This window comes from Salvelinus sp. IW2-2015, linkage group LG8 (assembly GCF_002910315.2).
Source record: "Salvelinus sp. IW2-2015 linkage group LG8, ASM291031v2, whole genome shotgun sequence".
NCBI classification, from domain to species: domain Eukaryota; kingdom Metazoa; phylum Chordata; class Actinopteri; order Salmoniformes; family Salmonidae; genus Salvelinus; species Salvelinus sp. IW2-2015.
The window spans coordinates 39912763-39984851 of record NC_036848.1 but is presented as its reverse complement, the minus strand read 5'-3'; the positions used below and the strand labels follow the sequence as shown (position 1 = coordinate 39984851).

The window sequence follows — 72089 nt, the reverse complement described above, 5'->3', positions numbered from 1 at the left end:
CAGAACCTGGCACCTGGAACACGTACCACCGTGTTACCATGGGAACGTGGAATATAAAGCATCTTCTGTCTAGCACATTCCATTTCAAAACAGCATATCAGTGAGTGCACTAACTCATCGATTTGGTGAGGGTTTTTTTATCCATTGAGTGTGGTCACCTAAATACTCCCATTAGCCTATGAACAAGAGCAGGCTGGTGAAATAAATCACATCTCTGGAAACAACGTTTCACAGAAAGAACTTACTAAGAAGCCAACGGACCAAAAATCTATTGTTCTGAGCAGAGGTTTGGGCATATAGGAGACTGATTTACATAAAGGAGTTCCTTGATAAAAGCCTTGTAAAGGTGAACGTTAAAACAACTGATTACCTCTAGAGTCTGATAAAATGTAAAAAAATATATAAATAATAAACAAAAGGGTACCTGAGGTGACAGGAACTGATGAGGCACTTGTGCTCGTATCCCTGCGGACGGGTTTATGGGTGGCACACCGGGCTGGTGTCTGGACGGGGGCATCCCACCACCGCTGCTGCCAAACATGTTATGACCACCCTGACAAGGAAACAGAGGGAGGGAGTGGGTTAGAAACATGGCTGACTCTTTGACAGACATAACGATGGGGGAGATAGGGTGGGAAATGAGAGACACAGAAGAGGACGATACAACACTGACACAGAGGAACTGATTTTGGGGGACTTTTAACTTGATGTTTAAAGGGAAAATCTGCAATTGCTGCATACATTTTTTATTTTCTATTAAATGATATGTATGTATTGATTTTTGAAGAACACAATTTGAGGGATGGACAGTAAGAGAAGTTTCTATGTACAGGGAGATGTGGTGAAGTAGCCTGGTCCCAGATCTTATGGAATAACAACAATAGTCAGAGTTGGCTAAAGCAGAAACAGATCTGGGACCAGGTTAGTGGTGAAGCAATGAGCTGATGGTCTAATGGAGACAGAGGGACACAGCCTTACTTGTCTAGGGGGGATAGTGTGGTTGTAGAGGGGGGAGGGCTTGTAGACAGAGGGTGGAGAGTACTCCTCCCCAAGGCACCCATCCTGATTGGTGAAAGGCAAGGTCTGCTGATCGCAGTGACAGCCAATCAAAGTAGTTTCCCAATATGGGGGAAGAAGTAGGCGAGACAGGGAAGGGACCGGAAGAGGGACACAAAAAGAAGGAGGGCACAGGAAGAGGGACACCAAAATAAGGAGGGGACAAGAAGAAGGATACCAAAAGGAGGGGGGGGGGGGAAGTAAGAAAGAAAGAGACATAGAATAAAGTGTTAACGAGACAAGTGGTACTTGGAGAACAGTCAAAGTCACAGAGGTTGCGTCCGAAATGGAACCATGCACCCTTTAGTGCACTACTTTTGACCAATACGTATAGGGCTCTGATCAAAAGTAGTGTACTATAAAGGGAATAGGGTACCATTTGAGACACATCCACAGAGCATTGCGATGGTCTGAGGTACCAACCTTGTCATAGTAAGGCCCAGGGTCGCCAGGCCCCATCTCTTTGGAACCAGGTGAACGGTAGACCATCCCTCCTCCTCCCATGGCTCTCTGCCCTCCTTTACGCATCTCTCCATTATAGTCATTCAGACCCATCCCTCGCTTCTCTCCTTCCATCTTCTTATCCTGAGGAGGACCAGGGGCCAAGTCCAGAGGCCGCCCACTAGGATCATCACCCTGCAAACACAGCACTCATCACTCATATCCTCATCACTACCACCATCATAAAATCAACCCCACCATACCTATTGGCATGTCATCCTAGATACAACAACACATTTCTCACTACATACAGTATCTCAAACACAGTGGATGCCTGTGGGCTCTAAACTTAGCCTTATCTCTGAAACTTACCAGGAGCCCCATGTTGGAGAACTGTTTGTTCATGGGGTTCATCCAGGAGTCTCCTCCTCCACTCTTCAGGGGAGCCTGAGAAACAAACATACAGATATAACATTTCTGGCAGTAAGTTTTTTTCTGGCACAAACAAAGGCCATTCTCCCACCAAAAGGCCTCATCAAAAATCCAACTCCTCTCAAGTATCTGAATGAGGCAACTACCATAGAAAACCTAACCTAACCCATTGTGGATGCTGTCCTACCTTGTTGTTGGGCTTCTTGCCCCCGTGACCTTGGCCCCAGCCCCCACTGTTGTAGGAGGAGCTGCTGCCCTGGGACCCAACACTGTTCCACACCCCTGCTCCTCCCTCCTCCTCTTCCTCCCAGCTGGAGTGACGCGAGGCCGCCACCGAGCCCTGGTCTCCCTCACCCCAGCCTCCTTCTTGCATAGACTTTGAACCTGCTATGGAAATAACAATGAGTAGCATTATTACACCAATAATATGCTGTGTGTTATGATGACACTGCAAATCTGTGATTGTGTCTGGATTTTTTGGGAGACATTTTGTAAACAAACCCTATGTCTCTACCATTAATGGTTAAAAAGTTACTGACGATTTACTCTGAGAATTTAGCATGATTAGAGTGAATAGAATATTATGACGGCCATGGACAAAAATGGTCGCTGCTCTTTAGAACTCGGTCACTGCTCTTTGGGCAGAATGGCACTAACTTCATGACAGTCCGCTTGTAGTTTGCCAAAGGGCACCTAAAGGACGCAGACCATGAGAAACAAGATTATCTGGTCTGATGAAACCAATATTGAACTCTTTGGCCTGAAAGCCAAGCGTCACGTCTGGAGTAAACCTGGCACCATCCCTACGGTGAAGCATGGTGGTAGCAGCATCATGCGGTGGGGATGTTTTTCAGCAGCAGGGACTGGGAGACTAGTCAGGTTCGAGGGAAATATTAACAGAGCAGAGAGAAATCAGAGAGATCCTTGATGAAAACCTGCTAAATAGCTGTGCAGCAATGGGAGAAACTTCCCAAATACAGGTGTGCCAAGCTTGTAGTGTCATACCCAAGAAGTTGAGGTTGCAGTCGCTGCCAAAGGTGCTTCAACAAAGTAGAGTAAAGGGTCTGAATACTATGAAAATGTGTAAATCAGTTTATTTGTAATTTGCAAAAAATTATAAAAACCAGTTTTTTGACATTATGGGGTATTGTGTGTAGATTGATGAAGGGAAAAAACAACATACTCCATTTTAGAATAAGGCTGTAATGTAACAAAATGTGGAAAAAGTAAAGTGGTCTGAATACTTTCCGAATGTACTGAACCTAATCAGACATCGTCATGTCTTTTTGAGGCTTTACAGTAGTTAGTTTCCTTACCAGATTTGATGGGGTTGGGTGAGGGGTTTCCCCAGCCAGAGGTGTTCTTCCCAGGTTCCTCCCCAGGGTCTCCCCAGCCGGTGGGGGTCTCAGTGGGCTTCCCCCAGGCTGCGGTGCCGTTGTCCACCGGGGGGTCTGAGGGAGAGCCACCATCCCAGCCAGACGATGGAGCTACACACACGGGCAGGGATGTATCCATCAGTGATACAGTTGTGTGATTTATGTACGGTGCTCTACACGTTTATGGGAAAGACTGATTTCTAAAAGGCTTATTTATGCATTATGTCTTTACCAACAATCCCTTCCTTCCACTCCGCATGTCTATTAGGTAATAGGCTTAATCTTATATTTTAAAAATCTATGCGAACAGTCCAGCATCAAAGTATAACAGTTAGTCTCTTACCCATCCCTGGAGCTTTCCCAGGTCCAGGTCCATGGCCAGGGTTGATGTCTCTGCCTCCCATCCCAGTGGGCTGCCTCCCAGGCCCAGGTTGCTGCTGTAGAGCTGGAGGCCCAGGCTGCTGCTGTTGGGGCGGTGGTCCTGGTCCCTGGCCGTGCATTGGCAGCTGCTGACCAGCGGGAACACCGTTCTTCTCCCACAGGTTGACAGCCTTGTTATTAAACTGGCTGGGGTCTCCCCAAGCCGACGTCCCATCGTCAATGTCCATCTTCCTGCTAATGAATTGTGGTGAAGGTTCCTCCCACCCGCTGGACTGCGGCCCCTCCCCTCCATTAGGACCGCTGGGGATGGGTCCGGCCGTCCAGCCTGAGCTGCTTTGGTTTTGGGCCTGGGGGCCCGATGGTCTCCCCCAGCCCCCTCCTCCTTGCATGTCCCCTGGGTCCAGCGCTTGCTGCGGTAGCGGCTGCTGCTGGGGCTGTGATTGGTGCTGCTGCTTTTGTGCCATGGGGCCTTTCAGAGAGGCTGTCTGGCTGTTTGGCATCTGTGACGGGTGCATTTTCCCACCCCCCCCTCCACCCCAACGCCCCTGGTGGGGTTTGTTGCCTCCCATGTCCACACCTGCCCCTCCTCCACATGTACCTCCTGCCCCCCAGGCTCTCCTCGGGGCTCCCTCGTCCCAGCTACCCCACGTACCGACTTCTGAGTCTCCCCCACCTTTCCTTTCCTCTCCCCATCCTCCTCCTCCTCCACTGCTTGATTTGGCCTCTCGCTCTCCCCAGTCCCCCCCACCCCTCTCCCTCTGTCCACCACACCCTCCTCCATCCCTCCCCATCTCCTTCCATCCTCCTCCTGTCCCCTTCTCCTCCTGGCTGCCTCCCCAGCCACCACCACCTCCACCTTGGTTACCCTGTTGTCCATTATCTCCCCACCCTCCTCCTCCACCACCACCACCACCACCTCCTCCTCTACTACTACGTTCCCTCCCTCCACCCCACTCTGATCCTTCGTTCCCCCATCCTTTTCCTTGGCTCTCCCCTGGTCCTACCCCACCCCAGCCTCCTGTAGGCTTCCCCTGGCCTGGTCCAAGGCCTCCTCCTCCTCCCATACCTGCTCCAGTGGTCATTGACGCAGATTGTGTGATACCAGAAGGATTCCTCATGTTGGATCCCGGGTGAGGTGGTCCTCGGTTGGGTAGGGAGTTGCTGCAACCGCTGCTGCTGTTACCACCACTCTCCCAGCCCTCCCCAGAGCCACCAGAGGTCCCCAGGGAAGGGTTGGAGTTCAGGTTGGGAGCTGAGCCAGGGAGAAGGGAAGGAGAATCAGTAGTTGTAGCAGAGCCAGTGGAGTACTGAGAAGACGGACCAATGGGAGGTGGAGAGTTTTTGGATGAAGCAGACAACCCAGAACCTCCTTTTCCTGGTTCCAGGTCCCAGGCCACGTTCTGTCTGATCTGGGTCTGGCCCCAGCCCGTGTTGGAGAGGACGCGCGGGTCCAGGTCATTGCGGCTGAGCATTGCCTGTAAGGCCACTTCAGGGTTGGGTGGTGGGGGGTGGGAATACCGGTGGTGGCCATACCCATGGTGTTGATTGTGATTGCCGCCACCTCTGGAGTTTCCTCCACCGCTGGATGAAGAATGACCTCTTCCACCCCGGCCCCCCCCCCACTCCCCTGTGTCCCCCTCTGCCCCTCCGTCCCCCACTCCAACTCCCTTCTGATTGTCCAAAGCTCTTGTCGTAGTGGTGGATGATTTGGGAGAAGAGGCGGCGGCAGGGGGGTTGCCGATACTGCCCCCGCTGCTGCTGCTGCTACTGCTGCGGCCGCCGACACCACCACCAGCCTCCCCTCCTGAATTGCCAACTCCACCACTTCCACCCACCCCACCTGAATTACCTCCCCAGTCTCCAACTGAAGACCCTCGCTCTCCTCCTCCCCACCCTCCCTGAGATACCCCGGCGGTCTGAGTGTTACCCCCACTTCCAGCGCCCCAGGCTTTCCCTCCATTACCCCCCTGAGCGCTGTACCCCCACCGCGAGCCTCCACCACCCTCAGCAGCTCCCCCTTCCCAACCATCAGTCCTTGAGGCACCCGTTTTGGAGTTAGCAGCGGGGAAAGGCTGGCCTCCCCAGGAGGAAGAGGTTTGGGAAGCAGAGAGATTGTCTCCCCCGTTGCCTCCTCCCCCACAGTCTATATTGGCTCCCTCCCCTGTCCCCACGTTTTTTGGTCCTGCTCCGGTCTCCAGTGCCGCTCCACCCCAGCCCCCGTCCGACTGGTGCTCTCTGTCTCTGGGTTGCATTTGGTGAAGTTGGTGCTGATGAGCGGATTGATTCACAGCTAGAGGTGGGTTCCCCAGACCCGGGGCAGAGAGACACCCAGCCAGGCTCTGGAGAAGGGAAGGGGGGGGGGCACCCTCAGAGGAAGCTGCCCCAGCCCCATCCTGCTGCACCAGGGCAGGCCAGGCGGAAGGGTTGGCATTTGGGTTGAAGTTGGCACCAGGGATCACCCCACTGCCACCAAGGGAGCCATCAGGGCCCACTGGCAGAGGGGAGGCTTTGGGAATGGAGGGCAATGATGCCCCTGGAGGACCCTGTGAGGCAGCAGATCCCCACACCACACTGACGGACAGCATACATTCATTGGGCATTGAGAACGAGGAAGTGGGTGATGGGGGACTGCCAGGATCGCCACCTTTCCACGAGGCACTGCTGTTCGGCACTCCACCACCGCCCTCACCCGACGAAGCACTACCACTTCCTGTCCCCGAAGCTTCACCTCCTCCTGCTCCGTTCCCGTCGCCAACGGCAATGCTAGGCCATTCCTCCAGGTCCGAGCCGTCCACGATGACCTTCTCCCTGCCCTGAGAGGGGGGAAGGCTGCCAGAGCCAACCCCCCACGTGGAATTTGCATAATTGGAAGAAGTAGTAGAAGAAGCAGCGATTGATGAGGAGGATGAGGTGAGGGGCAGTGAGGGTGCAGCTGGACCCACATAGCCTGGACTAGAATCTGAACGGGAAACATAAAAGGCACATTATTAAAATGGAAGGTTAAATAAACATCTACTGTTGCCCAATTGTATAAGTCTTGGACACAGAAATAACTTCTTTTTTTTTACCAAAACATTATACAAAGAATGAAATAGGAAGGTATAGGATTCACTTTTAAAGTATTTGAACAGAGTCTAAACTTGCATGATGCTCCATGTTGGGACTCGTTCCAGACACCTACCTGAGGCAGCAGCCATGGTTGCGTTGGGGCCGTCTCCCCCTCCGCCCCCTCCACCCAGTAGCATTGAGGACAGCGGCGGCTGGCCCCTCTTCAGTAGCACTTTGTGGTCTTGCTGGCAGCGGAATCGCGGGGGCACTTCGCGGGGCATGTAGCGCTGGGGGGCCTGGGTGCCTGCTGTGGGGGGCTGTCCGCTGGCCACCGCCGGCCGCTTCGCATTGTTCCCGCCCTGAGGGGGGGCGCCGCCTGCAGCCGCGGTGGCAGGGGAGGAGGATGCCGAGGGTGTGGGTCCAGGGCTGGGGGAAGCAGAGCTGGGGGCAGCAGGAGACTGGGTGGACAAGGGCTTGGTCAATTCTGGCACTGCATGGTGAAGTAGAAGAGAGAGAGAAGTCAGTAAGGAGTATAGAGGACATTCAGCATAAAAATGGTGATATGAAATTAAAAGAACATTTCCTAGTGGATAATAAAACATTTTATCTAGCCATCATCGTTTGAAATAAGAGTCAAATTGCCACATGCCACATTCTAAACAATAGACCAGACCTGGTTCAAATACATGTGTATTTCAAATAATGTAGCCAAATATACTACTTTCATTTGAAGTATTTTTATGTATTTTCAAATAATTGGCTTGGGTTATTTGAAATTGGCTTGGGCCATGAACAGGGGTATTTGGAAATAGCCACAGGATGACCGTTGAAACTATTTAAGATTCTTTATCAATCGGAATATCTGTAGCTACTTTTTAAGTAAATAACTGCAGTCAACTTCTGCCCTAAATTAGGAGATAAAGCAGATTGAGTTCATTTCACCCTTCACATTTTTCATTTCGAAGCTTACCGGTAGTCCCCAGTCATATGGTGTATTTTTTCAAGCACATAATGACGAGAGACCGTTGACTGTTGTGCAGCACTCGTCAGGAAATCTAATTACAACTTTGCCGCTAGATATCTTATAACTAAGTTAACTGTCTTAAATGTGCTAAATGCTCTGCAGTTGTACATTTGGTTTGCTAATTTAGTGGCTAGTTAGCTAGCTTCTTGCAAAATTAAGAGTCTTGGTAACAGCCGAGAATCCCCTCCTGGATCTAGAGACTTACTGTCTAATATTTGCTTTGTGTGTACAGCAAACTGAGTAGCAATTTTGCATTACTTGTATAACTTTAAGAGCTGGGATGTCTGTCCTTAAAAATTGTTTGTCAGAGACTGTATAAAATGTTTGCAATATGTTCATGAGCATTTAGCTAGCATTCCCTATGGGATTTTACATATACTTTTTAGCATTGCTAACCTTTTGGGTTCTAAAATAGCACCCCTTGTGTTCAGTGCCAGTATTACCGAATATCCTGGGATCGCACAAGGATTTCAAATAACCCTAGAGCAAATCAGACCGGAGATAAAATGCATGGAGTACTGCAGTATGAGTATTTTCAAATGCATGTCAATATTTTCCAAATGCACTCCCTAATATATACAGGGGGTACTGGTACAGAGCCAATGTGTTGTACCGGTACCCCCTGTATATAGCCACACTATTGTTATTTTACTGCTGCTCTTTAATTATTTGTTACTTTTATTTCTTCTTTTTTCATATATTTTTTAAAAACTGCATTGTTGGTTAAGGTTGTAAGCATTTCACTGTAAGGTCTACATCCGTTGTGTATGGAGCATGTGACAAATACAATTTGATTTAATATATTCCAATATTCAGTTACTTATGAGAAGGATGGAAGAGGGAAAGAAACTGTGCTCTTTATCTGCTGGATAGTGTGTCACTGGAGTAACAAAACCAACCGCATAAACAAACAAAGCTCAGGCACCCAGAACAAAAATCTTGCGTAATTGCATCAGATGCTTGATTAAGTTCTGGTGGGAGAAATATTAGAAAATTTACTAATGAGACTAGCGAAGTCTCTAGCAAAGTCTCCACCCCTCCGAACAGAAACTCAGACAGTTTTGGGCAAGTCTATGGGCCAAAGATGCAAGCACTTGCGAAATTGTGATTGGTACAAATGATCAGTGACGGAAAATCTGCATACTGGAACAGTACTAAGGTCCTCGTTAGTTGTCGCAAAAAGAAATGATAGCGATGAGAACGACAAGACCGCCATAAGCAGACAGAGAAACACGTGCGACAGGTGAATCTAGCAGAGGACACAAAGACACCACTCACCTTTGTTTTTTTGCTCTGCAACCTGAAAGCCAAATATGGAGATATTAATTAATTTGTTAAAGACATTCAAGTGAAAGACAAACAGAACTGTATGAACGGCAAAGTAGGCCAATGAAAGAGTCAAATGTGTGGCAGTGGCACTGGCTGGTTGGAGTACTGTGGTCTGGACAGAGTGCCAGGCATAACAACACTAATGAACAATCTATTATTCATTACATTTAATTTATTGAGACGTGTTGTGTGTATTGTATACAACTTTGCAATACTGAATATGCCCCAGCTGGCCAGGTCATCACAACTTGGTGATATCATGTAGCCTATAATCTGGTTCATCAGAATACTAGTGTCAAAACAAAAGTTCTAAGAAAAACAATAAGACTGCAACAAGTTAAACTGAGCATCATTCTGGGCAAAGTTGTATGTTGGCGTGGAAATACATCTTTACCTTCTGAGATGCTTCCCTTTTCCTTTTGTCGTCTTTCTTCCTTTTCTTGTCTTCCATGAACTACTGTTCCCTTTCCTGATACTCCTTTCTGGGGGAGAGAGGAAATAGAAGAAACACATTATTAACCGCAAACCAGTGCAACTGTCCTTAGAACAATCTGTATACTGGCTTGAGCCACAATGATTTACAGGTTCAGAAGATTGCTTGGCAGGTGCTGTACTGTTCATAGGGTAATTATCCACATAATACACCTGCAGGAAATGTCAGGCTTATCCTCCCCTCCAAGCCTTGTGAGTTAGCCAGTAAAAGGATGGAGTGTTCAGGTCTTGTTCTAAGCTTCGAATGCTAAAGGCCTAGTCCTGTTGACAAAGCAGGGACACACTTTCTAATGCCTTGTTTTCAAACTATGACTTAACGCTAGCCTAAAGCTAGCCTATACCATGACAGCACTGTAAGGGATCTGAAGTATGGCTGCCTTGACACACCTATTAAAATGCAGTTACTGTTTCTGAAAGGCCAGATATACTAAACGGGTTGGTATTTATCTTAAGGAACCCATAAGTAAGCATTCAAATAAAAAACGGGGCATGTAACGTTACATCACAAAAATACATGAACTGCCAGCCCACTCATTGTTGATAAGAGTCAAGGTGACACATTGCCATGGACACAATGATCTGAAAATGACCTGTAAAGACAACGAAACTGATCATGATGCGAATGTGCAGCTATCTGGCCCTTATTTATCAGTGACATAGTTAACGTTAGAGGCTATGGGGGCTCAGTATGAGCCACAGTTGTCATGATTTCGGGAGCTCGGGGTAACTACTGTCAGACTTATGTAGCTAGTTACGTTAGCTGCAACAGCTATCCTTCATGCACGCACGTAACCTTTCGTGCATGGGAATAAGCAACTAGCTAGCTAGCTACCTTTGCAAGTATGAAGGTGCAACAATTATTACAATATAACTAGCTAATGCTAAACCCTGCTGATGGTGGCCATTCAGCAACCGTGGCTCACAACCAAAACGCTGCATGTCGATGGATGTTAGCCATCGTTATGAAACTATGGCGGGCTAAAAATGGACACATGACACGGACAACAGGCTCAGATCACGAAACCGAGGAGCTAACGTTATCTATCCACGCAACACAGGTAGTTCACTGACTAACGGTAAATGGACCAACATCTTCATATTTTAGTGTACGCGAGGTCTTGCACCGACCTAGCAAGGTAAAAGAGAAGTAGCTAAATTAGCTATCTGCTGTGTCGACCAACTACACACCCTGTAACTAGTTGCTAAACTAGCTAACACCATCTTTGTTTTGTGATTTTAAATACAAGTATGCCAGCATTATTTGCTGCAGGATTACTACCCAGAGTCCGGATTTATATTGCTACATTGGTCTGCTCGTGACTGAAGTAAGTGTCAAGAGAACTTCTCCAGATGCTCACTCGCGCGACGACATCAATTCTGTAGCATGCTAGTTAGCCATATTTTAGCACCGATGTCGACAGAAAATTGCTGCGTTGCAAGACTGTTAGCAATAGCCTCTTATCTATGGAATATGCATATTATTGCAAAATATGCATGCAGTTAACCAACAACTTTACAAATAATGACGAAGATATACTCACCTCAGGAATCACATATGAAATAGAGCTAGCTAACTAAAGCTAAGATTATTTCCTCTTTCATCTGTGACTGAAGTGCTTCAGTGCGAAATCCTCGTTTTTTTTTTTTGTCATTCGAGGCTACTTGAAAATCAACAGCCCCTAAACGAATAATGAGGTAACGTTATGTGGCTAACAAAGAAATATACTTGTTGGTGCTCTTGATTTCTAAGTAAGTACTATGATAATGTAAACCTAGCTAATGTGCAGAAGAATTCGTTTTTAAAGCGCTGGAAAGTCAGTTGGTTGACGGTCGGCCATTTTGCAGCTATGAATCGAATGTCTCGCCAGCAGCAAGCTCTCTCTGGTGGGGGTGAGGGAGATTTTTGTCCTTCAATTAGACAACTGTGGAGTTAGTTTCATACAGCATCATTACCGTTAGACAATAATTCCTTCGTCAAATAAAATACCAGTTTTAATGAATGTCATGGGTTGATCAAGTATGGACACTGTGTGCTGTTAAGGGCTGTCTTTGTAATGACGTCGTATTTCAAAAATGTCTGCCATAAAAATGCTACAAATGTTTTAATTTCATGGATTTGGTATTCTAACTGAAACGTTTAGATGCCCCCCGCCCTTCCCATATTATTTAGAGGCATTGATTGTAATGCACTTTTTTTGTGCTGCAGTATTGACTAAACCCTGAGAGTGGCGCAAGATTTCACACTACACATTTCTTGCTTATTTTCGCCCCCAAATAATCCGCCCGTTTGCTGTCTGTCAGTGAGGCGTTTGTGTTCCTTTGTGTTGAACTTGTCAGGGATACAGTATTTTGGTTGCAACAGTGGTGAAATTCTAATTTGAACTGATTACAACTATATTTCAAATATACAAGTACAGTTGTCTTCTTTAATTACTTGGATGCTGTCTTTAATTTATTTTTTGTCTATCAAGAAAGAGTGATGGACGAAGAAAAGGTTTGAGCAGGTGAACCAACAGAAGACAGGCCAGAGGAAAGAAGGGCCAGGGAAAGTCAGGAACATGGGAAAAATATAAAATCAACATGCAACAATTTAAACGATTTGACTGAATTACAGTTCATTTAACGAAATCAGTCAATTTAAATAAATAAATGAGGCCTTAATCTATGGATTTGACATGACTGGGCAGGGGTGCAGACATGGTTGTGCCTGGGAGGGCATAGGCCCACCCACTTGTGAACCAGACCCAGACAATCAGAATGAGTTTTTCCCCACAAAAGGTCTTTATTACAGACAGAAATACTCCTCAGTTTCATCAGCTCCCTGGGTGGCTGGTCTCACGATCCCGCAGGTGAAGAAACCAGATGTGGAGGTCCTGGGCTTGCATGGTTACACGTGGTCTGCGGTTGTGAGGCCGGTTGGACGTACTGCAAAATTCTCTAAAATGTTGTTAAAGGTGGCTTATGGTAGAGAAATGGACATTACATTCTTCGAGAATAGAGAATACGATAGACATCAAGAAAGCCAGTCAGTTGATTATTGACAAGTTCTTCCAACACTTGATAAACAGGGCAAAATAGAAATTGGCCTGTAACAGTTAGGATCAGCTTGATCTCCCCCTTCAAATAAAGGATGCACCGTGGCTGCCTTCCAAGCAATGGGAACCACCCCAGAGAGGAGAGACAGGCTTAGCAATGATAGGGGCTGCAACCTTAAAGAAAGGATCTAAACCATCTAACCCAGAAGTTTTTGGGGGGTCAAGTTTAATGAGCTACTTTAGCACCTCAGACTCAGTGAAATTTTGTAGCGGGGAAGGGGGAAAAGAGGGAGGAGCACCAGGGCTAGTCGCATTAGAAGGGGCGGGAGATGAGGAGATGTTGGATGGGCAATGAGGCATGGCTGAGTCAAATAGGAATCCTGACTTAATGAAATGGTGATTAAAGAGCTCAGCCATGTACTCCTTGTCAGTAACAACCACATCATGGGACATGGGTAGCTGTGATGAAGAGGGTTTATTCTCCAGGTCTAACCGTTTTCCAGAACTTTTTGGGGTTAGACCCACAGAGAGAGAACTGCTCCTTAAAGTAACTAACTTTGGCCTTCCAGATAGCCTTAGTGCACTTATTTCTCATTTGCCTGAACGAGATCCAGTCACCCTGAGTATGTGTGTGCCGAGCCTTTCGCCAAATGGAATTCTTGAGGTGGAGTAACTCTGCAAGATCATGGTTGAAACGGGCTGAACCTGTTTTTTTTCTCATTATCTTTATGGGGTGTATTATACCACTGAAAATATACAAAAAGGTCCAAGCGTCTTTGACAGATGGGATCAAGCTGATTCTATACCAATTTACAGAGGCCAGGTCATGAAGGTTTGCTCATTCAAGTTTTTTAGCAAGCGTCTATTACAAATCAGGACAGGTTGTTTCACTGAGCAGCCATTACGAACACAAGCTGTAAAACAGTGATCACTAAGGTAATTACAGAAAACACCAGACTGATACCTATCAGGATTATTTGTGAGGATAACGTCAAGGACAAACATTGGCAGTAGAATGGCCCTCACTGAAGAGCTCAGTGACTTTCAACGAAGCACTGTCATTGGATGCCACCTTTCCAACAATTCAGTTCGTCAAGACTCTGTCCTGCTAGAGCTGCCCCGGTCAACTGTAAGTGCTGTTATTATGAAGTGGAAAGTCTAGGAGCAACAACGGCTCAGCCGCAAAGTGGTAGACCACACAAGCTCACAGAACTGGACTGCCGAGTGCTGAAGCGCATAGCACATAAAAATTGTCCTAGGTTGCAACACTCACTACTGAGTGAGACACCTTCAAGATCGCTTGGCGGAACACAAGTACGCCATACGGGTAGGCAATGAAGACTACCCCATGGCAAGGCACTACAAGTCCTTACACCATGGCAACCCTGCCTCCCTACAAGCTATGGGTATTGATCATGTTCCGGCCTCTATTAGAAAAGGGGACTGTCTTAAACAGTTAAACCAAAGGGAAAGTTTTTGGATTTACAAACTACAGGCCACTAAGTACCCTGGTTTAAATGAAGATATGGATTTCTCACCCTTCCTGTAGGGTCGTGATGGGTCCATTTGCTGTCATCTAGTGGACATTTTGCTCAATTGCCCTCTAGCTATGTTTGGACTGTTGTTCATGTTTTGCTGTGGTCTGGAGTACTGTGGAATATATTGCTTTCTTGTTCTGGACACTTCTCCCAGTCATGGTTAGGGTTGGAACTGCCTCTCTGGGTGTTCTGATGCTTCTAGCTTGGAGTTGTATGCTCATGATAACATAGCTACAGTATTTCACCTTTTCATGTGTATATTATTGCTTACTAGGTGTGTCCAATTTGGTAACCACTCCCTCTTCTAATTAGGGCTAATTGGAAAAGCCTTTCAAAAGAGGACATTGTATTCTCCTTTTTCTGTACTCCCTGACGAAGGCCATGCAGCRGAAACGCGTCGGTTTTTAAACAACTTTGTTTCTWTTGAACATGCCATACTAATAAAGGCATTTTAATTAATTATATGAAGAGTGCCTTGGTCCTCCTTTCTTTTTGATGACCAATTTACACCTTTTACCAAAGAGCACCTTCTATCTACCAAAATATACTATAGTGTACCTTAGTAGCGCTTCCCTTCCTCCTCTTTCTACTCACTACTGAGTTCCAAAATGCTTCTGGAAGCACTGTCAGCACAATAACTGTTTGTTGCGAGCCGAGCAGCCATACACAAGCCTAAGATCACCGTGCGCAATGTCAAGCGTCGGCTGGAGCTCGCCACCATTGGACTGTAAACAGTGAATCACGTTTCACCATCTGGCAGTCAGACGGACAAATCTGTGTTTGGCAGATGCCACAAGAACGCTACCTGCCCCAATGCATAGTGCCAACTGTAAAGAGGCCTCTTAGTTCCAGTGAAGGGAAATCTTAACGCGACATCATACAAATGGTCAGTTGTTCCTTCAGCTAACTTTACCAGCAGAGGGTGCTATGGACACAGAAATACACTATTATGCCAGACCAATAAGCCATTGAAGCATTCTGTTTACTGTAGCATGAGTGCTGGTTAAGGCGGTAAATACTCGTTATTTAGGCATAGGAACTTTTATATGAGGGACCTTTTGGATCCAGTCAGTCTCTAACAGGGCAACAATATTTTAAAACCTGTTATAGGATCCTATGCCTAATGTTTGATATAGTCATTCTACCCTAATCTAACAATGTATTTCTCTCCCACTCACTACCATTCCTCTCTCCATTCTCATCATTATAAAATGTGAAATGGGAGACCCTGGCCTACTGTACTCTTCTGTCCCCCCCTCTCCCCCCTGGCCAGCTGTTGAATACATACGCATCCTTTGGTGCAGACAGCTGCCCATAGCAGGAGGTCCAGCACAGTCACACCAGATTACATAACACCTCCCCCATGAGACACAACACCATCACACACCATACTGGCGTGGGAGGTATGTTTAGACGTACATCTATACATCATGGGAGATATGCCATGGACATCATTTCTCTATCATGTACAGTGTGAAACCATTTCCACAAAGAGTAGTATATAGGCTACTGGATAGCAATGATTGAGTCAGAGAAAGGCATGACCAATGAAGTCCTGAGCAGTGAAGGCTATGGCTAACATATAAGTGCCTCCTGCCCTGTAACTCTGAAGCAGGCTTTACAATTACAGTGCTGTATGGGGTGGATATCTAATATCTCCCTGATACTTTAGAAACACTCCATCATGAATACTTCTTTTCACCCTAATACATTTGATTAGAGCAGGCTTTACACTTACAGCCAGTCTGAGCTGTCTTCTATACTTATACTGCAGAGCGTCATTGAGCGTTGAGGGAGAGGCAGGAAACACGTCTTTCTGCGGGGTGTGAACAGAGACAGGAAGTGGAGGTGCCTGGGCCAGGAATGTCTCTGCCTCTCTGGCCCCGCCTACAGGAAATGCCAGTCCGCTGCGCGTCTGGATCAACAGGCTTCTGGAGGTCCTTAGACAGGGGACTGGAGTGCATCACAAATAACACCCTATCCTCTATATAGTGCAGTACTTTTGACCAGAGCCGTTTGGGCCCTGGTCAAAAGTACTGCACTATGAAAGGAATAGGGTACCATTTAGGACCAACCCTGGAGTGAGAAAGGGCAGGGCAAGGGGTACGACCCAGTGAGGGGGGAGAATAGGCTGGGTTACATTCTTATAGTTTGGGTGTGATATTCCGGGAGAGGGGGTTAGGGGAACAGTAGTAACACACACGCAACCACATCCTCTGCTCCCTTGGTTGTTTAGGGTCCAAATGTGAAGGAATTCATAAGAGATACTACATGACGTTGTCCTACTTTCATAAATCATATACCTCCTATTCGTCCTCTGGAAACATGGAGGTATTTGAGCTGAATGTGCCCTCTGCTACTTGGAAGCTCAAGTTCAGCTCAGTGAGTAGTCCTCCCTCTCTGTCATTACATTTTGATGAGAGTATTTTCCATAGCAGCCTAAAGCCACCAATCTAATTATAAGACATTGTAAATACTTCCAGATATTCTTGGTTAGACCATGCAATGTCATGGTGGAAGACCACTCAACACACTAAATAAAAGGATTCTGACTAACCAACCATTGGATGATCAGTCATTTGACTCAGTTTCCATCTGCATCTCATTGACGAAACACTCCTATTAAAATATAAGTATCATTCAAATTCAGAGGATGAAGTTATTCGAATATTTAAAACTTACTTCAACATTTACGTTATTCTACACCGATCTCGACAAACCATTTCTGTATGTACCTCACTTTGTGTACTGGGGCATTGTCATGCTGAAACAGGAAAGGGCCTTCCCCAAACTATTGCCACAACGTTGGAAGCACAGAAACGTCTAGAATGTAATTGTATGCTGTGGCATTAAGATTTCCCTTCACTGGCCTCCTGAGTGGCGCGACTAGGAGACCCATGAGATGGTGGACAATTGGCCCAGTGTTGTCCAGATTAGGGAAGGGTTTGGCTGGCCGGGATGTCCTTGTCCCATCGAGCTCTAGCAACTCTTGTGGTGGGCAGGGCACATGCATGCTGACATGGTCGCCAGTTTGACGGTGTTTCCTCCGACACATTGGTGCGACTGTCTTCCGGGTTAAGCGAGCAGTGTGTCAAGAAGCAGTGCAGCTTGGCAGGGTCGTGTTTCGGAGGACGCATGACTTTTGACCTTCGCCTCTCCCGAGTCCATATGTGAGTTGCAGCGATAGGACAAGACCGTAACTGCTAATTGGATATCACGAAAAAGGGGTAAAGAATATAATAATATTTATAATAATATTTCCATTCACTGGAACTAAGGGGCCTAGCCCTAACCATGAAAAACAGCCATTAATCCTCAGACCATTAATCCTCCTTCACCAAACTTTACAGTTGGCACTTTGCATTGGTGCAGGTAGCGTTCTCCTGGCATTTGCCTTAACGCAGATTCATCCATCGGACTGCCAGATAGTGAAGCGTGATTCATCACTTCAGTGAACGCGTTTCCACTGCTCCAGAGTCCAATGGCGGCGAGCTTTACACCACTCCAGACAACGCTTGGCATTGCGCATGATGATCTTAGGCTTGTGTGTGACTGCTCGGCCATGGAAACCCATTTCATGAAGGTCCTGACGAACAGTTCTTGTGCTGACGTTGCTTCCAGTTTGGAGCTCAGTAGTAAGTGTTGCAACCGAGGACAGGTGATTTTTAAGCACTCGGCCCCGTTTTGTAAGCTTGTGTGGCCCACCACTTCCTCCTAGACGTTTCCACTTCACAAAAACAGTACTTACAGTTGACCGGGGCAGCTCTAGCAGGGCAGAAATTTGATGAACTAACTTGTTGGAAAGGTGGCATACTATGACGGTGCCATGTTGAAAGTCAGTGAAATCAAAATATACAGTATTTTATATTTGAGATTCTTCAAAGTAGCCACTCTTTGCCTTTGACAGCTTTGCACAATCTAGGCTGTCTCATCGTCGTGGGTGATTAGGCCAACCACCCTCGTGTCATCAGCAAACTTTTATTTATTTATCATATTTTTTTTTTAACCTCTTTATCTCCCAAATTTCGTGGTATCCAATTGGTAGTTACAGTCTTGTCTCATCGCTGCAACTCCCGTATGGACTCGGAAGAGGCAAAGGTCGAGAGCCGTGCGTCCTCTGAATTACAACCCAACCAAGCCACACTACTTCTTGACACAATGGCCACTTAACCCGGAAGCCAGCCACACCAATGTGTTGGAGGAAACACCGTACACCTGGCGACCGTGTCAGTGTGCACTGCGCCCGGCCTGCCACAGGACTCGCTAGTGAGCGATGGTACAAGGACATCACTGCCGGCCAAACCCTCCCCTAACTCGGAAAACGCTGGGCCAATTGTGCGCTGCCCCATGGGTCTCCCGGTCGCGGCCGGCTGTGACAGAGCCTGGATTCGAACCCAGAATCTCTAGTGGCACAGCTAGCACTGCAATGCACTGCCTTAGACCACTGCGCTACTCGGGAAGCCCCGTCAGCAAACTTAATGATGTTGTTGGAGTCATGCACTGCCACGCAGTTGTGGGTGAACAGGGAGTACATGAGGGGACTAAGCACGCATCCCTGGGGGGGCCCTGGGGTGAGGGTCAGCTTGGTGGATGTGTTGTTGCCTACCCTCACCACCTGGGGGCGGCCCGTCAGAAAGTCCAGGATCCAATTCCAGAGGGATGTGTTCAAGCACAGGGTCCTGAACTTAGTGATGAGCTTGGATGGCACTATGGTGTTGAACACTGAGCTGTGGTCAATGAACAGCATTCTCACATAGGTGTTTCTCTTGTCCAGGTGGGAGAGGACAGTGTGGAGTGCAATAGAGATTGTGTCATCTGTGGATCTTTGGGGCGGTATGCGAATTGGAGTGGGTCCAGGGTGTCTGAGATGATGGTGTTGATCTGAGCCATGACCAGTCTTTCAAGGCATTTCATGGATACAGATGTGAGTGCTACGGGGCGACAGTAATTTAGACATGTTCTTGGGCACAGGGATTATGGTGGTCTGCTTGAAACATGTAGGTATTACAGACTGGGTCAGGAATAGGTCGAAATGTCAGTGAAGACACTTGCCTGATGGTCAGCGCATGCTCTGAGTATGCGTCCTGCTAATCCATCTGGCACCACGACCTTGTGAATGTTAACCTGTTTAAAGGTCTTACTCACATTGGCTATTTATAGGGAGATCATACAGTAGTCCGGAACAGCAGGTGCTCTAATTCATGGTTCAGTGTTGCTTGCCTTGAAGCGAGCATAGAAGGAATTTAGCTCGTCTGGTAGGCCTGTGTCACTGGGCAGCTCGCAGCTGGGTTTTCCCTTTCTAACCCTCGATAGTTTGCAATTCCTGCCACATCCCTGCCATAGTCCTGTATTGACGTTTTGACTGTTTGATGGCTCGTCAGAGGTCGTAGTGGGATTTCTTATAAGCATCTGAATTAGTGTCCCGCTCCTTGAAAGTGGCAGCTCTAGCCTTTAGCTCAGTGCGGATGTTGCTTGTAATCCATGTTTTCTGGTTGCGATATATACTGTACATACGGTCACTGTGGGGACGACTTCATCGATGCACTTATTAATAAAGCTGGTGACTGATGTGGTAAACAATGTTATCGGATGAATACCAGAACATATTCCAGTCTGTGCTACCGAAACAGTCCTGTTGCTCAAGGTTACTCAATAAGCAGTACATCCACAGCTGCCAACTCGTTGTATAAATCTTCATCCAAATCGAGGTTTGTGATCACTGTTCTGATGTCCAGAAGCTGTTTTCGGTCATAGGCGATATATATATATTTTTTAAAGTGAAGCTCAACGTAAAAAAACACAAAATAGCAGAATTGGTCAGGAGCCCGAAGACGGCAGCTATCCACTGCGGCGCCATTGTCTTCTTTTGTGTGTACGTGTGATGTGTGTGTGCATGTGTGTGTTTGTATGTGAGAGAGGGGAGGAGGGCAGGGGCAGGATTGTCTTTAGCTGGGCAGTAAAGGCCCTGCATACGTGGCTTATAGTCAGGCTTTAGCACCAAGCCAAGCTCCATATCCACAGTCTGACTGTCCCCATGCCAGCAGCTCCCAATGAAGATACCATACACACATACACAAACACAAAAACTCACACACTTGCACATACACACTCAAACTAAAGTTCCTCAAGGAATGGTAAGTGTACAAAAGGTTGGAGTCCCTCCTGCAATCTCAGCATTACAGTGAATTTGTTCCAAACTGCCCTGTACATCATAAATCAAACCTAAGATATGACATTCCTTCCTTCCTTGTCTGTGTGTGCATGCATGCGTGCTTTCCTCCCTGCGTGTGTTTTCATAGCATTTTTGCCGTTCATTTGTGTGGTCATGTGGCATATCTGTGTATACAGTAACAAGCAGTGCTTTGAGTGGCTGTCTTAGGAGAGTAGATGCAAGCTATAAACAGAGCCGTTGAAAGGAACATTTATGGTAAGTAAGCACTATCAAGACATACAAAATTATTTAAGACATTAAAAAAATGTGTTTAAACCTCTCAGCAGGGTCAATGTGGATTTTACATGCAGTAAACCAGTGTCTCTGTGGAGAGTGGAGAGAGTTGGGTCTCTATATAAGGAGGCTTCCTGTGCCTCACTCTGTCCCAAATGGCACCCTATTTCCTATATAAGGCCCTGGTCAAAAGTAGTGCACTATATAGGGAACAGGGTACCATTTGGGATGCAGATTTTCTCTCTGGACCTGGCCTCAGGGTAAGTAAGGAATGCTACCCAGTGGTGGCTAGCCCTGGGCAGAGAGCCATGCAGAGACCGGCTGTCACAGCACAGTAGTAGGACTACCACAGTCTCCTCTCAAGGTTAGTCCACATCAGGCCCTGTCTCTGTCTCTGTCTGCCTCCCTGGCCTGGCATCATCCCTACACCACCATCTGTCTTTCTGAGAATACACCAATACAAAGACCAGTACAGACTAGAAAAGATACCAGCACAGACCAGTACAGATACCAGAGAGGACTAGTTAGAATAGCAAAGATCAGCATGGATCTTCACATAATTGACAGACCAGATGCAAAGACCCGAGCGGTCCACTTCAGAGACCAGCATAGAAGAGTGAACAGCAGCACATACCAACCAGCACAGAAAAGCTCAGACCACAGGGACCCATTGGATGAAGATAACAAGTCCAGCTGTTTGTTTCTCATGGCAACAAAAGTTATGTTGGTTGTTTCTATAATTCTGGAGAGCAAGGACCTTTTAGCGCCCTCGTTGTTGAATAGAAAAATGGCCAATCTCTACCCCCATCACAGAATGGGTGACCGCATGCCTCTTTTTCCACTTACATGCCCACTGTCATAAACACACACTCTACTGTTAAGATGCCACTCTTCACCACATGTTGAGTACTAATTACTCTGAGGTGAATACAAACCACACACAGACACTGTCTCAGAATGTCAGTTTTTGGGAGAGAGTGTTATCCACATGTTGACTAACGTACAAACACACACACATTACATTTCAATATGTTGCATGTCTTTTGCACGCAGGGAGGAATCAAGAGTGTGCCTGGTTTGTGTGTGTGTGTGTGTGCGCCACTGTGCATGCTATGAGGAATGTCTGTGATCTTGAATTTTGGGCTCCCGAGTGGCGAGGCGGTCTAAGGCACTGCATCTCAGTGCAAGAGGCAACACTACAGTCCCTGGTTCGAATCTGGTTGTGATTGGGAGTCCCATAGGGCGGTGCACAATTGGCCCAGTGTTGTCCGGGTTTGGCCGTGGTAGGCCGTCATTGTAAATAAGAACTTGTTCTTAACTGACTTGCCTAAGTTAAATAAAATAAAATAAATTCTGTGGACCACTGGCCTGAGAGGCTGACCCTTTATTTGTCTGCTCCACGCCTGGCTACACACACACACACACTGCACCACTCCAGACACAGACACACACTCTTGACCCCTCCTGTTCCCTGCTCCTCGGATATACGGCTCAAACTAAATAAACACATACAGTTTATGTAGCTAAGCCCCCCTTCTCTCTGTTATCACATGGACAGATACAGGCTTAGAGGACAACACTGGCTTTTTCCATAAGATCCCTGATAACTGGGACCTAGAGTCTCAGCATAGTCCTGTGAACTCAGACACGTCACCTTTACAACAAAAGAGAGGAGGGTTGGGGCTGGGATGATCCATTTGCTTAGGATGGGTACGAAAGGATGAAAGATCTATTGTGGGAGAGATCCAAAGCTATTTGGAGACTGTGAGGTATGTGTCAGACGATTTCTGTTTGTGAGTGTGTGGGTCTTTTGAGAGAGAGAGAGTGTGGGTGTGTGTGTGTGTGTTTCAGTCCGTTTTCCTGTTTTAGTCTTGCACGAGCATATAGCTGGACCTTATAATAGCCCATTGTCTCTGGTCCCCGCCACATTTCCTTCCAGGTCAGAATTCACGGAAATAGGGACACAGTCCAAACAAATACCAACAGCTACACCTCCATCACTACCCCACTACTGCATCGCTGGAGGAACCGTGTGCCTACAGGGGTCTTGTTCCCCAGAGGAAACTAATCAACGTCGCACCCTGACCTGAGAAAAAGCCACATGCAATTGTGCTTGGGTGTGGGTACATAGAGATAAATGGGTGGATGAGGGTTTTAAAATGAAAACAAGACTGTGATTTTCAATAGTAGCCCATGTAGCTTGTTTGGTCCTAATCCAAGGTAAGGATTTGAGGAAGGTAAACTGATCCTAGATCTGTGCGTACAGATCTGTGCGTCCACCCAGAGAGGTTCCACAGCAGATCATTGGACTCAGGGATATAGACTGGGTACCAGGGATACAGGCCTCTCCTGTACATCCCCTCCACCTCCAAACCTTCCCTTCTGAAGGAAACATCTGGGATTTATAATAACCAAATCCAGCTCTGCTCTCAGCTTCTAATAGAGCTCAAATACCGCGGCTGCATGGCCAAGGGTCTCTGGGTCTATGCTTTGGCTGCTCTGACTGCTCCATTACATAAATATTTGCTTTCTGGGAAAACAAAAGAAGGAGAAAATTACCCAACATTAACTGTTAACTGTTGATGTCCCTGCTGTTCAGAGACTAGAAAAACAGAAAGTTGATATAGAGCAGTTTCTTTCATGATGTGAATGTAAACATATAAATACATAAATACACACACACTTGCACACACAAACCTTTCCTCCGCTAAGCCCATGGCAGTATAGGAAAGGAAAGAGTAGGTCAGGAAACAGACTTCATGAAAACAAGAATTTGGGGATTTTTCATCTGGCCACTAAGATTTCACTGCGACTGCAGTAGTCACTCCAAAACATATCAAACCCTGTGCGATACTCCTGGAGAAGATGTACTATACCTGTGGTCCCTCCAGACTTCTCCCTCCCTCAGACGGCTGAAAAACACAGTAGTTGCTGTTATTTTAGGAGTCAAATTAGTTTGGACCTCAACATAGAACCTCATTGCAGCTCTAGATGAGTAATTGAAAACAGTTGTTAAGCCCACAATTAAGCATTCACTGCAATAAAGCTAGGAAGATATTGGTTAGCGGTATAATTTGAATTTAACTAACTTAAGTTACATTTGTGGTGTAAATTGCAATTTAAAAGATAGTCTCATCATGGCACTTATTAGTAGTAGACCCAGTCCAAGATCTCCCACAAATGGTGTGTCTATGTTATTAGCAAACTGTTGCTGGACCATTTGCAACGCCACTTTTTTTCAAACCATTACATATACATTTGTGAGGTTGCTTATTACCTGAACATTTTAAATGATACAGTAAGATGAGCATCCTGCTAAATCCTGAAGTAAATCATTAAATGTAACAAAAAATGTGAGGAGGCGTTTGGTAAAAGGGTTTCAACATAGCTGGCAGACCTTCTACACTGTGTGAAAGTCATTTCCTGGAAAGACATCCCTGTTCTGTCTGTGATATATTCATCACATTTTACAGGCCCCTTGAAGAATGTAAGAATATTCAAACTGTTCTTCTATCCAATTACAATGACACAAACTCAAGACACAAATCACAAGCAAAGGTTTGGAAAAGATTGGCACATTTACACTTCTAAACACAAAACTCAGGAGACAACATGGGCTTATACTATGAACCAGACATACCAAAAGCCATGTACACACCTGCCCCTACCAAACAACCCAAAAACAAAACACACAGTCAGTCCACTAAAAATGACAACCTGTGAGGCACGTTTGTCTCTCTTTGGTTCTCGACCTCAACCTCTCTCTAGCTCTCTATCTCCCTTCTCTCTCTCTCTCAGTTGTTGTTGCTCTGGTTATTGTGTAATTACACCCTCAACATGCTCAGGAAGCCAAACAGTTATCTGTATCTCTATATATGAATGGTGGCCCAGTCTAAACACGGGATACCGTGTTTGTGTGTGTGTGTTTGTGTGCGTGCGTGCGTGTGCATGTGTGTAGGATGCTGTGGTCTGACAGTAGCTCGCCTCGCCGGCTGGTTACTGTGCATGGAGGACGGAGGTTGCTCTCATCGCACACTATCGCACAGCTGATACACAGTGCTGATGGGCCGTAACACAAGGAGGGAGAGAGGAGAGAGAGGCAGACAGAGGGTAAAGAGATACAGACAGACAGAGAGTGTTTAATGTCAAGACAACTACCAAAGACCACCAAAAAACAAAACAACAATCAAGACAATTATCCAAACCTAAAAGAGAATGTAGTGTGTTACCGCCAACTGTGTTGTTCAGTGTGTGTGGGTGACTGTGTGTGTCTGTGCATGCGTATGTGTGTGAGCTCCTGTGGGACTATACTGAAGTTTAGCCATAGCTTTGAAGCCTGAGAACCAGAGGTTTTCCCCTTATGATAATTTAGGGAGAGTGTTGAAACCCCTGGCCAGTCATAGAAACATGTCAGTGATTGTTAAACAATGAGGGAGAGGGGGACTTGATACAGTACAACTGCTGGGCTATGGAGAGGGTGTGCAGGTCAAATGTAAGGGTGCCAGTATTACGGTACTGGGTGTGATAATTACCCAAATTGTGAGTCCACAGGGCCCTTTGAATGATTGACTTAAACCTCATCTGAGAGAGTGAGGGAACGAAAGAGCTAGTCAGACAAAGGGAGACAGAGAGAAAAATAAAAAGGATTACATTTGTAATCTTGCCTCCCTGTGGGGACCCATTTATCTGAACAGTGTCCAAAATCTGTGGGCTTTTTTGTACAAATAGCTGGCATGCTTCAGCACGGGGTCGTTTATCTTGGGACGGAGAGGGGGGGTAGTACGGAGGGATTCAGGGATAGCCTGTGAGAAAAGAAGGAGAAAGCAGACCCAAATAGATGGATTGGAAGATAGAGTATGAGCTTATACAAAGGCAACAGAATAAAGAAAGACAGAGAGGGAGAGATGAGAAAGATGAGAGACAAAGAAAAAGAAGTAGGCCTAAGCCTGATGCTATCCTTTCATCCATCCCGTGTTAAACCAGATTGGAAAGCCGGATCGGTTTGCTTCAAATTGCTGATGTCACAATGCTCCTTGTCACAAGATAGATCACAATATCAATCAGGCATTGAACCAAGTTTGGGGGCGAAAAAAATTCAAATTTGGTTCAAAAACCTAGAGCTGTGCACAGCAAGGGGTTTGTATAAGTACCAGCCTTGTCAACGTCTCATGCCACACCATTTGAATCAGAGAAGCGTGGGTAGAGGTGGCAGCTGAACACAGCACAGACCATATACAGCCCTGCCATCCTCACATGCCCTACTCTACTTGTTTATACTGATACAGGTGTGTGATCCACAATGGCCAGGCAGACACCTCAGCGAAGGCTTGAGGTAGACATTGTTGTTAAGCAACAGATTTGGATCAGCTTATTGTTCCATAGGACTACAGCCATAAACGTGTGGAGGGGAAAAGCAAAACTGACCATAGATCAGCACTGAGGGGAAACTTTGTCCTACATTTAAGTGATGAGATGAGGAAGGGTGTTTACTTGGTTTTTACAGTTCTACGGAGGTGGTGTGTGTGTGTGTGTGTGTGTGTGTGTGTGTGTGTGTGTGTGTGTGTGTGTGTGTGTGTGTGTGTCGCTGTGGTGTGTGTGTGTGTGTTGTGTGTGTGTGTGTGTGTGTGTGTGTGTGTGTGTGTGTGTGTGTGGGTGTAAAGTGGTAAAACATGAAGAAGTGGGTGTCATCAAAACTCGAACAGCCTTGCCAGAAGCTCAGGCCACCTGGGAGTTGTTACTACTTAACGGCCGACACATGAAATACTTTGAAGACCGTCTTCAGGATCTTCTGTGTTCCTGTTGATAAGAACGTAGTATCCTGTTGAACATGTCAGCATTGGAAACTGGAAATCGGTTTCATTACTGTGTATATGTATATGCCTCACAAGTCCTCAACTGGCAGCTTCATTAAATAGTACTCGCAAAACACCAGTCTCAACGTCAACAGTGAAGAGGCGACTCCGGGATGCTGCCTTCTACTTCCGGGATGCTGGCAGAGTTCCTCTGTCCAGTGTCTGTGTTCTTTTGCCCATCTTAATCTTTTATTTTTTATTGGCCAGTCTGAGATATGGCTTTTTCTTTGCAACTCTGCCTAGAAGGCCAGCATCCCGGAGTTACCTCTTCACTGTTGACATTGAGACTGGTGTTTTGCGGGTACACATTTAATGAAGCTGCCAGTTGAGGACTTGTGAGGTGTCTTTTCTCAAACTAGACACTCTAATGTACTTGTCCTCTTGCTCAGTTGTGCACCGGGGCCTCACACTCTCTTTCTATTCTGGTTAGAGCCAGTTTGCGCTGTTCTGTGAAGGGAGTAGTACACAGCATTGTACGAGATCTTCGGTTTCTTGGCAATTCTCATAATGGAATAGCCTTCATTTCTCTGAACAAGAATAGACTGACGAGTTTCAGAAGAAAGTTCTTTGTTTTCTGGCCATTTTGAGCCTGTAATCGAACCCACAAATGCTGATGCCCAGATACTCAACTAGTCAAAGAAGGCCAGTTTTATTGCTTCTTTAATCAGGACAACAGTTTTCCAGCTGTGCTAACATAATTGCAAAAGGGTTTTTCTAATGATCAATTAGCCTTTTAAAATGATAAACTTGGATTAGCTAACACAACGTGCCATTGGAACACAGGAGTGATAGTTGCTGATAATGGGCCTCTGTACGCCTATGTAGATATTCCATAAAAAAATCTGCCGTTTCCAGCTACAATAGTAATTTACAACATTAACAATGTCTACACTGTATTTCTGATCAATTTCATGTTATTTTAATGGACAAAAAAAGTACCTTTTCTTTCAAAAACAAGGACATTTCTAAGTGACCACAAACTTTTGAACGGTAGTGTATATATATATATATATATATATTAGGGGGTATATCAGCATTAATATTGCAGATAGATTGTGGCTTCTATCAATGTAATTGTCTGCATCATTTTCAATCTCCCAAGATATTTTTTAATTCTGCAATAATTATAGACATACTACAGTCAGTGTCCAGATTTCTATTTAACCCACCTGAACAGTAGGCTATCGTTCTTTTGACGTGCCATAGGCCTATTTGAAGTCCTCGTCTTCTGACTGTCAAATTTGTATAGCGCGCCTCAATCATCACACATAACATAGCCAGCACTGCTATTATCCTCTTTTACCACCTCAACTCCGGCATTGTCCTTTTTGCCTCAGTGGATCAAATCAAATTAAATGGTATTGGTCACATGCAGTGAAATTCTTACTTACCAGCCGATTCCCCAAATGCTGAGTTTAAAAACGGACAAATATTTGCTAGATAAAAAAAGGAAATAATAACACAATAAAAACAATAACGAGGCAAGGAGTACCAGTACGGAGTCAATGTGCAAGGGTACAAGGTAGTTGAGGTAATACAGTATGTACATGTTGGTAGGGGTAAAAGTGACTAGGCAATCAGGATATATAATAAACAGAGTAGCAGCAGCATATGTGAAGTGTGTCTGTCTCTGTGTGTGTGTGTGTATGTGTGGAATGTCAGTGCAGTATGTGTGGAATGTCAGTGCAGTATGTGTGAGTGTCTGGGTAGAGTCTAGTGAGTGTGCATAGAGTCAGTGCTAAACAATGAAGATAATTTTTTCATTTTTAATTGATTTATTTCACCTTTATTTAACCAGGTAGGCCAGTTGAGAACAAGTTCTCATTTACAACTGCGACCTGGCCAAGATAGAGCAAAGCAGTGCGACACAAACAACACAGAGTTACCCATGGGATAAACAAACGTACAGTCAGTAACACAATAGAAAGGTCTATATACAGTGTGTGCAAATGTAGTAAGATTAGGGAGGTAAGGCAATAAATAGGCCATAGTGGCGAAATAATTACAATTTAGCAATTAAACACATAGATGTGCAGAAGATGAATGTGCATGTGTAGAGATACTGGGGTGCAAAGGTGGAAAAAAAAATAACAACATGGGGATGAGGGAGTTGGATGGGCTATTTACAGATGGGCTATGTACAGGTGCATTGATCGGTAAGCTGCTCTGACAGCTGATGCTTAAAGTTAGTGAGGGAGATATGAGTCTCCAGCTTCAGTGATTTTTTTCAATTCGTTCCAGTCATTGGCAGCAGAGAACTGGAAGGAAAGGCGCCAAAGGAGGAATTGGCTTTGGGGGTGACTAGTGAAATATACCTGCTGGGGCGCGTGTTATGGGTGGGTGCTACTATGGTGACCAGTGAGCTGAGATAAGGTGGGGCTTTACCTAGCAAAGACTTATAGATGACCTGGAGCCAGTGGGTTTGGCGACGAATATGAAGCGAGGGCCAGCCAACGAGAGCATACAGGTCGCAGTGGTGGGTGGTATATTACATTTACATTTAAGTCATTTAGCAGACGCTCTTATCCAGAGCGACTTACAAGTTGGTGCATTCACCTTATGGGGCTTTGGTGACAAAACGGATGGCACTGTGATAGACTACATCCAATTTGCTGAGTAGAGTGTTGGAGGCTATTTTGTAAATGACATCGCCGAAGTCAAGGATCGGTAGGATAGTCAGTTTTACGGGGATATGTTTGGCAGCATGAGTGAAGGATGCTTTGTTGTGAAATAGGAAGCCGATTCTAGATTTAATTTTGGATTAGAGATGCTTAATGCTTAATGTGAGTCTGGAAGGAGAGTTTACAGTCTAACCAGACACCTAGGTATTTGTAGTTGTCCACATATTGTCCACAAGTCAYAACCGTCCAGAGTAGTGATGCGGGAGGGTGCGGGCAGCGATCGGTTGAAGAGCATGCATTTAGTTTTGCTTGCATTTAAGAGCAGTTGGAGGCCACGGAAGGAGTGTTGTAAGGCATTGAAGCTCTTCTGGAGGTTTGTGAACACAGTGTCCAAAGAAGGGCCAGAAGTATACAGAATGGTGTCGTCTGCGTAGAGGTGGATCAGAGAATCACCAGCAGCAAGAGCGACATCATTGATGTATACAGAGAAAAGTCGGCCCGAGAATTGAACCTTGTGGCACCCCCATAGAGACTTCCAGAGGTCCGGACAACAGGCCCTCCGATTTGACACACTGACCTCTATCTGAAAAGTAGTTGGTGAACCAGGCGAGGCAGTCATTTGAGAAACCAAGGCTGTTGAGTCTGCCGATAAGAATGCGGTGATTGACAGAGCCAAAAGCCTTGGCCAGGTCAATGAATACGGCTGCACAGTATTGTCTTTTATCGATGGCGGTTATGATATCGTTTAGGACCTTGAGCGTGGCTGAGGTGCAGTCATGACCAGCTCGGAAACTAGATTGCATAGCGGAGAAGGTACGGTGGGATTTTAAATGGTCGGTGATCTGTCTGTTAATTTGGCTTTTGAAGACTTTAGAATGGCAGGGTAGGATAGATATATGTCTGTAACAGTTTGGGTCTAGAGTGTCACCCCCTTTGAAGAGGGGGATGACCGCGACAGCTTTCCAATCTTTAGGAATCTCAGACGACACAAAAGAGAGGTTGAACAGGCTAGTAATAGGGGTTGCAACAATGGCGGCGGATAATTTTAGAAAGAGAGGGTTCAGATTGTCTAGCCCGGCTGATTTGTAGGTCCAGATTTTGCAGCTCTTTCAGAACATCAGCTATCTGGATTTGGGTGAAGGAGAAATAGGGGAGGCTTGGGCAAGTTGCTGTGGGGGGTGCAGAGCTGTTGACTGGTGTAGGGGTAGCCAGGTGGAAAGCATAGCCAGCCGCGGAAAATTTTCACGATTACATTATGATATACAACATGCCACCTCCATATATCAGCAGTTCACTGGCATTTTATACATAACACAGTAACCTGCGTCTTGGTCAACTTCAGGTTTCACAGATTGTACCACTATCTGAAGAATAAATGTTAGGATGGTGCTCCCAGATCTGTTGCAAAATGGAAAAGAAGCGTATTAACTGAAAGTCCTCTATTAATCCTTCACTAGACTGGCATCCTCTTAAATATTTTACAACCATTTGAATGTGATTATAATGAAATTAAAGGGCCACATATTTTAGCAAGCTTATTGATACATTCTCAAGTTTATCTTAAGTAGTTCCATTGCCTCGATTATCGTAGATTTATCGGTGGTGACAGCGTTTCCTAGCCTCAGTGCAGTGGGCAGCTGGGAGGAGGTGCTCTTATTCTCCATGGACTTTACAGTGTCCCAGAACTTTTTTGAGTTTGTGCTACAGAATGCAAATTTCTGTTTGAAAAAGCTAGCCTTTGCTTTCCTAACTGCCTGTGTATACTGGTTCCTAACTTCCCTGAAAAGTTGCATGTCGTCGGGGCTTTTCGATGCTAATGCAGTATGCCACAGGATGTTTTTGTGCTGGTCAAGAGCAATCAAGTCTGGAGTGAACCAAGGGCTATATCTGTTCTTAGTTCTACATTTTTTTGAATGAGTTATGCTTATTTAAGATGGTGAGGAAAGCATTTTTAAAGAATAACCAGGCTACTGACGGAATGAGGTCAATATCCTTCCACGATACCCGGGCCAGGTCGATTAAAAGGCCTGCTCGCTGAAGTGTTTTAGGGAGCGTTTGACAGTGATGAGTGATAAATTGACAGTGATGAGTGATAAAGATAAGTAAATAAATAATTAAAGGGATCAATGTAAATTGTCTGGGTAGCCCTTTGATTAACTGTTCAGCAGTCTTATGGCTTGAGAGTAGAAGTTGTTCAGATGCCTTTTGGTCCCAGACTTGGCACTCCGGTTGTGCCATTCAAGAAGCGCTTCTACTTTTTCTTCTTGTTGCTCGTTAGTGTGTGCTTTTTCCCTGTTGTTGCTCTACTGTTGACATCACGTTCATAGAATCTAGTGATTTTCTCTTCTGTGGCTGTGCTAATTATGTTACACTGCTTTTTCCTGGAGTATTGAAGACTTGTTGGCCTATTTTCATTTGCCCTTTGACCAGGCCATACTTTCTCAGGATGTTGCCTGTGAGCATTTTTGAAGCCACTTGTTTGCACTCCGCATTTTTTGATACTTTTGCTTTAGCTCTGCAATGGTGGCATTTTGAAACAATAAAATCCTTCTCAAGTTCTTCGGCGTTCCCTTCATTTGCAGTTTTGACTTTGTCTTTGGAGAATCTTGTCTCTCCATTTTCTTCATCAGTTGATCATACCTTTTTTTCTCAGCTTTCTGTAAAGTTTGATCAAGTTTGACATTTACATTTACATTTACATTTAAGTCATTTAGCAGACGCTCTTATCCAGAGCGACTTACAAATTGGTGCATTCACCTTATGATATCCAGTGGAACAACCACTTTACAATAGTGCATCTAACTCTTTTAAGGGGGAGGGGGGGGTTAGAAGGATTACTTTATCCTATCCTAGGTATTCCTTAAAGAGGTGGGGTTGTTGCATTTGTCATGCAATGAAATCTGTACGTTTTTGAGCGACCTCTTCCAACCTTTTTCCTTCCAGCAAGTATTCGACTTCTCATTCCTGTTGCAGATGATGAGGAAGGGGTATCAGGGCGTGCATCAGGGGCAGGTAAGTTAGGGGCAGGTATGTTGGCCTCATGTTCTGGCTGCAAGTCATCTGGTGACTGAGGTGGTGTGTCGCCTGAGAGGTAGGTTTCCATTGCAACTGTTCTCTTTAAAGTCTGTCTTCTATTCCGTTGGTTGCATTTCCATTGCCATCTCTTGCTTCTTTGTTCTCGCTTTGTAAGCTCAGAGATAGATTTCACTTCTCCCTTCTCTTTTTTCTTCCAGTATCTCTCCCTGTTTATTTGCAGATGTTCCAGGTATGGTATAGGATATCTTTAAAATTTTGTTTCTGTCTCTATGTCTTTATGTGGCATCTTTTAAAAGCAAAGAAAAATACACTTAAGGTTTCAATTGGAGCATTTTCTAGATTAAATTAATTTAAAGCATGATTAAATGAGCCTAAAGCAAAACAAAGTAAAAAGTAATAACATAATGGACTTTTGTGAATACATAAAATAAAACATAAATTATACCCCAAATTAACGAAATTATAGCCTGTTTGACCCTAAACCTGCATATAACTGCGGGACTGCAGGTTATAAGTCAACCCGCGTATCACTAGCTACTTCATACAGTAAATTGCGATGATGGCCTCGTCATCAGTTTTTGAGTAGCCCGCCCCATTCTTCACCGCCTACTCAAGCTCATTCTACTGAAGCTGAACGCGCTAGCTGTACTGTCCGGTTACAAGACCGGTTACTAGAACTCACAATACTTCATGATACTTCATTATAATTACGGATTTTTGGGGTTATCATAAAAAGTACTGGCTTTTAATCGTATCCTATCTGTGTGAACGGCTCTTAGTCTACTTGCCCAGGTAAGTTTTTCTTTACATTCAACTTTTTATTTTCCTCTTGTAGCCTCTCCTTTCATTAGGCTATTTGAATAAATATTAAGGCTATTAATTAGCCTTCTATAAATGCAATCTCTCAAATATCAATAGACTCTGTGTCAACTGAAAGTAAAGTATGGAGGAAAACTTTTTTGTTGTTCAATTGTTTAATCTTCTCTTGCTGTCTATTCACAATCAAGTCATCATATTTGATATCTGAAATTATGAGCCATATGGGCTGCCGATGTATACGGTTCTATATCTCTGTAGCCTAGCTGTAGCCATAGATCATTTGGCATGAAACATAATCTGTCCTGCATTATATTTAGGGTTGCTTGTGTTGCAATATGTCACTGGTCTATGCTTAGGTCTTAGCAGATCAAAAATATTGTCCAGAAATTATATAAAACTATCCTCTCCTGTGGTCTGGATTCTGCATATGCTCATCTGATGTTTTATGGGGTGAATCAGAACATTTACCATTGAGGATTCAACTATTCATTAAAATGACTTGTTTAACAGAATGGTTATTAAACCGTAGGGGAACCCCTGACTCACATGTTGACAAGTTAATGATGCAGCCCCTGCTCCACATGTAAAGGGTAGCAACACCACATAACAGAGCTCTCATTACTCTGACCTCATTAGGGAGATCAGCCAATACAATTGATTGGAGTGCTTGTTAGCTTCACACACAAGGCAGATCAATGGAGAGAGCAGGCTCTGTGATAATAGCAATGTTTTCCTGGCGCTCTGCCTGCAACACCAGGCAGGTCGGATGGATCTACTCTTGCTCACGCATGGCCACAGTAGACCTGTTTGACCATCGCATGCCTCTATTGATTTTTGTTTTTCAATTTTGGCCTGCCGCCGGCCTTACTCATGCATATTGAACCAGAATAACCAAGCAAACACCTAGAATCAGAACCTGATGATGAGGTATTGGAATGTAGAGTTGGGGCATTCCTTCCCTGTTGGCCTCATCCAATGAGATTCCTTCATTTTAACTCTGGACAATTGTACCTGTGCCCCACATTCCTCCAATGTGACCCGTTTCATTGACGCCAGAGACGGAAGAGGAAGCGAGACACCCCACTCGCAGGTTTTTTTCTGGTTACATTGAAGTCAATGACCTAATCAGACCAGTCCCATATGCTATCGCATTGGTGTCTATGGGAGAGCCATCCCGTTAAGCAGACAGAAAATAATTAAATGGTAAACGGCCTGAGTGAACTATCTTCAGTTATCCACCATCTTTGATTGACGCAACCAGGAAAGAGTTCAGTTTAGGAGGTGTGAACTCCCAGTATGGACGCACTGTCTGTTTTAATACCTGAGGGTACTTGTTGTTGGTGTCTTGGTTGCCACACATAAAGAGTAGGGGATACATGCTCCATCATGGCCTGTCAATGTCACCAAATGGGCCTGACTCATTCCTTCCCTGACCCCCTCAAAGTCTGTCCACAACAGCATGGCAAATGACAAATGGAGAGAAAGAGGGGTAGAGAGAGTGAGGGGGGCGGGAGAGAGCGCTGAAAGGGGGGAAAAGGAGGACAAATGATGAAGGAAGGATAGATGCTTCAAGAGCCTATGGATGTTTGTTGAAGAAGCATTAAAAAATGATTGGCTTAGGGGAAGTGTTGCTCTATTTTCCTTGGATTCAAATAGAGCACAGCTAAGGGGAAGATAAATTATTTGGATGTGGCAGGGGAGTGAAAAAATGCAGCCTTATCTTGTATGTTTGTTCACCTGGTTAACTTAGTTAGTTAGTAAGGGACTTACAATAGGACCGGAGTTTGGAAAGGAGGAGAGGGGTCAAATGCTGGTTGGTATACTCAACAAAATATAATTCTGTGTAAAATCCTGACTCATTCGATTCAATGAAAGATGATTGAGAGTACAGTACAGTATCTCTCCAGTCCATTGATCTAGCCATGTGTTTTTGTGTGTGTGTGTGTGCCAGCTGTATCTCTCCAAACCATGAGATCTTCATACAGTACTGTAACACAGCCAGCCTCAGAGAAGGAAAGCGGGATCAGACCTAAAGGTTGTTTCTAATCAGTGATGTGGTTGGGTTCTTTTCTTCTCTCTCTGATGTGATGGTTGTAATGGAGAGAGAGAGTCCAGTGATGTTGCTCCCAGGAATGTGTTCACACACACACACGGCTCCTATTAGAGCCTGGCTTCTCCGGTTTACATCTACAGTGCGTCCCAAATGGAACCCTATTCACTACATAGTGCACTACTTTTGACCTGGTCAAAAGTAGTGCACTATATAAGTAATATGGTGCCATTTGGGATGTAGCCATACCATACCTCACAGGCCAGGCAGTGAACATCCACCATCCCTCACCTTGGCTCACAGGTATGGCAGCTACATGGTGGAGTGGGTGGATTGGATGGATGGTTCTGGGATGTAGCCTACCAAAGAGATATTCGGGAAACACCCTTAATACTCAGCTTGTGTAATTTTGGAGTTTTGTGTTATGTTTAGCCAGTTGAATTACAGTCAAACAGAAACTATTATATAGTTACTACTTGGGTAGTGGGAGGAAAAGGAGTGAAATGTTTTTGGGAATACAAACGAAAACAACTGTCAGTACCAGCTGCACTTTGAAAACAATTGTCAGTACCAGTTGCACTTTGAAAACAACTGCCAGTACCAGCTGCACTATGAAAACAACTGTCAGTACCAGCTGCACTATGAAAACAACTGTCAGTACCAGCTGCACTATGAAAACAACTGTCAGTACAGTGCACAAGGAAAATGTCAGTACCAGCTTGCACTTGAAAACTGTCAGTACCAGCTGCACTATGAAAACAACTGTCAGTACCAGCTGCACTATGAAACAACTGTCAGTACCAGCTGCACTATGAAAACAACTGTCAGTACCAGCTGCACAATGAAAACAACTGTCAGTACCAGCTGCACACATGAAAACAACTGTCAGTACCAGCTGCACTAGTATGAAACAACTGTCAGTACCAGCATGCATTTGAAAACAACTGTCAGTACCAGCTGCACTTTGAAAAACAACTGTCAGTACCAGCTGCACTTTGACAACAACTGTCAGTACCAGCTGCACTATGAAAACACTGTCAGTACCAGCTGCACTTTGACAACAACTGTCATACCAGCTGCACTATGAACACACTGTCAGTACCGCTGCACTAAAACAACTGTCAGTACAGCTGCACTATGAAAACAACTGTCAGTACCAGCTGCACTATGAAAAACAACTGTCAGTACCAGCTGCACTATGGAAAACAAACTGTCAGTAACCAGCTGCACTATGAAAACAACTGTCAGTACCAGCTGCACTATGAAACAATGTCAGTACCAGCTGCACTATGAAAACAACTGTCAGTACCAGCTGCACTATGAAAACAACTGTCAGTACCAGCTGCACTTTGAAAACAACTGTCAGTACAGCTGCACTATGAAAACAACTGTCAGTACCAGCTGCACTTCAAATGCCAGATGATTTATCTTTCATTATATTTCTGTGTGTGCTTACCTACAGTTGAAGTCGAAAGTTTACATACACCTTAGCCAAATACATTTAAACTCAGTTTCACAATTCCTGTAATTTAATCCTCGTAAAAATGCACTGTCTTAGTTCAGTTAGGATAACCACTTTATTTTAAGAATGTGAAATGTAAGAATAATAGTAGAAGAAGTAATTTATTAAGCTTTTATTTCTTTCATCAATTCCCAGTGGGTCAGAAGTTTAACATACACTCAATTAGTATTTGGAGCATTGCCTTTAAATTGTTTAACTTGGGTCCAACGTTTCGGGTTAGCCTTCCACAAACTTCCCACAATAAGTTGGGTGAATTTTGGCCATTCCTCCTGACAGAGCTGGTGTAACTGAGTCAGGTTTGTAGGCCTCTTGCTCGCACACGCTTTTTCAGTTCTGCCCACAAACTTTCTATAGGATATTTTTCTACTCAAAATGCCATCTATTTTGTGAAGTGCACCCAGTCTCCTGCAGCAAAGCACCCCCACAAGATGATGCTGCCACCCCCGTGCTTCACGGTTGGGATGGTGTTCTTCGCTTGCAAGCCTCCCCCTTTTTCCTCCAAACATAATGATGGTCATTTGGCCAAACAGTTTATTTTTGTTTCATCAGACCAGAGGCATTTCTCCAAAAATAGAGATCTTTGTCCCATGTGCAGTTGCAAACCATAGTTGCGTTTTTTATGGTGGTTTTCGAGCAATGGTTCTTCCTTGCTGAGCGGCCTTTCATGTTATGTCGATATTGGACTCGTTTTACTGAAGATATAGAATACTTTTGTACCTGTTTCCTCCAGCATCTTCACAGGGTCCTTTGCTGTTGTTCTGGGATTGATTTGCCTTTCGCACCAAAGTACGTTCATCTCTAGCAGACAGAACGTGTCTCCTTCCTGAGCGGTATGACGGCTGCGTGGTCCATGGTGTTTATACTTGCGTACTATTGTTTGTACAGATAAACGTGGTACCTTCAGGCATTTGGAATTTGCTCCCATGGATGAAACAGATTGAGGGGGTCTACAATTTTGTTTATGAGGTCTTGGCTCATTTAAGTTTGATTTTCCCATGATGTCAAGCAAAGAGGCACTGAGTTTGAAGGTAGGCCTTGAAATACATCCACAGGTACACCTCCAATTGACTCAAATTATGTCAATTAGTCTATCAGTTGCTTCTAAAGCCATGACATCATTTTCTGGAATTTTTCAAGCTGTTTAAAGGCACAGTCAACTTAGTGTATGTAAACGTCTGACCCACTGGAATTGTGATACAGTTAATTATAAGTGAAATAATCTGTCTGTAAACAATTGTTGGAAAAATTACTTGTGTCATGCACAAAGTAGATGTACTAACCGACTTGCCAAAACTATAGTTTGTTAACAAGAAATTTGTGGAGTGTTTGAAAAACTAGTTTTAATGACTCCAACATAAGTGTATGTAAACTTCCGACTTCAACTGTATGTACCGGTACCATGACCCACCATTTCTAACTCCCTGTCTCCCCCCTCTCTCTCTCCCACAACAGACAGCATGTTCAGAGTGAGGCCAAGGTAGCTTCTCGGACCCAGATAACCAGCAGGCCTGGCGGAGAGAACCAGCACAGACCCAGAGAGAGGGAGGTCAGTGCCAGGACAGAGCCCAGAAAGAGGGAGGAGAGAGCCCAAAAAAAGTATTGACGGACAGGCTAGGGGAAGAAGAGATCCAGGGATTAAGGGCTAATCCAGGCTACGACCAATCCCCTGAGGAGACCCCCCTTTTTCCTTCTGAAAACTCAGACAGCCGCCCGGATTACTGCATTAAACTTATTACCTTTTTAGAGACTTCTGTTTTTGTTATTTTTCTGAAACCAACTGGTGCTCAGTTTCAGCCCTGCTCTATCAGATGCCTGGAGTGTGGGCGGCTGGATTTGCGTAACTCTGAAAACAAAGGATCAGAAGGAGAGGAGGAGGACAGAGCAGGGCATGGGGGGATGCTGGAACGTGTAGGAGACATCTAGGAGCGTTCCTTAAAGACGTGTGGGGATAAACCTTTGGGCTCCGGCTGTGTCTGCGGGAGTCAGACGAGAGGTCAAAAAGTCTCTCTCTCTCTCTCTTTTTCTTTCAACCATGAGAGAGAATCTGCTTTGCTTCACATTCACACACAAGCTGAGTAGTGCATGATTGCTTTTGCCTCTGCAGCTCACAGTCACATAGTAGAGTTAGTCAGGGATGTTGAGGTGGTGGCTTGAACTGTAAGTATATGAAGTCTGGTTATGAGTGTCTGGTTCATGCTCTCGAGAGGTTAAGACTATCTCAAATTCAACATCACACCTAATAGAAGTCTGTTGGTCTGGTAAGTAGACCCCTGGTACTGCTCTCTCTATCTCTCTCTCGCTCTCTCTCTTTCCAGTCTGTGGTATGAGGCGTGCTTCCTCCCTCTGTGCTGCTCCCAGCTGCCCCTCTTAAAACGCCAGCCAGTGGAGACCTAAAGGAGAGGGCCTGGGACTGTGGTCAGGAGCAAATGAAAAGGCTGCTTTAACCCTGACGCAATCCCATTCAGAGGTCTGCTCCAAGTCATTAATAAAGACGGGCTATCGCTCGTGGGAGGGCCTCGGCAGTGGAAAGCTCTTAAAAGAACAAGAACACCTTGTCAGTGTACGTTACCCTATCAAATTATTACAGAAAGCAATATCCATTACTTTGCTGGCTAAAGATAACAAAGGAAAAGTCCATTATTTGCATACCTCCTGCCAGTGTTGTCTTACTGGGGTATTTTGTGCAATGAAAGTCAGCTAAGTGATTTTCTTATCAGTACATTTGTCAGTATTTTATGAATTTTGGGCTAAAAATAGAACAGAGTTTTTTTTCTGGTGGAACATATTTTGTTTGAGAACAATGGGGCGTCTGGTCAGATCAGCTGTAAGTGTTGAATGAGGGTCTCTGCTTTTATACAGATTTTGCAAATGTATTTCGGGGAAATATGTGATATGATTAAGTAGCACTCATGTTGTAACGAAACACAGGACGAGAGAGAGACAAAATACCCTGAAACTCTCAGACAAAAAAAACAGACTTGCATTTCATTTGTTCTCGAGGGCAGTGACAGGAGAGTCACTGTGGTCTACATTTAGAAGGTTCTAGAACAGTGGACTTTGAAACCCGGAACTTTGACGACTAACTGCAGGCCAGGGTCTGTAGAAAAACCTGATCCAGTTACTTTATGACTGAATGTTCCAGACAGTGATGTGTTCTGCCAGATCTCCTACCTGGTTCTACATCTATACACTAAATCAGTCTCTAGCAAAGAAAGTCCCCTCAGGGTTACTGGACTGTTATAGCTGCATTTGAGCCTCTTCTAGACGGAGAATTGAATACATTTTTGTGCTTTCTTTTAATAAATGGTTCCAGTGTACAACCGCAGGAGGGATATTTGCAGCTAGAACTGGGGTTATTCCTGAGCTGATGTTTTATAAACCCAAAGCCTAAAACAACTGTCGAGCATAGCGTCTCTGACCACATTCAAACCGGCAGTGGATTCCAGGAACTGAGCTGCATACTTTTTCCCTCCATTTCTCTCGACTTAATCCAGCTGGATATGGATGACAACAAACAGCAGAAAATGGGACTGAAATTGCAAACAGCACATGATAACAAGAGAATACAATAGACATCTCCATTACTGAGGTTCACCCTACAAGACCTGGTGGTGGAATTCTATGCAAAACCTAAACGATCACTGAAGCAAATCTTTCACCGAAGATATTTAAATTCCTTTTCCATCCCTACTTTCAGTGGATTTAAAGGGATTTTTGTATTTTTTTTTAGAGAACCTTACCCGTGGCCATCACCATGAACCTGGGGAAGATCCCTGGGCTGAAGGGCCTGGTGGCCAGCTCTCAGGGTAAACGTCATTTCAAGGGTGACCTCACCTTGGACATGATCAGCCCTCCGCTGGGAGACTTCCGTCACACCATGCACGTGGGCCGCGGAGGGGACGTGTTCGGGGACACTTCATTCCTTAGCAATCACGGCGGGGCCGCCAACGGAAACGAGGATGATGATTCCGTCACAAGTCCTGACAACAAGATCGGGGCTTTCTTCTCCCGGACCCTCCGGCATGTTCGGAAGACACCAGAGCATCCCAGGGGGGGGTCGAAGGACCTGTCCCCGCCACCCCCTCCCATCTCCCCCATCATCAAGAACGCAATGTCCCTCCCTCGGCTGGATGTGGACGGCTGCCCTATTAAAAACCTCTTCCACACCTCTCCTACCTCCCTGGATGAGACCACTTATGGTTATGGTGAGTCTTACTGTACACACACATACACAAACATATGCACGCATCCACACAATAAGTGAACATGCAACCGTACCTGTGAAGACTTGCGGTAGATCCTGGACCTAAGGTCTAAGCTTAAGCTCAGAAAGCTAACACTGTTTGTGGCATGCAGGAGACTTGGATTTGATACATTGTCATAGACACAATAGCTGCTGTTGGACATGCTGTGAAAACATACTCTCATTTCCACAGTAATTCAGACAAATTTTCCACAGCTGTCATGATGAATCACCTTGGCTGACACACAACAACCCTCACACTCTGTTTAGCTTGTTATGTGATGATAAGAGAGAGGCGCATCAGACATTACTGTGCTGTTGTGTGTCTGGTCTGAGGCCCTATGTGACTGACTGCCCCACATTAATACCCTCATGTTTCACTGTCTGACCTCTCTGCTCTAGTTTGGTGTGTATATGTGTGTTTGGAAGCATGTTTTTGTCTATGTGTGTGCATGCATGTTATTGGTATAAGAGCCCTGTACTCCCAGGCAGAGGGCACTTCCCATTCAAACTATGTAATGGTACTAATTTACCTTGCATCGTGTTTGTTTCCAGCAGACCTGGGCAGAATTTTTTTTTGCATTTTGTAGTTTATTTGAAAATACCAACTTTTCAAATACTTAAGATAGTCGAATATATTGTAGTTTATAGAGTTTAAACTAAAAGGCAACTATTTTCTTTGATATTTAAATACAGGTCCAGAAAAATAAATGATATTTGAAAGTATTTTGAATACATCTCAGAAAACTAAATAATATTTGAATGTATTTGAATATATGCAAGTTATTCGAAATATATGATCATAAGCACATGGTTTGGAGGGCTCTTAGATATTAATCTTAATGTAGCCTATAGCCTACAATTAAATAGACAAGGGACATGGAATCACCTCAACATTAGATTAGACCACTTTTGCAGCTTCAAAATTACTAACAAATATATTTTCATAATGTCTGACTCATAAGGTAATACCAACAAACTCTCACAGTCTAACTTCATCCACATTCTCCAAACGTTAAATTTCAATGTTGCTCAAAATGTCAAATTTCAAAGTGTTTTTCACACCCTGGGTTGACTCCTGCTGCTCTTTATCGTTCCATTTCTCCAAATGTCAAATGTTGAAGTTAAGGGGTAAGTTTAGGCACTCTTTCTGAATGGTTAAGGTAAGGGTTAAGGTTCGGGATAGGGTTAAAACCCCAAAATGCCTCCAGAGTGGCGCAGCGGCACTGCATCACAGCGCTAGAGGCGCCACTACAGATCCGGGTTCGATCCCAGGCTGTGTCGCAGTCGCCCGCGACTGGGAGACTCATGAAGTGGCGCACAATTGGCCCAGCGTCGTCTGGGTTAGGGGAGGGTTAGGCCGGCTGCGATGTCCTTGTCCCATCGCACTCTAGCGACTCCTTGTGGCGGGCCGGGCGCATGCACGCTGACTTCGGTTACTAGCTGTACGGTGTTTCCTCTGACACATTGGTGCGACTGGCTTCCGAGTTAAACGAGCAGTGTGTCAAGAAGCAGAGCGGCTTGGCGGGGTCGTGTTTCGGAGGACGCATGGCTCTCGACCCTCGCCTCTCCCGAGTCCGTACGGGAGTTTCAGCAATTGGACAAGACTGTAACTACCAATTGGAAATCACGAAATTGTGGAGAAAAAGTGGTAAAAAGTACAAAAACATATACAGTATATATAATTTTTTCTAATAAAAATAAAAGAACAGTGTTCACGACTGGGATCGAACATACAACCTTCTGATCCAGTCATGGGATTACTATTTCTGAATGGTTAAGGTAAGGGCTAAGGTTTGGGATAGGGTTAAAAGTATCATGCTTGAAGGTAAGACCCAGAGGTGGGGCAAAGGTACAGGACGGCAGGCAGGCTCAGGGTCAGGGGCAGGCAGAGTGGTCAGGCAGGCGGGCTCAGAGACAGGGCAGGCAAGGGTCAAAACCAGGAGGGTGAGAAAAAGAGAGACTGGCTAGAAGCAGGAGCTGAGATGAAAAACGCTGGTTGACTTGACAAACAAGACGAATTGGCAACAGACAAACAGAGAACACAGGTATAAATACACAGGGGATAATGGGGAAGATGGGCGACATCTGGAGGGCGGTGGAAACAATCACAAAGACAGGTGAAACAGATCAGGGTGTGACTGTACCCTCCCCCCCTCTAGGGGCGTCACCTGGTGTCCTACCTGGGCGCATATCTGGTTGACCGGGGTGTCGGCATTGAAAATCCGCAATGAGGCCTGGGTCCAGGATGTCCCTGGCAAGGGACCCAGCACCTCTCCTCTGGGCCATAACCCTCCCAGGCAACCAGGTACTGGAACCCCCTGCCCCGAGGTCGAACCTTCAGGAGACGCCTCACCGTGTAAGCCGGTTGGCCATCGATGAGACAGGGAGAGGGGTGGGCCTAGAAAAACAGGAGACAAAGGACTGTGAGACATGGGTTTAACTCTGTACACATGAAAGGTGGGATGTATAGGCATTGGGATCGATAGGCTTCCAAACCTCAGCTGATACTCGTATCTGTAAATTGACAGTTGATAGTCGGATCAGATGATACTCGTGATCTGAAAAAACGTAAGTGTTTTATTATGCCTAAAAATGTTTGGGGGGGAGGGGGGTTGTCTGTGCCGAGTAGTCAGACAAAACTTGCAGCGGGCAGCAAAGTTTGCTGTCACTGTCAGATTGCTCCTCAGCTTTTCAACTTTTCCCCCTACCCTTGTCCCACTTGTTAGATATTATGCGTATTGATAGCTTGATAGTTGAGTTATTTAGACCATGTAGAACCTTGGATATGTCTGACTGACATGAGAAAGATGTGTGCTGGCACCTGAAAATTACAAAAAATACTTGGTTCATAATCGTATTCATAGAATTGCCCAATGTCCTTTACGATACTGTTTTGTCCGACTACTCGGCACACCCCTACCATGCTGGACATAAGGGACAAATCTAATAAGACCAACTAAAATCCACCGGGAATCAAGGCTCTCAACATATACTCTATGATTGATGCCTGGTGAGCTCATAATCCAAAAGCAAAAGAGTACACTTTCTATTCAAACAGGCACAAAACATTCTGCCAAATCGATTTAGTTTTTAGTTTAGTTATTATCTACTCCTCTATTGTCTTTAGTCAAGAAAATATACATTTCACATATGAGCCTATCTGATCATCATGATTATTACTGTAGGAGAATATAACACATTCGATTTGGTAAAAGATAATACAAAGAAAAAAACATGTTTTATTATTTTTTTTATGTATAATTTTGAAATGCAAGAGAGAGGCCACATTGTATTATTCCAGTTTAGGTGCAATTTAGATTTTTGCCACTAGATGGCAGCAGTGTATGTGCAAAGTTTTAGACTGCTCCAGTAAACCATTGCATTTCTGTTCAAAATGTTGTATGAAGTCTGCCCAAATGTGCCTAATTGGTTTATTAATGCATTTTCAAGTTCATAACTGTGCACTCTCCTCAAACAATAGCATGGTATTCTTTCACTGTAATAGCTACTAGATTAACAAGAATTTAAGCTTTCTGCCCATATCCGATATGTCTATGTCCTGGGAAATGTTCTTGTTACTTACAACTTCATGCTAATCACATTAGCGCACGTTAGCTCAACTGTCCCATGGGGGAGGACACCTATCCTGTAAAGGTTAAAATGCAATTTTCTAACCTCTACAGGATCGGTATATGGGCTGAATAAATCACAATTAAAGACGATATCAGAATTGTAAAAGTTAATGACGTGTTCTAACAAAACTTTTTTCAGACCAGGTAGCAACTACTCTCTTCAAAGTCAAGACAGAACTAAATTTATTGATTAGACAGAGAGCAGAATTTGCCATCCATCGTGTTAGACTCAACCATTACTTCCATGGTAATCGACCCAGTTGTCTTCTGGCTAACGAGCTTTGCAGTAATGATCAATTAGCAATATTGCAACTATCGAATCTGAATCAGGTGAATTACTATCAGAACCCATATTAATCAACCAAAGATGATCCCGTTTCTATAAAGAATTGTACACCTATGATTGTAAATCCACACCAAGCCAGATCGAGACATTTTTAAAAGATATAAGAACTCCTCTTCTCTCAACTGAGGAAGCCGGCTTGCTGGGAGCCCAAATCTCTCTCCATGACCTCAAAAGGGCATTGGATAACATGATTAAAGGCAAATCACCTGGTTGTGATAGTTTTCCTCCTGAGGGATATTTAAAATGTTGGAACCAGTTAGGTCTGGTGTTGCTTAAAATTATTAATACAGCTGTTCACAAAGGTTAATTTGGAAGAGATGTAAATACAGCACTAATTTAGCTTTTATTTAAAAAAAGGTAAGGACTCTCATTATCACCCTCTAGCTTTGATAAACACAGATATGAAACTATTTTCAAAAATTCTGTCGCCCAGTCTCTAAACTTACTTACCCAAATTGGTACATCTGGACCAAAGCGGGTTTGTTAAACTATTATCCTCTGTTGCCTATTACATATCTTACATGCTTCATCAGTACCAAAGCTCCTTGGGCAGTTCTATCTCTTGATGCAGAAAAAGCTTTTGATTGACTAGAATGGTCTTTGGTCGGTTTTGGAACATATGGGACTTGGCTCCAATTTCATTAATATGTTTAAAATACTATATGCCAATCCCTCAGCCATATTAATGACAGGCAATAACTGCTCTGTTCTGTTCAGAATAACTAGAAGTGGCAGGCAAGGTGATCCCATCTCACCACTGCTATTTTTATTGTCTATGGAGCCCCTGGCTCAGGCAATTCAACAATCGAAAGAAATTACACAAATATCTCTCAATTCTACAATATCACGTAATCTCATTAAACGACCACGATATATTACTTTTATCTAGACAATGTATCTCAATCCCTCCCAAAAGCTTCATAGACAAATTCAGCGCCATCTCAAGTTATAAAATAAATTGAACAAAATCTGCCCTACTGCCTCTCAAGATCCCAACCCATCACTACTTATTTAAATATTTGGGAATAGATATATTTCCATCCGTAGATAAAACCATTGCCAAAAACTTTAACAGAACGCTCAAATCAATTCAATCCAACCTCAGTAGATGGACTAATATACCAGTTGCTTTAACCTGCAGAATATCTATTGTCAAAATGAATATATTGCCACAGCTTAATATGTGTAGTTCAATGCTTCTCTTGTCTTCCCCTTCAAGCTTTTGTGATTAAAATCCACAGTATGGTTTCAAAACGTACAGTACCAGTCAAAAGTTTGGACACACCTACTCATTCAAGGGTTTTTCTTTACTTTTACTATTTTCTACATTGTAGAATAATAGTGAAGACATCAAAACTATGAAATAACACACATGGAATCATGTTGTAACCAAAAAAGTGTTAATCAAATCAAAATATATTTTATGTGAGATTCTTCAAAGTAGCCACCCTTTGCCTTGATGACAGCTTTGCACACTCTTGGCATTCTCTCAACCAGCTTCACCTGGAATGCTTTTCCAACAGTCTTGAAGGAGTTCCCACATATGCTGAGCACTTGTTGGCTGCTTTTTCTTCACTCTGCAGTCCAACTTGTCCCAAACCATCTCAATTGGGTTGAGGTCGGTGATTGTGGAAACCAGGTCATCTGATGCAGCACTCCATCACTCACCTTCTTGGTCATATAGCACATGTCCTGTTGAAAAACAAATTATATTTCCACTAAGTGCAAACCAAATGAGATGGCGTATCGCTGCAGAATGCTGTGGTAGCCATGCTGGTTAAGTGTGCCTTGAATTCTAAATAAATCACAGATCATCGGTTCACCTATTCTGCGTCTCACAAAGACATGGCGTTTGGAACCAAAATCGCAAATTTGGACTCCTCAGACCAAAGGACAGATTTCCACCGGTCTAATGTCCGTTGCTCGTGTTTCTTGGCCCAAACAAGTCTCTTCTTATTGGTGTACTTCAGTAGGGGTTTCTTTGCAGCAATTTGACCATGAAGGCCTGATTCACCCAGTCTCCACTGAACAGTTGATGTTGAGATGTGTCTGTTCCTTGAATTCTGTGAAGCATTTATTTGGGCTGCAATTTCTGAGGCTGGTAACTCTAAGGAACTTATCCTCTGCAGCAGAAGTAACTCTGGGTCTTCATTTCCTGTGGTGGTCCTCCTGAGAGCCAGTTTAATCATAGCTCTTGATGGTTTTTGCGACTGCACTTGAAAAAACTTTCAAAGTTCTTGAAATTTTCCAGATTGACTGACCTTCAAGTTTAAAAGTAATGATGGACTGCCGTTTCACTTTGCTTATTTTAGCTGTTCTTGCCATAATATGGACTTGGTCTTTCACAAAATAGGGCTATATTCTGTGTACCAGCCCTACTTTGTCACAACACAACTGACTGGCTCAAACGCATTAAGAAGGAAAGCAATTCCACAAACTAACTTTTAACAAGGCACACCTGTTATTTGAAATGCATTTCAGGTGACTACCTCATGAAGCTGGTTGAGAGAATGCCAAGATCGTGCAAAGCTGTCATCAAGGCAAAGGTTGGCGACTTTGAAGAATATAAAATATATTTTGTATTTTGTATAATACCCTTCGTTACTATATGATTCCATATGTGTTATTTCATAGTTTTGATGTCTTCACTATTATTCTACAATGTAGAAAATAGCAAAAATAAAGATAAACCCTTGAATGAGTAGGTGTGTCCAAACTTTTGACTGGTAGGTCTACTGTATATGGCAAGGTAAGCTATAGTGCACCCTGGTGGAGGTGGACTTAACTGATATATCCATTAGACAATGTTACTAGGCTTTGGTCCTATTATTGCTCACAATTGCTCACTCCTATTATTGTCCACTCCTTAATTGTCCAGTGTTAGTGATCGCGTACCCACAGAAGCTGCTTCTTCTTGCGTTTAGTTGATATGAGTGGTCATCTGCTGCAATAGCCCATCCATGACAAGCACCGACGAGTTGTTCATTCAGAGATGCAGTTCTGCACACCACCGTTGTACCGCGTCGTTATTTGGCTGTTTGTGGCCCGCCTGTTATCTTGCACGATTATTGCCATTCTCCCTCGACCTCTCATCCACGAGCTGTTTTCGCCCACAGGACTGCCGCTGACAAGATGTTTTGTGCTTGTCACACCATTCTTGATAAACCCTAGAAACTGTCGTGCATGAAATGCACAGGAGGCGGGAGACTGATTAGCAACCCTAGTTGCTAGGTGGAGTGGGAAGGGGTGGGAAACATGGTTTCCAGGAGTGGGGGGAGGTTGGGGCTGGAGGCACACTTTTTATTTTATTTTTCTGCTTGTATTGAATTCATCACTTAAACTCTGTATGTATTTGTGGCAGCCTATGGATACATGTTTTATAAACATATCAGTTTAAATGGATAATGTATATAGTGTTTTGGAACAAAACGGTTCAAATATGACTGTCAGATTGATTGCAATAGTATAGCAGATTGTGTGTGCTCTATTCATTCTATCTTCAACATGCAGTTCCAGATACAGCCCTGCCATTAGTTGAAAGCAGCCAATCCGATAGTTTCAGAAAGGTAGTCACTTCCTGAGATCTGTATTCAAGTATTTTACAAAAGTAGTTACTTTCTGTGAACTGTATTCAACTACACTGAACAAAAATATAAATGCAACATATAAAGTGTTGGTCCCATGTTTCATGATCTGAAGTAAAAGATCCCAGAAATTTCTCATACACACAAAAAGCTTATTTCTTTCAAATGTTGTGCAGAAATTTGTTTACATCCCTGTTAGTGAGCGTTTCTCCTTTGCCAAGAAAATCCATCCACCTGACAGGTGTGGCATATCAAGAAGCTGATTAAACAGCATGACCACAGCACCTTGTGCTGGAGACAAGAAAAGGCCACTCTAAAATGTGCAGTTTTGTCAATGCCACAGATGTCTCTAGTTTTTGAGGGAGTGTGCAATTGGCATGCTGACTGCAGCAATGTCCCCCAGAGCTGTTGCCAGAGAATTGAATGTAAATTTCTTTACCCTAAGCCGTCTCCAATGTTTTTTCAGAGAATTTGGCAGTACGTCCAACCGGCCTCACAACCGCCAACCACGGGTAACTACGTCAGCCCAGGACCTCCACATTCGAGATCCTGAGGCCCATTGTCGTGCCATTCATCCGGCGCCATCCCCTCATTTTTTAGCATGATAATGCATTGCCCCATGTCGCAAGGATCTGTACACAATTCCTGGAAGCTGAAAATATTCCAGTTCTTCCATGGCCTGCATACCCACCAGACAGGTCAACCATTGAGCATGTTAGGGATGCTCTGGATCGACGTGTACGACCACGTGTTCCAGTTCCCGTCAATGTCCAGCAACTTCGCATAGCCATTAAAGAGGAGTGGGACAACATTCCACAGGCCACAATCAACAGCCTGATCAACTCTATGCAAAGAAGATGTGTTGCGCTGCATGAGGAAAATGGTGGTCACACCATTGACAGGTTTTTTGATCCACGCCCCTATCCCTTTTTTTTTAAGGTACTGTATCTGTGACCAACAGATGCATATCTGTATTCTCAGTCATGTGAAATCCATAGATTAGGACCTCATTTATTTATTTCAATTGACTGATTTTCCTTATTTGAACTGTGACTCAGTAAAATCTTTGAAATTGTTGCATGTTACGTTTATATTTTTGTTCAGTGCAGTTTTTAAAAGTAGTCACTTTCTGAAATCTGTATTCTAGTAGTTATAAAAAGTCGTTATTTATGGGGATTCAAATAGTTGTTGTCACCTCCGAAGTAACTATTTGTTCCCCCGGAATAATGTTTTACTTTCCACAAAGCATAGTTAAAACTATAGTTATCCCAGGTCTTGTTTCAGCTATGGAAGCAGTAGGTCATGAGGGAACTGGTGTGTGACATGTCATGTGAGTAATCTGTCCTGGGAACAACGTGCCTGAGAGGTGATGTCTAACTCAGAGATAGAGATGGAATTTTTCAGCATTTTGAAATTGGCAGGACTCACTATTTTATGACATAGTTTACACTGCCCTCTGTTGGTGATGGGAGAGCATCTACAGTCCGTTCAGAAAGTATTCACACCCCTTGACTTTGTCCACATTTTGTTGTGTTACAAAGTGGAAGTACAATTTATGTAATTGTAATTTATTGTCAACGATCTACACAAAATACTCTGCAATGTCAAAGTGGATTTACATTTTTTTTTTTTTAACAAACACTAATATACAGTATCTTGATTATATACAGTGGGGAGAACAAGTATTTGATACACTGCCGATTTTGCAAGTTTTCCTACTTACAAAGCATGTAGAGGTCTGTAATTTTTATCATAGGTACACTTCAACTGTGAGAGACGGAATCTAAAACAAAAATCCAGAAAATCACATTGTATAATTTTTAAGTAATTAATTTGCATTTTATTGCATGACATAAGTATTTGATCACCTACCAACCAGTAAGAATTCCGGCTTCTCACAGACCTGTTAGTTTTTCTTTAAGAAGCCCTCCTGTTCTCCACTCATTATCTGTATTAACTGCACCTGTTTGAACTCGTTACCTGTATAAAAGACACCTGTCCACACACTATCAAACAAGACGTCAACCTCTCCACAATGGCCAAGACCAGAGAGCTGTGTAGGACATCAGGGTATAAATTGTAGACCTGCACAAGGCTGGGATGGGCTACAGGACAATAGGCAAGCAGCTTGGTGAGAAGGCAACAACTGTTGGCGCAATTATTAGAAAATGGAAGAAGTTCAAGATGACGGTCAATCACCCTCGGTCTGGGGCTCCATGCAAGATCTCACCTCGTGGGGCATCAATGATCATGAGGAAGGTGAGGGATCAGCCCAGAACTACATGGCAGGACCTGCTCAATGACCTGAAGAGAGCTGGGACCACAGTCTCAAAGAAACCATTAGTAACACACTACGCCGTCATGGATTAAATCTGCAGTGCACGCAAGGACCCCTGCTCAAGCCAGCGCATGTCCAGGCCCGTCTGAAGTTGCCAATGACCATCTGGATGATCCAGAGGAGGAATGGGAGAAGGTCATGTGGTCCGATGAGACAAAAATAGAGCTTTTTGGTCTAAACTCCACTCGCCGTGTTTGGAGGAAGAAGAAGGATGAGTACAACCCCAAGAACACCATCCCAACCGTGAAGCATGGAGGTGGAACATCATTCTTTGGGGATGCTTTTCTGCAAAGGGGAAGGACGACTGACCGTATTGAGGGGAGGATGGATGGGGCCATGTATCGCGAGATCTTGGCCAACAACCTCCTTCCCTCAGTAAGAACATTGAAGATGGGTCGTGGCTGGGTCTTCCAGCATGACAACAACCCGAAACACACAGCCAGGGCAACTAAGGAGTGGCTCCGTAAGAACATCTCAAGGTCCTGGAGTGGCCTAGCCAGTCTCCAGACCTGAACCAATAGAAAATCTTTGAGGGAGCTGAAAGTCCGTATTGCCCAGCGCCAGCACCGAAACCTGAAGGATCTGGAGAAGGTCTGTATGGAGGAGTGGGCCAAAATCCTGCTGCAGTGTGTGCAAACCTGGTCAAGAACTACAGGAAACGTTTGATCTGTGTATTTGCAAACAGAGGTTTCTGTACCAAATATTAAGATCTGCTTTTCTGATGTATAAATACTTATGTCATGGCAATAAAATGCAAATTAATTACTTAAAAATTATACAATGTGATTTTCTGGATTTTTGTTTTAGATTCCGTCTCTCACAGTTGAAGTGTACCTATGATAAAAATTACAGACCTCTACATGCGTTGTAAGTAGGAAAACCTGCAAAATCGTCAGTGTATCAAATACTTGTTCTCCCCACTGTAAGTATTCAACCTTCTGTGTCAATACATGTTAGAATCACCTTTGGCAGTGACTATAGCTGTGAGTCTTTCTGGGTAAGTCTCTAAGAGCTTTCCACACCTGGATTGTGCAACATTTTCTCATTATTCTCAATTTATTTTTTCAAACTGTCAAATTGGTTGTTGATCATTGTCAGACAACCATTTTCAGGTCTTGCCATAGTTTTTCAAGCAGATTTAAGTCAAAACTGTAACTCGCCAACTCAGCAACATTCACTGCCTTCTTAGTAAGCAAATTCAGCGCAGAGTTGGCCTTGTGTTTTGGGTTATTGTTCTGCTTAAAGGTGAATTAATCTCCTAGTGTCTGGTGGAAAATAGACTGAACCAGGTTTTTCTATAGGATCCTGTGCTTATTTCCATTCCATTTCTTTTTTATCCTGAAAAACTCCCCAGTCCTTAACAATTACAAGCACACCCATAAAATGATGCAGCCACCACTGTGTTTGAAAATATGGAGTGTGGCACTCCATAATGTGTTTTATTGGATTTGCCCCAAACATAACACTTTGTATTCAGGACAAAGAGTTAATTGCTTTGCTACATTTTCTGCTGTATTTAGTGCCTTGTTGCAAACAGGTTTTGGAATATTTGTGTTCTGTACAGGCTTCCTTCTTTTCACTCTATCAATTAGGTTAGTATTGTGGAGTAACTACAAGGTTGTTGATCCATCCTCAGTTTTCTCCTATCGTAGCCATTAAACTCTGTAACTGTTTTAAAGTCACCATTGGCCTTGTGGAAGTGGTTTCCTTATTCTCCGGCAACTGAGTTAAGAAGGACATCTGTAACTTTTTGTAGTGACTGGGTGTATTGATACACAATCCAATGTGTAATTAAATCTACCAATAGGTGCCCTTCTTTGCGAAGCATTTGAAAACTTTGTGGTTGAATCTTTTTTTGAAATTCACTGCTCGAATGAGGGACCTTACAGATAATTGTATGAGTGGGGTACAAAGATTAAAAAATCATGTTAACTATTATTGAACACAGTGAGTCCATGAAAATGATTATGTGACTTGTTAAAAACATGTTTATTTAATGTTAAAACTAGGGTGCCAACTGAAATTCCATTTATTATTTAACTTTTTTAAGTTTGTCAAAATCTAAATCACAATACAGAATGTTATGCCTAAACTCCCTGTCTCTGCTCCACCTCAGGTCTGGAGTCAGGTTTTGTCACTCTGCCCCGCCTCTCCCGCTCAGCGGAGCGTCAGTCGCAGCAGGGAGGCTCTAACTCCTGTACCCCCAACACCCACGGCGGCTCGCTCACCGACGTCTCTGCCCTCCTGTCCTCCTCCGCTGACCCGACCCTGACCTCTGACCCCAGTCACATGACCCGGTTCGACTCCTTGTCCTCCATGGCATCCTTCACATTCGACCTGGGGCCCTCCCTCATGAGTGAGGTGTTCGGTTTGATTGACAGCCCTAATGGCCACCCAGAGCCCAGCCACGCCTGGGAGGCAGAAGAGGCGAAAGAGCCAAGCGGCTCTGCGTTTGGGTTTGCGACCAATGAAGGCTCGGAGATGGACTCGGAGATGGATGCCACCACTGCCTCATTGGTGGATTCTCTGCTTCGAGAGGACTGTAGTAGCAGTAGGAAGAGTCCATATGGGATGGAGTGGGAAGAGGAGGAAGAGGAGGCTAGGAGAATGGAGGTGAATGGAGGTGAGCAGCATCTTAAAGGGGCAGTGCCTGATTTAGTTATGGGCTCCCCCTCTAGACAGAGGCCTGCTATGGAGAGTGAGAGGTTCCAGGGTTCCACTGATGTGCTGGGGGTGCTCTATGGGGTTGGAGGGCTCCTGAAGGGGCAGCAGAGGATGGATCTGGAGGGAAAGGTGACCATGTGCCAGACCATGAAGAAAACCCCTTACATCTGCATTACACCCGATGAGGAAGAGGAGGAAATCAAAGTCTGAACTACAATGACAGCCTCAATTGTGTTTAACCAGAATTACCTATAACAGATGTCCCACTGGGCACACACTGGTTGAATCAACGTTGTTTCCATGTCATTTCAATAAAATTACATTGAACCAACATGAAATAGACGTTGAATTGACGTCTGTGCCCAGTGGGTTGTGATTATTGGTTAATTCCTTGTAAAGTCTTTTGTTTAAAGAAACTGGCTCTATTGACCTGACTCAGCTTTGAACCCTTCTTCATAATTTTCAAATATTCCTTTCAGAAATGTAATGTTATGTCGTCAGGAGACTCACTTAAAGACTTTGATTGTTCCCAAATTCTCCCAAATGTAATGGAAAGTATGTTTGTTGAAAGACTCATTGAAAGATTATGGATGCTGAAAGTTCCCCAAGCAAACATGCTGTACGGAAGGAGCTAGAACAGGCTAATAATAGCTAACTACATGTCCTTTTAAAAGAGGTCACTGGAACCAGTGGCGAACAAAGAAATAAAGAGATGGGGTAGAAAGTGTGAGAATGTACCAGAGAAAGTGGTCGGACACAGAGGAGTTACCATGGAAACCATAGGAGGTTGGTGGCACATTAATTGGGGAGAACGGGCTCGTGGTAATGACTGAAGTGGAATGGTATCAAATACATTAAACACGTGGTTTTTCCAGGTATTTGATGCCATCCACTTGTGCCGTTCCGGCCATTATTATTAGCTGTTCTCCCCTCAGCAGCCTCCTGTGATGGAAACACTAAAGACATTGCTCAACATTGTGTAAGTCTGTTAACAGCTGGTTAAATATATACTGTGTGGACTTCCTGAGAAAAATGCTCAGTGTGACTTCATATAACTATTCAAGGCAAAAGGCAGGACACGAAGACAAAGCAGTAGCGGTTTCAACCCGACTTCATCTTTCCCTCACCACCAACCAGTCCCATGGGAAACAAACTACGCCAAGAGAGAGATCTTAACTCTTAGCACGTGACGTTAACTTCAGGAAAACAGTCCTCTTTTGCCTGAAGATTACACCCAAGACAAACACTTCATTTTTGCTTATTCTACAGATGCAGTATGAAGCACAAACCATGAGAAATTCACTCAGAAATGAAATAGAAGATCATTTTGTACAATGTAATAATCACAAGTATAATGTTGTTACAGTATGTTTGTTAATTCACATATTTACATCATACCCCATTTAGACATGTTTCCCAAATTCATTATGGGTCTAGCTAACTCTCATCTTGCTTTTCGATAGGATAGTCACCTGCTTGTCTGCTATTGTGTCAACCAATGGTTGAATCCTATTTTTAGACTATATTAAGAAAAACAATGTCCCCCATCCGCATAAATGTGCTGCTATTGATACCAATGATATTTCTATAATGATAAATGAAATAAAATGTTTTTAATAAGCATGGGCATTAATATTTTATTTACATGTCTGAAAACATTCATACAACTGTGATACAAAACATGCACTAAATAAATCACAACATATAATGCATGTATGGTAGCTCTCAAACTACAAAGCACTTTTTCTCTAAGAGTTGAACTGACTGCAAAAGCACAATACATCTCTGGTATTGATATGCAACCCAAAGCAGGTTACTCCAAATGTCAGGTTACAGTCAACATTTGTACCTAAAGCGTAAGAACCCTTCTTTACACAGGCTTAGATAATACACTACATGACCAAAAGTATGTGGACACCTGCCTCTCATTCCAAAATCATGGGCATTAATATGGAGTTGGTCCCCCCTTTGCTGCTATAACAGCCTTCACTCTTCTGGGAAGGCTTTTCACTAGATGTAACATTGCTGCAGGGACTTGCTTCCACTCAGCCACAAGAGAGTTAGTGAGGTCAGGCACCGATGTTGGGCGATTAGGCCTGGCTTGCAGTCGGCGGTCCAATTCAGCCAGTCAAGTTCTTCCACACCGATCTCGACAAACCATTTCTGTATGGACCTCGCTTTGTGCACGGGGAAATTGTCATACTGAAACAGGAAAGAACCTTCCCCAAACTGTTGCCACAAAGTTGGAAGCACAGAATCATCTAGAATGTCATTGTATGCAGCAGCATTAAGATTTCCCTTCACTGGAACTAAGGGGCATAGCCTGAACCATATTATTCCTCCTCCACCCAACTTTACAGTTGGCACTATGCATTCGGGCAGGTAGCGTTCTCCTGCCATCCGCCAAACCCAGATTTGTCTGTTGGACTAACAAATGGTGAAGAGTGATTCATCGCTCCAGAGAAAGCGTTTCCACTGCTCCAGAGTCCAATGGCGGCGAGCTTTACATCACTCTAGTCGACACTTGGCATTGCACATGGTAGTCTTAGACTTGTGTGTGACTGCTCGGCCATGGAAACCCATTTCATGAAGCTCCCGACCAGCAGTTATTGTGCTGACGTTGCTTCCAGAGGCAGTTTGTAACTCTGTAGTGAGTGTTGCAACCAAGGACAGACGATTTTGATGCGTTACGCGCTTCAGCACTCAGTGGTCACATTCTGTGAGCTTCGTGGCTGAGCCGTTGTTGCTCCTAGATGTTTCCACTTCACAATAACATCACTTACAGTTGACCGGGCAGCTCTAGCAGGGCAGAAATTTGACGAACTGACTTGTTGAAAAGGTGGAATCCGATGCCACGTTGAAAGTCAATGAGCTCTTCAGTAAGGCCATTCTACTGCCAATGTTTGTCAATGGAGATTGCATGGCTGTGGGCTCGATTTTATACACCCTGTCAGTATTATTATTATTTTTTTCTTCACCTTTATTTAACCAGGTAGGCCAGTTGAGAACAAGTTCTCATTTACAAATGCGACCTGGCCAAGATAAGGCAAAGCAGTGCAACAAAAACAACAACACAGAGTTACACATAAACAAATGGGTGGCTGAAATAGCCAAATCCACTAATTTGAAGGGGTCCACATACTTTTGTATACAGTATATAGTGTATCTCTACCCCCTCACTGCGCTATAGAGGTCACCTGTTTTCTTTCCAATACTGGGGGCTTGGGAGGTGGGATTTGGGGGGGCCTAATTGCACCCTTTTTGCTTAGGGTCTTCTTCAGGACCGGAGCTAGGGGCTTGGGTGCAGGTAGTAGCTGGGTTTTGGGTGCCTCTGCTGGTGCTAGAGGTGTTGGGACCCTGGGTTTGGAGTATGTAACGGTCACCTGCTCTTTACTCTGGATGGGCGGCATGTGTTGAAGGAAAGATTTCCTCGCTGTGAAAAGAGAAAAAGGAGAAAGGGGTGTTGAGGATACGTTTAGAATACGTCTTTTTGGGACTATAGATGTGTATTATTATATTACAGTATTTGGGGTATGTATTTACAGTGCCTTTGGAAAGTATTTAGACCCCTTGACATTTTGCACATTTTGTTATGTTACAGCCTTATTCTAAAATGGATTAAATAAAAACATTTCCTCATAAACCTACACACAATACCCCATAATAACAAAACAGGTTTGTAGACATTTTTGCAAATGTATTAAAAACAAAAAACTGAAATACCTTATTTGCATAAGTATTCAGACTCTTTATTATGAGACTCGAAATTGAGCTCAGGTGCATCCTGTTTCCATTAATCATCCTTGAGATTTTTGTTCAACTTGATTGGAGTCCACCTGTGGTAAATTCAATTGATTGGAAATCATTTGGAAAGGCACACACCTGTCTATATAAGGTCTCACAGTTGTCAGTGCATGTCAGAGCAAAAACCAAGCCATGAGGTTGAAGGAATTCTCCGTAGAGCTCTGAGACAGGATTGTGTCGAGGCACAGATCTGGTGAAGGATACCAAAACATTTCTGAAGGTCCTCGAGAACACAGTGGCCTCAATCATTCTTAAATGGAAGAAGTTTGGAACCACCAAGACTCTTCTTAGAGCTGGCCGCTTGGCCAAACTGAGCAATCGGAGGAGAAGGGACTTGGTCAGGGAGGTGACCAAGAACCTGATGGTTGAGAACCTTCCAAAAGGACAACCATCTCAATCAGGGCTTTATGGTAGAGTGGGCAGACAGAAGCCACTCCTCAGTAAAATGCAACACATGTTTTTGTTAACCTTTATTTTACTAGGCAAGTTAGTTAAGAACAAATTCTTATTTACAATGACGGCCTACCCCAGCCAACGCTGGGCCAATTGTGCACCGCCCTAACGGACTCCCAGTCACGGCCAGATGTGATGCAGGCTGGATTTGAACCAGGGACTGCAGTGACACCTCTTACACTGAGATTAAGTGCCTTAGACCGCTGTGCCAATCGGGAGCCCCTCCAGGCACGTGACAACCTGCTGGCACCTAAAGGATTCTCAGACTATAAGAAACAAGATTCTCTGGAAACCAAGATTGAACTCTTTGGCCTGAATGCCAAGCGTTACGTCTATAGGAAAGCTGGCACCATCCCTATGGTGAAGCATGGTGATGGCATCATGCTGTGGGGATGTTTTTCAGCGGCAGGACTGGGAGACTAGTCAGGATCGAGGCAAAGATGAACGGAGCAAAGTACAGAGAGATCCTTGATAAGAACCTGCTCCAGAGTGCTCAGGACCTCAGACTGGGGCGAAGGTTCACCTTCCAACAGGACAACGACTCTAAGCACACAGCCAAAAAACGCAGGATTGGCTTCGGGACAAGTCTCTCAATGTCCTTGAGTGGCCCAGCCAGAGTCCGGGCTTGAACCCGATCTAACATCTCTGGAGAGACCTGAAAATAGCTGTGCAGTAACTCTCCCCATCCAACAGACAGAGCTTGAGAGGATCTGCAGAGAAGAATGGGATTAACTCCCCAAATACAGGTGTGCCAAGCTTGTAGTATCATACCCAACAAGACTTGAGGCTGTAATCGCTGCCAAAGGCGCTTCAACAAAGTACTGACTAAAGCATCTGAATACTTATGTAAATGTGATATTTCAGTTTTTTTTTTTATACATTTGCAAAATGTCTAAAAACCTGTTTTTGCTTTGTCATTATGGGGTATTGTGTGTAGATTGATGACGAAAAAAAATGATTTAATCAATTTTATAATAGGACTGTAACCTAACAAAATGTGGAAAAAGTCAAGGGGTCTGATTACTTTTCAAAGGCACTGTATATCTACTTGAAACTAGAACTGTGGGTTGTGGTAGTGCAACAGTTTTGTATCAGGACAGTTTTGTCATTAGAAGACGTTGGTTATTTTAGCCACTGCTGCCGGGGATCGTGGCTTCCTTGTACTAAAGTGGGGCAGTGGTTTGTCACATGCTGGGTGGACTATGATGCAACATGAGTGCTCTGAGGGACTTTAGTATCGTCTAAGTAAGTATTGTCTTCACTACTGTCTAAGCATTAGATATCGTTAGCTAGCTAGCACGAGTTATGTGCTTTACATTTGAGTAATTTAGCAGATGCTCATATTCAGAGTGACTTACAGTGAGTGCATACATTTGAATACTTTTTCATACTAGTCCCCCGTGGGAATCGAAAACACAACTCCGTCGTGGGCGGCCACCTACGTTTGTATGGTAAGGTGATCTTCAGTATAGCTCTGGGGGAGTCCGGTGGGGCCTCTAGGATGGGTTCTAGTGAGCCCGATTCAGGGCTCTGCTTCTGGGTCGGACTGCAGACAGACACTGGTGGTGGGGAGGGAACCGGGGTTGGGCCAGGTGCCAGTTTGGGGCTGGGTAGTGAGGATGGGTTTTGGACCAGTGTCGGGCTTGGGACAGGGGACGGGCTCTGGGTATGGACTGGGGTAGGGTTAAGTGAGGTTGAGCATGGTGGGTCTGAGTCAGGGTTCCCCCAGGTGGTGGTTCTACGACCAATGGAGCCTGACTTAATGATGAAAAAACCTCCACTGTCCTGAGATGTTGAGCTGTGGAGGAGACGGTCGGTGTTAGATAACACTCTGTTATAATAGAAAGTGAACATACATCCTGTTCAGTCTGTGCCTGTAGTACCTGATTGTTTTACAGAGAGAAGAATGAGAAGAGGAAGAGGACGCGCATGATGAAGAGGAGGAGGTAATTCTGGCAAGGTTCTCTTTCCCAGACTCTGAAGTTTGAGGTTCTAACATTTTCAAATCTGGGACCCCAGGAAGCTCAGGAATCTCAAAGTCCACCTCTGGAAAGGAACACAACAATGGCCTACTTTGAGAAACCGTGTTCCATAAAAAATACATAGACCTACCTAACATAGTGAGACAAAAATAAGTGAATTAATACAAATACTATCCAAAGGTCATAAGGGGTTCAAGCAGCCCTCTCAGTTATCTAGTAACTAACTTCCACACATTTCATGCAAATCAACTCATCACTAAAAAGACTCCCACTGCTCCTCACTCGAACACACAAACATCACATTGAATGTGGTACTGTACCTTCTGGAAACAGGCTGCTGGAGTGTTGTATGAGAGGCTCAACCACCGCCACCACCTGGACGGAGGAGGCAGATGCCATGTCCAACAGCGCTGCCTCCCTGAAAAAGAGGGAGAGAGGTTGATGGAGAGATGTGAAGAGAAAAATGTATGATGGTACAGAATTGGACGGGGGAGAGGGAGATTGAAAGGAAGAAAGAGAAGCGGGATGAGGGGTGAGAGATGAGAAAGTGAGACAGAAAGAGAGGGAGAGAGAGAAAGAAAGACACATAGGTTAAAGTCAAGTACTAAAAAACACAGAGACATAGCTAAACAGACATAATCAGATTAATAACAATCATGTAACAATAGAAAGTGACACCAGGAACAACATTGAGACATAGGGCTATTATGACAGACTAATAGAGTGGTTCAGTTTCCTCTCTCTGTCAGTACGTTAGTAGTACCCACCCCTCCATGCGAGGCCACAGCAGGTTGGGACCCAGTACTATGGCAATGTTACTGGGACTCATCCTGTTGACCGCCTGCTGCTCTGACAGACACGACAGGAACTGTACCAGGTACCTAATAGGGGGGGGGGGGGGGGAAAGAGAGAGAGAGAGAGCGAGAGGGGAGGGAGGGAAGGAGAAGCACATACAATGGCGTGTATTCATCAAATCAAATAAAAGTTTATTTGTCACATGCGCCGAATACAACAGGTGTAGACCGTGAAATGCTTACTTACAATCCCTTAACCAACAATGCAGTTCAAGAAATAGAGTTAAGAAAATACTTACTAAATAAACTAAAGTAAAAACATTTTATCAAAATGAAAAAGTAACACAAGAAAATTACATAACAATAATGTGGTTATATACAGGGTGTACCGGTACCGAGTCAGTGTGTGGAGGTACAGGTAAATCGAGGTAATTTGTAAAGTGACTATGCATAGATAATAAACAGTGAGTAGAAGCAGTGTAAAAACAGAGAGGGGGGGGGGGGTGTCCATTTGATTAATTGTTCAGCAGTGTTATGGCTTGGGGGTAGAAGCTGTTAAGGAGCCTTTAGGTTCTAGACTTGGCGCTCCGGTACCGCTTGCCGCGCGGTAGCAGAGAGAACAGTCTATGACTTGGGTGACTGGAGTCTTTGACCATTTTTGGGGCCTTCCTCTGACACTGCATAGTATATAGGTCCTGGATGTCAGGAAGCTTGGCCCCATTGATGTACTGGGCCGTATGCACTACCCTCTGTAGCGCCTTACGGTCAGATGCCGAGCAGTTGCCATACCAGGTGGTGATGCAACCGGTCAGGATGCTCTCGATGGTGCAGCTGTATAACTTTTTGAGGCTCTGGGGACCCATGCCAAGTCTTTTCAGTCTCCTGAGGGGGAAAATGTGTTGTCGTGCCCTCTTCACAAATGTCTTGGCGTGTTTGGACCATGATAGTTCGTTGGTGATGTGGACACCAAGGAACTTGAAACTCTCGACCCGCTCCACTTCTGGCATGAGGGTGTTGATTTGAGCCATGACCAGCCTTTCAAAATCTTTCAAAGCACTTTATGGCTACTGACGTGAATGCTACGGAGCGGTAATCATGTAAACAGGTTACCTTCGCTTCCTTGGGCACAGGGACTATGGTGGTATGTTTGAAACATGTAAGTATTACTGACTCGGTCAGGGAGAGGTTGAAAATGTCAGTGAAGACACTTGCCAATTGGTTAGCGCATGCTATGAGTACACGTCCTGGTCATCCGTCTGACCCTGCGGCTTTGTGAATCTTGACCTGTCTGAAGTAATCGTTGTCTCTAATTGGGGATCATATTTAAGTAGTGTTTGTTCCCACCTGTGTTTGTGGGATATTGAATTTTGTGTTTTGAGTTTGTGCACGTAGCATCTCGTTAGTCACGGTTCGTATTTTATTGTTTATTGTTTTGTTTGCTAAGTTTCACTTTATAATAAATATGTGGAACTCTACATCCGCTGCGCCTTGGTCCGTCTATACACACGACCGTGACAGGTTTACCTACTAGTCAGCGAATTCTTACAAAGCACCCCGCCCTCCTCCCCGTTTTTCTCTCTTTTCTTCACGCTGATGACAGGGATATATTTCGAGTCTGACTCATTACAGAAAGAAATCGCTGTTCTGATGTCCAGAAGCTCTTTTCAGTCATAAGAGACGGTAATAGCAACATTATGTAGAAAATGAGTTATAAACAATATGAAAAAACAAACAAAATAGCACAGTTGGTTAGCAGCCCGTAAAATGGCAGCCATCCCTTCCGGCGCCATTATTATCATGGATGCCAAGGGAAGCCAGGCTTCCCAAAAAGATGTACTAAGAAAAAAAGAAAAAAAGAATTTATCTTTTGTCTCTCTGTGTTACATACATTTCCTTCAATTCTGATTCTGTCTGGTCAAAAAGAGTATGACATTGTTGCTGCCCAGAGCATTGAATGCAAGGGAAGCCAGCGAGCATTTGGCCTTCCTTGATAAAAAAATATAAAATAATGGCCAACCAGCGTTGAGCTAAACTGAGTGAACTCAGTTGTGAATGGTCCTGGCACACCAAAAAAAGTGTCAAGGGAAGCCAGTTTGGATTTGGCTTCAGACCAACCACATTGCATCAGAAGGCAAACGTCATTGACAAAAAAAAACGTTAATTGTTGCATCTCGCTGTGTCATTGTCCTCTGGTGGCTAGCAAGCTAAAATTGTCCCTTGCCTAAATTAGCCATGGATGGAGATAGGGATTTGGACTTGTGGTTTTACTTAATTCTCCGTACTGGCCAATGATTATAACGGCAATTCGGATCCAACCATACATTCATGCATTGTGCCCCTGGCCTGAGAGGATGGAAGTTCAACATGTAGCTAGATGTAGTAGGCTAATGTTAACTAGCTTGCCTGGCGCATCATTGCCCATTAAAGGAAGTTAGGCTAGCGGGCAAAAAATGTTGCCAGGTAGCCTAGGACAACAAAACTAAAAGCGTGTACTAATTGACAGAGTCATAGACCGTTTAGAAAACATGAGGACTGCATTGGCGTTTCTCTACAAGTAGGGTGAGTCAACATATTTTCTACTTGCACACACACACACACACACACACACACACACACACACACACACACACACACACACACACACACACACACACACACACACACACACACACACACACACACACACACACAGAGAAATCAGTACCATGGACAGCCACATCATATTTAGCTTACATTGGTTGGACTAAATAATTTGGGGCATTTTTAGCTTAGGTTATTAGATGATGCTGAAATGTTGAAGTTGAAATTGTGCTGGAATAGTGAAGGCAGCTCCTGTTTTCTTTTCGACAACTCTCCGTGGTTCTAAATTAATAGTTGTTTAGTAGTCCGACAATGTCAGAAACATTAACTTGCTTGACCATGCTGTAGGTCATGTAACTGTTTGTTACATGCAATATGTTTTGTGGACTTCACCGGACAGATGTTGCTCTCCGGGTTTTGTAATGAAACAAATGTGTGGTTGAATTAGTTCTGCCACTGTGTCTTCTTATTGTCTCGACCTTAGGCCTATATATCACGGTGCCAAGGCATATGAACTAGCAGGTTATAGAGCAAGCAACGCAATTATCACAACACATAGTTGTAATATGGCTAGGGAGATATTCACAATCATACACCCTGCATCATTCTTGAGTTTTTACAACTTCACACAGGAATCGGTCAAGATCCGAGAGAGCTATGGGTTACAGAGATATGGACATACCGGAGGTTGTTGTAGTTTTCTGATGGTAACTTCTTCAGCACAATTTTAAACTGCTCAAGTTTGTCTGTCAATTCTTTCTCCCTAAATAAAGAGGGGAACAGAGAGACATTTGTAGAGCAGAAATTAGAGGGGAGCGAAATCATGTAAAGACACTATGTATTGTATGCTTTTAAGATGTAGACCTTACCCTGCTGCTTGAAACCAATCATTGTAGAGTTCAAAGGTCATGAGTGGTTCAGGCAGCTCTCTCAGGTAGCTTTTCAAAGCCCCTACATGGATAAAAGAGAAAATGCTGCTTAGTGCCTATGTTTTGCTTAACTGTCAAGTAAAGACATTTGAAACTTGAAAACCTTGAATAAGGGGTACTGTCAACAGGGACGGTCTCTCTGACCTGCGACTGCATGAGGGTCAGTGAATTCACTGTGGTTCACGACCCCTCCATCCAGACTGCTCTTCAGTCTCTTCACTACCGAGGCTGCTGCTGCCAGACGAAACAAACCCTGGGAGAGAGATGAAGGGAGAGAGAGATAGACAGATTTTATCCAAGAGGGCAAACATTATCGTAGACTGGCTACAGAGTCCTTTCACCTGCTCAGTTAATTCATAATATCCCATTCACATGTATACCATGTAGTAGATTAATAATCCCAGTCCTCACCTCCTCTCTCATGCCGGTGTGCAGCAGCATGTGAACACACTCCTGGATGGGAACAGCGATCTCCCTGCCGCTGTTGTACAGATGAGTCAGCAGGGGCTCCCCGTATACCTTCCCCTTATAGTTATTTTCCTGGGAGTCTGTGTTAACACATACTGGTGACACACTGGACAAATCCTAGGCAAGTGGGTGCTACACATTGGATAGGGGGTTTACCCATGTACACTAAGTATGGCCTGGGTATTGTAATTGCAAATACACATACATACATACACCCTATTCACCTGTTTGACTGTGGTTGTCTTTCAGCTCACTGATGTTTCGTTCGAGGAAATCATGGGAATTCTTATGATGTTCTGCTTGTAGTTCCAGCAGCTAAGGAGAGAGCACAACCCAGACACTTATCAATTATAATTCCTAATAGCTAATAGCACATGATAATTAACGGAAGTACAGCTTGAAGGAGTAGGCCACACTTACACGAATGAAGTAGTTGGCATAGGCCTCTTCTTTAGTGGCAAAGTGATACAGATCTGCAGAGTATTGGTCCTGCAGAGAATGTACAGCCACACAAAAAGTTAATACTGGATGTTAGAGGCTGAAACTACTGCATAAAACAACAAAGTTTCTGAAACAGTAACATCCAACACCTTGATGCTCTCCAGTTTCCTCCAGGCCTCCTCCACCTCCTCTTTCAGCCCATCCTGTTTTGCCTGAGGTCCTGTACTAGCCTGGGACCTGAAGGGACAAAGTCATTCATGATCAGAAGCCATAAAAAGTAAAAGGAAGGACACAATGGAGATACTGACTAAAGGTAGTTATTATATATGTATAAATGAACTGTGTACTGTTTGGAGCATATAGGGTCTGTCAAATACAAACACAGAGAATGTGTGACCCACTTGTTGCGTGCATTGTGCCAGTCCATTGTGAGTTTGGCAAACTGCTTCTTGTTTTTGAGAATCTCTGGAAGGTCTTCCTACAGATAGTATTTATATGTCATTAAATCTCTCACTACAAGCTTCACTAAAGCTCCAGTAGATTACTAAGAAAGGCTCATCCTTTGTTTAAAAATGGCCTTTTGGCCTTTATACAGATTACAACTTCTCATTTTTGGTTAATTGAAAATGAAACCTTGTTCAAAGTATCACTCCTGCAAAGCTGGTTACAATTCCAATATTACCTACCAGAAAATACAGAACAAATATTACAACCAATATTATGGTTCAACTCAAATATACTGATTGATAAAAAAAACATTATGGATTTTTTAAAATGGTATTATATTTATTAAAGATATTATGAATAGGAACGGTGTAGTTATGTCACATATGCAGCTATCGAAAATATATGGAAATGTTTTCTCAATCCGAGTTATACTGATTGCAGCATTACCTCAAAAATGTATGAGTCAAGTGGAAGGGGGAGAAGGTAGGGAATTGTCTGTCTGCCATACTGTATATTAAAGACCAAAATTGGCTGAAAAAGGTGGGTATAAATAGAAAAATATACCCGTTTCATTTGAGGACAAAAATATTGACAGCTGCGCCATACATGTTGCAAAAATATCTGGGAAGAGATTTTCGATGTACCGATTCCATGCACATGGTGTATGAATTGATATACAAAACAACGCTTCATTCAACATTGAGTTTTTCAATTAAAATGATTATACAAAATTCTTGCCACCAAAAGAATGTTATATATATGGGACATACAACAATCTCAGCTCTGCAGATTTTGCTGTGAAAAAACAGAACCCTTAGATCATTTATTCTGGTATTGTCCCCATCTAGCTTGTTTCTGGTATTGTCCCCATCTAGCTTGTTTCTGTTATTGTCCCCATCTAGCTTGTTTCTGGTATTTGTCCATCTAGCTTGTTTCTGGTATTGTCCCCCATCTAGCTTGCTTTCTGGTATTGTCCCCATCTAGCTTGTTTCTGTATTGTCCCCATCCTAGCTATTCGTTTCTTGCTGTCATTGTCCCCATCTAGCTTGTTTCTGGTTATTGTCCCACACTCACCAGCTTGTTTCTGGTCTCTGTCGCCCCCACATCTAGCTTGTTTCTGTATTGTCCACCATCTCACCATGTACAGTCTCGCTTCATCTTTGTTTTGGTCCACACCTACACACTCACAATCTAGCCTGTATTTTACTGGCTATTGTCCCCATCTAGCTTGTTTCTGGTATTGTCCCCCATCTAGCTTGTTTCTGTATTGTCCCCATCTAGCTTGTTATTGGTTATTGTCCCCATCTAGCTTGTTTCTGGTATTGTCCCCATCTAGCTTGTTTCTGGTATTGTCCCCATCTTGCTTGTTTCTGGATTTGTCCCCATCTAGCTTGATTATCGGTATTGTCCCCATCTAGCTTGTTTCTGGATAATGCCCCATCTATTAGTTGTTTTGGTATTGTCCCATCTAGCTTGTTCGGTATTGTCCCCATCTAGCTTGTTTCTGGTATTGTCCCCATCTAGCTTGTTTCTGGTATTGTCCCCATCTAGCTTGTTTCTTGGTATTGTCCCCATCTAGCTTGTTTCTTGGTATTGTCCCCATCTAGCTTGTTTCTTGTATTGTCCCCATTCTAGGCTTGTTTCTGGTATTGTCCCCATCTAGCTTGTTTCTGGTATTGTCCCCATCTAGCTTGTTTCTGGTTATTGTCCCCATCTAGCTTGTTTCTCTGGTATTGTCCCCATCTAGCTTGTTTCTGGTATTGTCCCCATCTAGCTTGTTTCTGGTATTGTCCCCATCTAGCTTGTTTCTGGTATTGTCCCCATCTAGCTTGTTTCTGGCTGAAAAATCACAACATTCTTTTAAAATGATCCCCACAAATAGCAGTTGGGAAATTTGGAAAGCCATAGTCAATCAATCAACAATATAATAATACTCTTAGGAAAAATGTTCCTCTTTAACTCGCAATCTGTGGATACTATGCGATTAGAAAGGTTCAAAATGAATGTAAAATCACCGCACAGTTGAAAAATACATGGCACGTGGATATCAAAAGAGGATGTCTACAGAGATAGGTGGGACGGGCTGGGAGTAGCCCAAAATGTAATGTGTATAATCAAAAAACAATATCTTTGTTGTGTAATTACTGTGTGTAAAATGTATATGTAACAAAAAAAGTGTAAAACACTAAAATATAAAACAAAGTTGCTGTTGTCCTCCGAAGAGGGGGGGTGGGGCAATAAACTTTTTAAAATAATAATATATATTTTTTAAAGTATTCATATGTAATACTACATAATCACAAACTTCAATTGTTACCTCACTGAGTTTATTGAGAGGTTCCAAAACCTCCTTCTCCAGCTTCAGCTCAAAGTCAGACAGTGTTGCGGCCAGATGACTCTCCATGAAGCAACACATCTCCAATACTTTCCTATCAAAGAGGAAATAGACTAATTGATTAATTGATGAATGTTCAACTGATCATTTGGATGATTGAATACATGGTTTGGTTACTTAAAGTACCTGATAGAAGAGTCTGGATCAAAGTCTTTAAAGCTCTCAGCCATGCTAACAGAGAGCAGCATGAGAGGGAGTTTTTTCTGGAGACAGAGCGAGAGAATTTTATACTGATAATCATAATAGAGTGATTTCAAGTCAAGGGTCAGGGATGAAAGGTGAAAGAGTAGACTTTACCATTCTTCTCTCTGTGTCCAGCCCGAGTTGACTCTGCAGACAGCCKAGCAGCTTCTTGTGAATAACCTGCGCTGCCTTCTTGGCTGGCTCCACCCGCTGCTCCACCTTAGACCAATGAAAATGACAGATATTGAGCGTATCTTATGTTCACACTGAGCTAGGTACAAATGTATTCACTGAGAAATCTTTTCACGTAGTGAAATGAGCCACCACTGTCCCCCTTTATCATCAGCCTTGACTCACCATAACCAGATCTTCTGTGAGAAGATCTGTGGCATCCTGTGACCTATTAATAAGAATAAAAAAGGCTTTCAGGCAATATATATGGTACAGTGTGTTGCAGTCTTATTTGGCAATGTTCTTGGTAAGTGGAGTGTGCCAATACAGTATATTTTGCATTATGCTTCTTTGACTAGAATACTGACATTACACAAAATAAAAAAAGACAGTAAGGCACATTTCCGCATATGACCAAATGCAACATTTTTGCTTAACATTTCATACATAGATCTTTGTGCTTTTACGAAGAAAGAAAACATTTAGGCTATGAGGACATTTATATTCATAGCCTATGAGGACATTTATATTCATAGCCACATCCGTCGTAAAAATAAATAGATGACAATAGTGGTCATGTCGACTCCGTGTATTTTCCCCCCAACTCCTATGACTGATTGGTGGTGCASTCTGCTAAGGTTGTGAGTTCTAATCCCACACGGGGCAGATATTTTTTGTTTTCAAATCCTTTATTTACAATATTCATCCCTTGCCCACATACTTCTAATTCTGATAAGTGAAAGCATACCTGTGAGAGAGGTTGCCCTGGTAGTAGTTGTATGTTTTTATACAATATCCAAGAGCAATCTGTGAGTTCATTTYACCATTGGAAAAAGAGCTGCTGCGTAAATACTGCAACGCGGGTTGGATTCATTTTCAAGGTGATGATTACACTGTTCCTACCAACACAATACTACATTAGAAAGATTATATTTTCTGTCCAGAGCTGTATTTGCTCACAATGCACATCATTTTATGATAAAAGCGTGCCAGTGGACTGGTAAGTATGCTTTCGTGAGAAAAAGTTGGGATCAAGTGCAGCTATGTTTACTCATCCCCCAAATCAATATTTATGAGGAATTCCCTCCAACCCACAACTTCTCACTTGAATGCGTTTTATAAAAATTGGATAGCGGTTGGGCAAATGTTGAAATTAGGGTTGAGAGTTATCCTTTAAAGTTAGAGAATGGAGGCTACTGCTGTGAGCTGAAACCAGGCCAGAGAAGGGGGGGGGGGGCTGTTATAGGGGACTTACAGGTGGGGATGAGAGAGAGAGTGAGTGAGTGACAGGCAGAGAGAGAGAGATAAAGAGTGAGAGAAACAGAGAGGGAGAGAGAGAGAAAGAGAAAGAGACAGCGAGAAAGAGAGAGAGAGAGAGAGAGAGAGAGAGAGAGAGAGAGAGAGAGAGAGAGAGAGAGAGAGAGAGAGAGAGAGAATGAAAGAATGGCAATGAAGTTTCAGCAGCATCTGATAGAGAGCAGTGTTACAGCAGTGAAACAGCTGCAGTGTAGCCGTGAAGCCCAAGCATTTTCTAACCGTTTTTTTCTTCTTCAACTAAACAAAAGCCCATAGGTGTCTTTCTGTCTGTGTGTGATTTTTTTTATAGTTAAGGTTACATTCAGTTATTCTGAACAAAGTGAGAATAGTGTAGGTAGGGGCTCCTTTACTGTGGTTAGAGCTCTGTTCTGGTGCAGCCGCCCTGTTAGTTACCAGGGATTATTAATAGCCTGAAACACGTCAGTGGCATGGAGGCCTGCAAACACACAACTTCCATGGTCTGTTGCAACCTGCTGCAGACACGCTCAGCTATCAGCCAGGGTAGCGTGGGTATCAACAACCCGACGTGGGTGTCCAATTACACATTTTTGCTGATCTGAAGCATAATTCACGTACATACACATGTACAGATTGGCTTTTGTACATGGGACATTACTGGATCAAATGACATTCAGGGGCACAGTTAACGCTTTAAGGTATAGGGGAATCTCAAATAAAATTGTATTTGTCACAAGTTTCATAAACAACAGGTGTAGACTAACAGTGAAATGCTTACTTACAGGCCCCTCCCAACAAGAGAGAAAAATAATAACATGAGGAATAAATACACAATGATTAACGATAACTTGGCTATATACACAGGGTACCAGTACCGAGTCGATGTGCAGGGGTACGATGTAATTGAGGTAGATATGAATTTTGTGGGCGGGGATGTGCCCTCAAGTTAACAATTTAACCCCCCAGAGTCATGTATTTAGAGAGTTGGGCATTATCAATCAAATGTATTTATAGAGCCCTTTTTACAACAGCAGTTGTCACAAAGTGATATACAGAAACCGAGCCTAAAACTCCAGAGAGCAAGCAGTGCAGATGTAGAGGCACGTTGGCTAGGAAAAACTCCCTAGAAAGGCAGGAACCTAGGAAGAAACCTAGAGGACCAGGCTCTGAGGTGTGGCCAGTRGTTTTCTGGCTAATGTATTTATTGTACATGACAATTCAACATTCTATGGCAGCCATGTTAGCTCCCCATTAACATGACATGGCAAATATTTAAACAATGCTATGTAACTGAATYTCTAGAATTAGAAGAATATTCTAAATTCGAAAAGTTGGCCGAACTCTCTTAAATATATGGCTCTGCTGTGTCATTGTGTCACAGGCCACACACAAAGTAAGACATGATGCACGTAATCTCGCCGTGACACCATTCAAAATAATTATTCATTGTTATGACTGTTCTCTCACTCATTAAGATGAAACATTACAGTCATCCACTATTTGCACTACACCATGCAACCCTGTCTGCTTCACTCTTCCTCCTACATTCATACCAACAGTGGCATGATGATCATGGACTCTGTGGTTGTCCTCAGACACCAAAGATACTCTGTCCTTTGCAGAAGTCAGATGACTCTACCACAGGAGGCTGCTGAGGAGAGGACGGCTCATAATAATGGCCGGAACGGAGCAAATGGAATGGCATCCATGTGTTTGATGTATTTGACACCATTCCCCTGATTCTGCTCCAGCCATTACCACGAGCTCATCCTCCCCAATTAAGGTCCCACCAACCTCCTGTGGACTCTACCAAACAGGCTCCCCACTCACCAAAAGCTTGTCTAAAGGTTCTCCTTTCACCCACAGATGCTCATGATGAAAATAACTAAGATTAGAACGTAGAATCYGACTTTAGAGTTTAGATTGTCACAAAACTTGATAGCATTGGTTAGAAGTACAGTATCTCACCATTTATTCTCCATTCTATGCAGTTAGTTCCAAGTTCTTTGAAAATAACTATTGTATTAGAACTGAAAAGAAATAGGCTATTGTATTTTCACAAATGTATACCCCCAAACAAAACAAAAAGTCCAAAATGGCACATGAAAGTACTTACTTCCCCACAGAGCCAAGCTGCTTCAAGAGGTTGAAAGATTTCAGCATGGTTGCATAGGAGTCAGCCCGCCTCTTACAAATTATCCCTCTGTCTTGACTCCAGCCAGGTCCTCAGTCATGTGTCGCCAAGTGTCTGTATTATTTTGTTGAGCAGACACCACTGCAAGTGGTTTTCTTCAGTGTGTGTTGTTAGTGTGATGTTCTGTCATCCAGCAGTATTCGTTCTTGTTTTGAAAATGTGCTCTGTGACTGTGTTCAACCGCCACTCAGTCACACAGAGCTCTAAGAGAAGAGGAAGTTGCCTCAACTGAAGCAGCAGCAGAGGAAGAGGGGTTTTTCAATATCAATGTGAATAATATATACAGTGTATTCGGAAAGCATTCAGACCCTTGACTTTTTCCACATTTTGTTATGTTACAGCCTTATTCTAAAATGGATTAAATAAAAACATTTCCTCATAAATCTACACACAATACTCATAATAACAAAGCGAAAGCAGGTTTGTAGACATTTTTGTGAATGTTTTCTTTATTTTTACTATTTTCTACATTATCTAGAATAATAGTGAAGACATCAAAACTAAGAAATAACACTTATGGAATCATGTAGTAACCAAAAAAGTGTTTAACAAATCAAATTATATTTTATATTTGAGATTCTTCAAAGTTTGCCTTGATGACAGCTTTGCCCACTCTTTGGCATTCTCTCAACCAGCTTCATGAGGTAGTCACCTGGAATGCATTTC

The 72089-nt window shown here is 43.8% G+C and overlaps 3 protein-coding genes across 3 annotated transcripts in view; 1 reads left to right on the top strand and 2 right to left on the bottom strand.

Annotated features, from left to right (window-relative positions):
- The window catches only part of tnrc6ba (trinucleotide repeat containing adaptor 6Ba), a 44675-nt gene extending 33042 nt beyond the window's left edge, over positions 1 to 11633 (bottom strand). The window contains exons 1-12 of the mRNA XM_070445036.1: positions 11121 to 11633; positions 9482 to 9569; positions 9037 to 9058; positions 6868 to 7224; positions 3649 to 6645; positions 3246 to 3416; positions 2117 to 2316; positions 1870 to 1944; positions 1480 to 1692; positions 979 to 1086; positions 425 to 553; positions 1 to 13 (exon numbers count right to left, since the gene is read on the bottom strand). The exon at positions 1 to 13 is cut by the window's left edge and continues 152 nt beyond it. Coding sequence (XP_070301137.1) covers positions 1 to 13; positions 425 to 553; positions 979 to 1086; positions 1480 to 1692; positions 1870 to 1944; positions 2117 to 2316; positions 3246 to 3416; positions 3649 to 6645; positions 6868 to 7224; positions 9037 to 9058; positions 9482 to 9538 — 4342 coding nt within the window. The 5' untranslated portion in view covers positions 9539 to 9569; positions 11121 to 11633. The remainder of the gene's footprint in view (positions 14 to 424; positions 554 to 978; positions 1087 to 1479; positions 1693 to 1869; positions 1945 to 2116; positions 2317 to 3245; positions 3417 to 3648; positions 6646 to 6867; positions 7225 to 9036; positions 9059 to 9481; positions 9570 to 11120) is intronic.
- Positions 11634 to 32716: 21083 nt separating this feature from the next.
- On the top strand, positions 32717 to 54928 carry LOC111967910 (cdc42 effector protein 1). Its single transcript, XM_023993352.1, has 3 exons — positions 32717 to 32898; positions 37950 to 40702; positions 52760 to 54928. The coding sequence occupies exons 2-3, from the start codon at positions 40252 to 40254 to the stop codon at positions 53515 to 53517; spliced, it is 1209 nt and encodes a 402-aa protein (XP_023849120.1). The 5' UTR covers positions 32717 to 32898; positions 37950 to 40251; the 3' UTR covers positions 53518 to 54928.
- sh3bp1 (SH3-domain binding protein 1) lies at positions 54904 to 71616 on the bottom strand. Its single transcript, XM_023993351.2, has 18 exons — positions 71346 to 71616; positions 68141 to 68183; positions 67898 to 68002; positions 67727 to 67803; positions 67523 to 67634; positions 65160 to 65236; positions 64908 to 64995; positions 64738 to 64806; positions 64542 to 64632; positions 64261 to 64397; positions 63994 to 64102; positions 63790 to 63871; positions 63603 to 63683; positions 60314 to 60427; positions 59867 to 59964; positions 59448 to 59610; positions 59007 to 59362; positions 54904 to 56740 (listed from the first exon to the last, which is right to left on the bottom strand). Exons 1-18 carry the CDS (start codon positions 71390 to 71392, stop codon positions 56484 to 56486), a joined length of 2106 nt encoding a protein of 701 aa, XP_023849119.1. The 5' UTR covers positions 71393 to 71616; the 3' UTR covers positions 54904 to 56483.
- Between the last annotated feature and the right edge of the window lie 473 nt (positions 71617 to 72089).

Bases quoted from the DNA above. Each gene is read 5' to 3' on its own strand.
- LOC111967910 (XM_023993352.1), top strand. From the start codon at position 40,252: ATGAACCTGGGGAAGATCCCTGGGCTGAAGGGCCTGGTGGCCAGCTCT. The intron at 40,703-52,759 runs GTGAGTCTTACT...GCTCCACCTCAG, and splicing joins TGAGACCACTTATGGTTATG to GTCTGGAGTCAGGTTTTGTC.